The 72,089-nt window shown below is 33.0% G+C and overlaps 1 protein-coding gene across 1 annotated transcript; it reads left to right on the forward strand.

The window, feature by feature from the left end:
* The first annotated feature begins 40,545 nt into the window (after nt 1-40,545).
* LOC108454871 (uncharacterized) lies at nt 40,546-41,999 on the forward strand. The gene has a single exon (XM_017753473.2). It carries the CDS (start codon nt 40,791-40,793, stop codon nt 41,616-41,618), a length of 828 nt encoding a protein of 275 aa, XP_017608962.1. The 5' UTR covers nt 40,546-40,790; the 3' UTR covers nt 41,619-41,999.
* Nucleotides 42,000-72,089: the final 30,090 nt, after the last annotated feature.

The following is a 72,089-nucleotide window of genomic DNA, read 5'->3' on the forward strand; positions in this document are numbered from 1 at the left end:
TTGCTTGAGAAAAAGCTCTTTTTGTGCGTCAAAAAAGCCTAATTTGTCACATCAATTTGTGGGAGATCACTTGGCAACTAAGCATAACAACTGTATACATCGGGTTAAATTGAGCCACACAAACCTTAACTTAGAATCCATAACTATACAAATAATTTTCAAGAATTATTATTTCTTTTTCCTCTAACTCACAAGTACATGGGGGGCTTAAAACTTACCAGTTTATCAAATTTTCAACTTTCCTAACTTCTAACCCCATATTTACCACCCTATGTAGATTTTTTTAAAACTTTTTCTTCTTCAGAGCAACCGAAGAAGACATTGCAAATGAGAAGGAGATTACCTCCTAAATTCAAAAGAATTCTTTCTTTACTAATCAAACAAACACATATGTATATACAACCTAGGTTTGCATGGTCTCCTAGCTTATTTTAGCCATTCACTGCTAATTATTTTGTCTCCCAGTAGGGAGATAGCTGGCTCTAATCTAACTAAACTAGAATTGATATCCAACTAATCATAATTCAATCGTTAAAATTTTTAAATTTCCTAATGGAGCCTGAAAATTCACCAATCCATTCAATTTAATCCTAACTTCCTTAAATTTTGGGACAATAAATATAACCGAGCGTGACAACTCCCCCACTCTTAAAGAAAATTTCGTCCTTGAAGTTTCCTTTTGTTAGTAGCTCTAAAAGTGGACTCCGAGTATATATTTTTCTTTCACAACTTAAGGGAGATCACTACTATACTTCCTTTTTGCCTTAGCATTAGTCATTATCTCAACTTTTCCTTTAAATCCATCCTGCTTAAATAGTGGGTCCGCTCAAACTTCATTTTGTAGCGGTTATTGAATTTAAGGATAACCTTACCATCATTCTGGTGGAGCCTCTAGCTTACTCTTGATGCCAAACATCCCTAGAGAAAAAGTTACTTAATTAAACCTATAGAAATGTACACTAATTTTGGTGGATACTTGATGGATAATTCACTTTAGCAGATCTTCGTGATTTTTGGCTCTCAAGGGTTTACGAAAAACCCTTCCCCTAATTGATAGAAGTCAAAAGCAGGTTCAGGGGCCTAAACAAATGGTTACTTTTTGAATCCAAACTTCTCTTGGACGATTGGTTATTTAAATCAAGGCACAATGGAGAATAAATCCCTTCATCTGAAATAAACTTTCCCCCCAATTATTTCGTCGATTGATTTTCTTTTTAAACCCTAAATCCTCTTTCTTTAACTTATTTCTATCATTTTTTTCTTCATTATTTTTCCTTCATAAGAGTTACTTCTCCCACGTGACCACTTTTAGTTTCCATGTAATTTTTCACTTTCCTTTTTCTTTAATCTTACTCTACATCATTATGGCTAAGGTTGCACTATCGTTGGGAGGAAGGGTTAGAGGTTCTGGTCGTTGGAGTCAAAAGGGTCACCCGAGGAGTTCTACAGTCACAGAAAATGATGGTCCCCAATCCCAAGGAACTAGTACTTCATCAGGAATGACATTGTACAGATGCTCAACTACTCAAGACGAGATGGTACATTGACCGCCTATAAATGGGTTATCATTTATAGTTAAATAATACACCAAAAATATAAGAGTTAAGAACATGGTGTTTGCAAGTGCATGGATCAAATTGTAATATAGATTGTACAACGAAATACTTGAAGGTATTTTGAGGACCATACCTAATGGAGGATGGAATAAATAATGAAAATACTTTTTATAATGATAATTCTAAGTAGTAATAGTTAATTCCTATATTATGATAGCTAGTAAAATAGATTCAGAGGAATAAAAATAAAGAAATAAAGAAAAATAAACAAATGAATTAAATTGATAAACCAATCAGGAACATTAACTAGCTTTAGGTTTGCAACTAACTTTGAATTAGGGTTCTGAGTGGACTAATAATTGATTAAGAAATTATTACTTCTCAGCTCCAATTAACTTAATTGGTTGATAAATACTCGCTTATCTTCCAACCTCACTTTCTCAACCAAGATAAATTACGATTTGCTAAATTTGACTTATCTCTCGACCTCGTCTAGCCTATGATAACTTATTAGGGTTGTAAAGAATAATAGTTTATGAATACATAATTTATACAAACTATTCCATCTCAAGAAGTCTCAAATCCTCTGTTAATCACATCCTCATCGATTCAAAGAAGAAAACATATGTGGATTGAGTATCAAATGGGAAACGGAGTAGCAAATCTCTATATTGGAATAACGAAATAAAACAAATGCAAATAAACAAGTCCTTGGAACAAAACTGATTCAAGAAGAAAAACAAGAAAGTATTGAAAAAGATGAAAATAAAATAAACTTAAACTAATTCTAAACTACGAGGGTTTTTGAAGACATTGAGGATGACTTGATTGCATTCAACCCACAATATCTTATTTATAGAGGCGTTGGCAGCCCAAATTAGGTCTTCAATGCGTCTTAGGTCTTCGTATAATTTTGATTGTATAGATGAAAATAACCCCAAAATACTAAGGCAGTACGTCAGCCTTGTGTCGCACCACACCTTTTACGTGGCGCGACACGAGACCCAAATATTGCCTTGTTTCGTTCCTTTGGTGGTTTGATGTCTCAAGATGCTTGTGCATTACTCAACCTTTGCTTCCATGTCAATTGGGCATTTATATCTCTATCTTACACACTCAATTAAACCAATTAGTACAACCTAAGGTCCATGTCGGCCTATTAGGTCACAACACCTACAAAATGTGTTAAAAACACTTTTTTTTTAATTAACTTTCTATCCAATGTCTAAATACTAAAACATAAATTAAAATCCTAAATTTCTTAGAAAACAAGCTCTTTAAGTGCGAAATTGACCCAAATTAACTGCTACATTTGACATCAAGTCATACATTGCTTAGCAGCTCGAGGCATCCGATTGCCCAAATTCGCATACCTTTTTGAGATTATCACAGGGGAGAGACGTCTAAGTGATTCTAGTAAGGGCCTCATTTTACCCCTCTACTTGTTGGAAGCTGACTTTTATCTCTCCTTACATCCCTTTTTCTGCACGATACTTAATGAGTACAAAATTGCGCCAGGGCAACTACTTGGTTTATCCTGGTGGAAGTTGGTGACATGCTTTTTTACACTGCAATAACTGAATGAGCCACCCATGTTTGTTGTCTTCCAACGCTTCTACTAATTGAAGGTTCTGACTTAAGGGCCTCCAACTGGAATAGTCTACTTCAGTGTTCGTCATGGTTGCAAACCCATTCTCAGGGATTGGGCTTGAAACCTTTGTTTGGACCACAATAAATTTATTTTGGTGAAAACCAAGCTTTCCAAAGGTTTCGATTTTCCTACGAAGTGGTCCATTCCTACAAATTCTATTTGCCGCCAATCTTAGCCCTTGGACATAGAAATCGCAGTAGCACAAGTTGTAAGATTATATCTAGGGTTAACTCTGAAGTTAAAAAGGCTTCTCACTATTAGAAATATCTTTTGCTATTGTTTGGAGTAAAGGAGCCCAAATGGTTGGCAAGCTTCAGGCCTTTATCTTGGCATGAATCCCAGAATGGTTCATTCCACTGAAAAGGCATGGCCGTTTGGGGCTAATAGCGAGTTAGCTTGGGCTCTTATTGGAAAATGAAAGGAGCCCATAGATTTCTTCTACACCTTTTGCAATATTCCTCCTCAGTATTGGCTTTCTCTAACTTCAGGGTTCATGGGTGAGTCATCAGGTAGAGATTTAGTTAAAAATGTTGCTAACCCTGTAATTCCTCCTACAGGTCCTACTAATCTCTTGCCCTAACACCCCTATAATAGCCTGAAGTCATGGATATAGTGGTTTTGTTTGAGAGTGCACAATAAGCCATGGATGCAGTTGCTTCGAAAGTGTGAGTTGGTAATAGTAGCCGCAAGAGGTTGAGACTTGAAAGGGGTCCTCTAGTGCTAAGAGACAACGAAAATAGGTTGTCTTGCAAAAAACTTGGCAAGTAACATATCTTTCTAGAGGGTGAATCCTTTTCCCCTCAACCACGTTCGACTCTCTTACCCATGACAACATTCCAAGCATCCGACTCTCTAACACATCATCTGTTCCTTCCTCCAATCATTCTCGATCCTACGATTGAGTTTATCAATGCTATGAACCCTTCTGCTACCACTTCAGCTCCACTTCTTGCGATTTTTGGCAATCCCTACCAGGCTCTTCGTAGTTCTCTAATTAGCACCCTTTACTATACTCCATATTCAAGGAAGGTCCAAACCTTTTTCTCTTGGCAGAAACATATCGGCGCGAGCTAATATCCTTTCTCTCCCTTTGTTGTTTAGCAAAGACATAAAAGAGATCTTGTAACACCCCAAATATGGCCTAGACATTATGGCTGAATCTGCGATGTCACATTGAATTGTTTTTAAAAAACATAATTTCGTTCTCAAATCCGTTCTATATTAAAACCTCTTTATGATTTTAACGAAAATTTAGGATATCTTGTTCGTTGTTAAAATTCAAGTCATTTACAAAAAATGTTAATCATATTAGATTGTTATTACACTTTAAAACAATGTTGGATGCGAAAGCTTTTAAAATATGTTGCGTAAACATGGTGTTTTGAAAAGCGTTATTTTTTTCTAAAATTCGCAGCCTATTACTAACAGATATGAATCAAAGTAAATAAATCCCAACTCAAAATAAAAACTTAAAGAGGCCTTATGAAAAAATAAATACCCAAATTAAATGACTTATAAATTAAGTTAAAAATGGAAGCAAATGCGGTTATGTGGCCACCTTCAAGTCCCTTGCAGCACCGATTCCCTAAGAATTACCTGCGCAGAAAAGTAAAAGGGTGAGTTTATGAAAAATTTAGTGTGTAATCCCATAACAACAATCAGTCATATAGTAAGCAATTATAGTTGGGGCCTAAGCCCATTTCAGTACAGTCCAGTATTAGTTGGGCCTTAGCCTATTAAAGTACCAATATCAGTATGGGCCTTAGCCCAATTCAGTAATAGTATCAGTATCAGTACATAATGCAAATAGAGAACCTACCCCACCAGCCTTTACACTCCACTCCGTCTAGCCCTACACTCCATGTGGTGATAAAATCAACCCACTCATCCCTACACTCCAAAATAGCACCGGTTGTGGCACTAAACAGTGATTACGGCACCGGTTGTGGCATAATATCATATGTGTATGTAATATATATGGAATGGCATGCTCGAATACAGTCATACACATCATAGGAGTAAATCAGTCAGTTTATCTCATAAGGGCATAACAGTCATTTCACCAAATTGGGGTCTAGGTGTACTTACTAATCCGACAATAGGTCCACAGTCGTCTCGGGCGATCCGTGCAACCTTATCAGTCAAACAGTGAAAATGGGCCCATGTGGGCCCACACGCCTGTATGCCCACGAAGCCAAAAATGGCCTTGGTCGTGTGGTTTACCCGTGTGGGGCTTACATGGCCCATTTTAGCCCATCATGGCCTGAATCGGCCTTAGACCATGAAATCGCTCATGGTCGGCCTTAATGGTCTTACGTCCACGTTTGAGTGTTCGAAAAATCACACGAGCGAGCGTACGTCTATTTTGACTTTTGTCGATTTATGGCAGTGTGGTTACACATCTGTTCACGAAAACCTGCGAATAGTCCACGAGTACTCCAACCTACATTCAATCACAAGTTTCAGTTAATTGCATCCAAATCGACCTATCAAAAACCCCCACCAAAAACTCTTGTCCAAAAGATTACCTCTCACTTGATTAGATCAGTCAATTGTGGCTTGCTTACTTAATCCGTTTGCAAGAGACTAATCAATAGGCCTTAGGGGGTTATATGCATTCCAACCAACACTTATCAACCATTAAACAAATGAACAATTTGAGCTAGACGAGAAGTCACTTACCGAAAACGCAGAGTCCAAGTTAGAAGAAAAGAATAATCGGCCACACCCACACACAAGCCAAAAGTACAGAGAATGATAAGGCAAAGTGGAACAATTGTACCCCTATAAGCAAACAGCAGAACGAAGGAGATATTATAAGAGAAGATCCTAACGGTAAATAGAAACAAAAAGAGAATCATGAGCACTTACCGATTTGTCAGAAAACTCTTGCAAAATCAAAAACAAAAACACAAATAAAAGAGTAAAGTGGAGTAATCGGCCAGGGTACAAGATAGACAGAGGTGATAAAGGAAATGACTTGAAAGAGAAAAGAGAGAAGAAAACAATAACTGTGGAACTGAAAGAAAGAAAAAGAGTAGAAAGTGTTTAGTTTTAGAAATGCGAGAAAGGGCACTTGATGCAAGTTGAAAGAATAGAGATGAGGAGAGAAAAAGTATTCGGCTAAGGTTTGGAGAAGTAAAGGAAAATTCCCAAATGGTCAATTTGGACTCAACCCAAAAATGCAAAGAAGAAAAAGCAATAGCTACCAAAATGGAAAGTAAAACGAGAACAACTTTCGTCACTCAAAGTCAAAGGTCCTATGACCGATTTTGCCAAAATGAATTTTCCCCAATCGGTACCCCTAGCACTCTCCTCACTTGGCTCCTCAAATGTTTCCAACCGATCACTATCCATATCCCTTTAAAATCTCCTAACTTTTCTCCCTACAATACTCCTAAAATTACTCACCCAATCCATCCAAAACTCTCTCTAACATACTCTTCTCAACCACCCACTCAAACTTCATCAAAATACCTCAATTTCAGTCAACCTAGGACACTCCCACGGCACTTGTAGCAAAATAAAATTGCACTTTTGCAACACCAAGCCTCGAACCTTAGACCCCAATGAACACTCCACACACCACTATGCCCTAGACTAGTAGGCATTTTATGACATGTTTTCCTCATAATTATTTAAAAACCCATTGTCTAGAGCCAAGGGTTTTATTCAATTAAAAAAAAACTTTGGACAAGTCAAGGCATGAACCCAGGACTTCTACAACACTTCTCAGGACACTCAACCATTGAAGCAAACATGTATTTGTGCAACACAACATATAAAAATAATTACTTATAATTTAGGGCATTACAGAGCTGCCCTAGGAATTGAAAGAGTTTGTTTATCTTTCCTCCCCTTCTTCGGACATTCACAAGCCCATTCTATGCAAGCTAGTGGGTTCCTTCTCCGTGTTATCAGTGGAGTGTGGTCTCATGAGCTGAGCCCTCCAAAAGGCTTATGCTGAAACTGAGGCCAAGCGAGATAAACCTAAAAGAGCTTTTCTTTCAAGCAAGTAGTCTTTTGCCTAGCTCCGCCAATCAGATGAAGCTTTTGTCTAGCAAACTGATAAGCTCACTGAGTCTATCTCTGCTTGGGAGACCAAATACCAATCCTTGGAGACTCAAACAAAATAGTTGGAGGAAAAGGTTCACCAATGGAAACCCTCTAGAAGTAGAACCTTGTTAATAGGAAACGCATTCAAAAGGAGAATGAGGAGGCCTTGGGGAAGAATAAGGTGGAACACCCAGCAAGGTATTCAAGATTTTTTGCCTAAGTTAAGGGCTAACCTGATCCTGTATGCACAGGTTACTGCAGGTCCCCTTGACTTGATTCAAGTAAATTTCAACTCCTTGTGCAATTTACCAATATGAACCTTGGCTTCGATGTTTACAACTCATCGTGTAACAATCCAGTTTTAGCCAAATCAGAATAGTGGTTTTGAAACCACAAATATGAGGTTGGAAAATTATTTTTAATATTATTTTTGGTGTTTATAGCATGTGATTATATATGCGCGAAAGTTTTGTGAAATAATTTTAGCGTTTGAATGCTTAATTTGATAAAAAGACTAAATCGCGTAAAATGCAAAAGTTGCATTCTAATTGTTTAAGTGCTTATTTTCTATGAATAATTAAATGTGAAGTCCTTATGTTGTGAATAGACCATGGATAGTGGATATTGACATGAATAGTCATTCATTATGTGTTTTTAAATGATATTAAATAAGGTCATTTTGGTAATTTGCTAAATAAATCATAATTTAATAAAACCAAAGCTAAAATTTTGTTCATCTTTTCCATTGTCAGTCGAAAATAAAGAAGAAAGAGAGCTTTAAAGAATTCTAAGTTTCGACATCTTTAATCCTTGATTAAGGTATGATTTTCGATCCATTTTTGATAATTTCTACATTTTTGTGATCGTTGCTTTCAGTTCTAGCTAGCCTGTGCCCTAATTTTTGAGTTTGTTGGTGATTTTTTAAAATTCCATTGATGAATCCATGAATTTTGTGATAGTTGATGATGACAAATGATAGATAAATGATAGATTTTCATGTTTTATCAAGTGATTTTTGAAAAAAAAATACAAGTTAGAGATTTAATTATGAAAAGTGTAAATTGAGGGGTTAAATGTGTGAATAAATGATAAATATGAGCTGATATGTACATTAGGAAACTTCTGATACCACTAAAATGTAACACCCCTATCCCGTAACCGTCACCGGAATAGGATGAGGTGTTACCAGAAATTAGGAATAAGATCGGAAGAATAAAATTTTAAACTCCCTTCTTTAAGTAAACGTCCAACAGATGCCATTTTCGTATGGCTTATATACAATAGTCATAATATCATTCTACTATATTGCCTATCCTATACATACCATAAGCTAAGTCTAATTACATAGTTGCCGCAATGGTAGATAGTGTGACGAAGTGCTGATGATCCCCGAGCTGGTAGTCAGAATCCACAACCTATCACCAAAACATAATTGAACAGAGTAAGCTTTTGCGAGCTTAGTAAGTTTTAAGCAAAACAAAGTGTTCTCATTCACTGTCATTGGTCATTCATTTCAACTGTTCGATGAAGTTAATCTAGAGCTTCATCTCGAACCATGATATCAATAGACGAATTACTTGGCTGTCTTATATATATATATATATATATATATATATACCTTCGAATAATAGTGACCTAGATGGTCAAATATTTCCAAAGCACATTCTCCGTCAAATTTCAACTTTCCATGTTCCTTTCCACTTATTCATAATCACACCCTTATTTTTAAGTATTTCAACATGACAAATCTTGAATTACCGTAGGCACATAAATAAATAAACATATTCCTTATCACATATATGTAAATGTGAAAACATAATTCTTACCTTGTCTTTGGTACATTTAGCCCAACCCATACTCAAATCATAAGGCTTTTGGGCGAATATGCTCTAATACATAAGAACATTTCATCACATACTTCATTATACAGGCATACCATTACCAATTAGATCATTCACATATTTGGAGTCATAATATTAATCACATTTACTTACCCCTTCGATCGATAATTCACCTCAAATCACTCCACCGATGAGTAAGTAATCCTTTTGAACATCTTAAATACATAACACTTATTTGATGGTAACTTATTGCAGATACTCAATATCAAAGTCTTACTTGAATCCTAGCATTTAGCCGTCGGGTCTTTAAAGCTCGGATATAGTACAAGCACGAAGCCTATGGACGTTAATCAAGATAATATTCTCGATAAGGCTGCGGGGTTTTAACCGGATATAGTACTGTCACAAATGCCCTTCGGGACTTATCACATTTATACACTTTCACATTCATCACATCAGCCATTAGGCCTTATCACATATATATACACTTTCATGTACAGACTTGGTCTTGGTCGAATCTACATCAATCACTTTTCCAATGAATAATTCAATTTCACGCCATACTATCATTTCATATTCGAATACTCATAAACTTACAAATTTCACAAATTTTAATATCAAAGATCCATCTAACACTCATATATCATTTTACAATATCACGAATTAGAATTCAAGTATGGGTTTAATCAATAGCTTATGAGCAACTAAAACAAGTTTTATCCATGTTTACAACAAAAATCACATATTCACTACAAGCTGTTTTCCTGACCAATGGTCACTAAATTATTTATAACCGGAGCTACAAGGCTCCAAATCACTTGCCGTTAATTTTCCCTGAATATAGACTCGTATATCTTCCATCCATAAATTTTTCAGAATTTTAGGTTTGGCCAATCAATACCAGATTTTTCTTAAAGTTTCCCTGTTTCACTGTTTGACTAACCTGACCAGTCTTTACTACGAATCAAAATTCTCATTGTACAGAATTCAAAGTATGTTCTATTTGATTTCATTTGAAACTAGACTTATTAAGGAGTCTAAGCATATAAATTTTATCTTATAACAATTTTTGTACTATTTATAATAATTTTCTAAATGCAGAACAGGGATTTCAGATTCATTCCGACACTATCACACACAACTTTAAATATCTCTCTATAGGAAATTCCTTTGCTTGCACTGTTTATTTTATAAGAAACTAGACTCATTGAGCTTTGATTTCATATTTTATTCAGACTCTAATTCCACTCCAACAATTTATGGTGATTTTCAAAATCACACTACTGCTGCTGTCCTAAGCAGATTTTTACAATTTGCTCTTAAATTTCCAAGTCCAAACACTAATGTACTTACCATTTAAGTTTAAAACATATCATGGCCACATCACATCTTGTTAAATCAACTCATTATGTCCTATTATGATTGAATTTACTCAATATTTGATCACTTAAAACTTACCTTGGAAGTGGTCGACGACTAGATATCCACGGCCATTCGTTTACTTTCTCTTTTCCCCTATCCGACTTTGATCCTCTTTGCTCTTAAGCTTAAGTAAAACAATAGATTTGCTTAAGTACTTAACTAATATTATTCACTTAACAATCACATTTGGCAATCACATATCATTTAATCTATATCTAATTCACCTTCACAAGCAAAGAGTCACTTAATTTATCATGCTTTCTTATACATGAATTTAATCATATTGCGAATGTCCTTTTGTGTACATGGTACATACATAAGGCATACATATATATATATATATATATATATATATATATATATATATATATACCTATATATGACCATTACAATTTAAACATTTAATCATAATCGGCAAGCTTTATTTCAACTATTTAAGGTGCAAACCATTTATGTTATTCATTAACATTTCGTCATATTAAATCTTTGATTAACCAATTTAACACATACCAAAATCCAATCATACATCTAACCTTTGTCTCCATACCAAACCGAGTTATAAGATTATACATTACACTAAGCATATCATTAAACATACCTATTCAATTTAGCTAATTTCATAGCCGATTAATCACCTTACCCCACATTACTCAATGCCGAACATTAACCCAACATCACAAGCATAATCACCATGAAACTTACCTTAATACACATTTTATCCCATTGCCGAATACATATATATATATATATATATCATCAAATAAATATTTATTCACATAACAACAATTCATTCACATCTCTATAAATGATCATAATCGGACATTATAAACAAATCAACTAGTTTAACATTCAATTTCTTCTAACCATTCCTCAATCACTTACTCAATGAACAATAATGTACTTAACCAATTCCTTAGGCATATATTCGGCAATATATATATATATTAATGACTAAAACACTTAGGCCGATTCTAAAACACCCATAAATCTTCATAATAGCACATGTAACTAGCTCAAATCTCAAACCATCTAATATACTATCAAAATATATATAATATTACAACCAATTTACCATTCCTTAATATGACCAAAGGTAAGCTTTACATGAACTTTGAAAATCCTTACAAACATCACTTAATCTAGAATTAAAAATCATGGGTTATCTACCACATGTCATTAACAACCAAATTTCATAATCAATTTGACAAAATCACATTACATACCTTTAGAATAGATCTATGCATATGACCGATTATTTGAGCTTCACTCCCTTACTCTTTCTTCACCACGGCAATGAAGAATAAGAATGAACCAAACTTTGTTTTTTTTTTTCCACCCCACCATGTTTTATTTATCTTTTTTTTTTTTATAAATTAAGGCCATATAATATTAATATACTTTCTTGAATTCATTTTCTATGCACCCTTGTCATTATGGCCGGCCACTACTTCTCAAAATGGGGTATTTGACATGCAAGTCCCCATTTTGAGAATCATCACCAACTAGTCTTCAAATTAATTCATAACTTTTTTTTTTTTTTGTTTCTCACATAAGCCCTTTGACTAAAATTCACATTCAACTAACAGAATTTAAGCATCAAAATTTCACACATGCACTATCACACATAGTAGATATGAATTTTAATATTTAATAAATTTTATAACTCGATTTTATGGTCCCAAAACCACATCTCGACTAGGGTCAAATTAGGGATGTCACAGAAATGGTGTTGATTCATGTGGTAATTTTATTTGTATATGGCTTACTAAGCTTTTAAAGCTTCCTTTGTGTGCTATTTCCCTGTTTTATAGATTATTGAAGCTAGCTTAGACATCGGGGATTATCAAGAATCGTCATCACACTATTGACTACTTGCTGGTATTTTTGGATGCTTTGTAAATATGGTATATGGCATGTATAGCTAGTAAGTTGATGATAAGTTTTGAGTTATGATATTAATCATGTGTTTTGGCTTGTGAAATGATGTAATGTTGGTGTGTATTTAGCCATTTAAGTTGGCTTGATTTATGAGTTTGATAAGTGATATATGTGGTAATAGTTGCCTTGTGTTTTGACATATTTGATATGGTTCTTGTAATGATTATGAGTTGCTCAACTAGCTAGATGTTAATTGGTGTATTATTGCTTGGAAGATGGCATGTTGTGGATTGATTTTGAGATGATGAAATGGTATGTTTTGTGGCATGAATTAGTTGATAATATGATGAGAATATGTATAATTTAGGTGAAAAATGTTGGTTATGACATATTGATGTGGTATGTTTTTGGTTATGATTTTAGGGCTTGAATGGATGGTTTATAAATGGCACGAAACATGTATGAAATAGCATGCTTTGGTTGCCTTTGAATGTACTGAAATGGTATGAAATGATGTGCTATAGGTACGCTTGAGGAGGATGAGAAATGTGGCTTAAACCAAGCCTAATTTCGCCCCACACGATTGAGCACATAAGCGTGTGTCTTAATCGTATGCATGTTGTAACTTAGTTAAACAAGTGAGTGAGTTATACGGCTTAGACACGTGGACGTGTCTATTGGCCATGTGTGACACATAGGTTAGCACATGGGCGTGTGGCTGGTCGTGTGACACAAGTCAGTATACCTCCAGATTTCACATGGCCATGGCACACGGGTGTGTCTCTGGTTGTGTGATGCAACTCAGTATGTATGCCCTGTTTCCAAATGGCCTATGACACGGGCGTGCCTCACACAGCCTGTTCACATGGGTGTGTGATTCCTTTATGCATGAAAATTTTATAAGTTTCCCAAAGTTTTCAAATGTTATCGGTTTAGTCCCGAATCTTTTTTAAGCATGTTTTAAGTTTCGTAGATCCTTATAATGGACAACATGATTAATGTTTATGTTATAATGGATTCATGTATGAGAAATGTATGTTGTATGCTGTAACTGATCGGAAATGCCTCATAGCCCTATTCCGGCTACAGATACAGGTTAAGGGTGTTACACCTCAAGAGCTAGCTAAGAGAAATTTCAGAGGGAGTGGAAGGAATCTAAAGAACTCTTCTATGTTCAAAACTTGGAAGTGTCCTGTAATAACCCTAACCTGTAACTGCCGCCGGAACAAGGTTATAGAGCATTACTGGAGTTTACAGAACAAATACAGATAATTCATATCATTTACTATTCATATCCAAAAATAATCATACTGTCCCTTGAATGGACCCTCGAGGCCCAATTTAAACATTAGAATCAAGTTGGGACTAAATCGGAATCTTAGAGAATTTCTCTTGAAATTTAAATTTTTTAATTTAATATAGGGGCCACATGGCCATGTCTCGGGCCGTGTGGGTATTCGATGTGAGGCACGCGGCCATGTCCCAGCCCATGTCTTTACCCGTGTAACTCTCTGACTTGTGCCTGCCACATGCTCATGTGCTAGGCCGTGTGATCAATTTAATTTTCACACATTAGGTGTAGGTTTCACACGGCCAAGACACACGCCCGTGTTCTAGGCCATGTATCACACATGGCTGAGACACATGCCCATATCTCTACCCGTGTGCCCAATTCTAAGCATTCTATTTCTCAATTTTAAGATTTAAGGGACACACAGCCAAATCACATACCCATGTGCTAGGCCGTGTGTCACACACGGTCAAGACACACACCCATGTGTCTACCGTGTGGACAAAATAAGGCCATTTCTTAGACTTATTTCTCACCCAAATTTTACCTTCAACCTACAATAACATTTGCATACATTTTCCAACCAATTCAATTCATATAAATCAAGCAAACATCATTAACATATTTGAAATAGTATCACATATTCATATGATCAAACTTACCTTCTCGTAATGATTTATATTTTACCCTAATTTAATTTAACCAAACCACATACATATAAGCTAAACATGATATATATATATAGAACTGTATAATAACATAGCAAAACAATCCATTTTTAGCCATTCCAATGGCTAAGTTACAAACAACTATTTACATGTCAACATAGGCCAAGTTAACCAATAAATACCATTATATCAAAATAAAATTTTTATACCAAAAAATGCTGGAGGATAGTGTGATGATACTCTGAACGATCTCCAACCTTTACGAGCTTCTGAGCACTATAAAACAGCGAAAAGAAAACCTAGTAAGCATTTAATGCTTACTAAGTTCGTATAACAAGAATTTAGCTTACCATATATTTAAATTTAATATAAGTATACAATAATGTATCCAAGAAATTTGGTTTATAGCCTAAAATACAACTTCACCAATCATGTTAGTCAAGTAATTCACATAATACCAAGAACATGGATGAGTTCAGCATTTCATGTCTTTCATATACAAATGCTTTCCATAACATTTTTCCATATTACATGTACACTTTAATGACAAATCATTTCAAATTTAGTTTAGCCATGTTAGAACTTTACCCGTTGAATTTATTTGAAATATTGATGGATACACTCATATAGTGCACTTTAGTGTACACTACTATAATTCAACAATTCATTTCCAGGGGCACCCAATTAAGGTACATAATAGGAAGCACACTCTCGAGCCTTGTAACGGGAAGCTCACACAGAGGCATTTTGGGAAGCTCATAAAGAGCTTATCGGGAAGCTTATCCTGGCTATATAACGGGAAGCTCATAAGAGCCATAATCAGGAAGTTCACAAAGAACTATATTAGGAAGCTCTGGATAGCCAATATCAGGAAGTTCAAGAGAGCAATATCGGGAAGCTCATAAAGAGCCAATTTAACGGGAAGTTCATAAAGAACCTTTAATCATGATGCTTATAAGAGCTAAGGGGTGTCCACCATAAATGTAGGATCACAACCTATCGAGACACTCCGAAGAGCTATTATCGAGAAGTTCACCATAACCTTATAACGGGAAACTCGAGAAGGCTAATAACGGGATGCTCTTTCGAGCTATGATGTGTCCGCAACATATATAGGACCACAACCAATTCAAGAACCCGGTATCTATCAAAATTTCATCTATTCAAACTGAACTTAACATTTATCCAGCTCTATCGGATATGTAATCAATTTCATGTAAATAGTAATTTCACAAACATTCAATTCAAACATATAAATATACAGAATTTAGTTACTCAAACTTACCTCGATTCTTGTTTGTATATGAATTCTACTAATATGAAAATTTTTGTTTTCCTCAATCTAATTTCGTATTTGGTCTTTCCAGATCTATATAAATGAATTTAATCATCAATTCATATTCAATTGGATTCAATTTATACTCTATGGAAAATTACCATTTTGCCCCTATACTTTTCATAAATTCTAATTTCGTACCTAGGATCAGAAAATGAAATTCATGCAATTTAATCCTTATTACAAACCTAACCAAAATTTTCATATAACATTTACAGCATTTGTATTTCACAAAATTCAAAATTTTTTCATGGGTTTTACCACTTTTCAATTTATTTGCTAAATCATGATTTCATTAAAAATTCTCTCTGTAAAAGTTGTTTATCTATCAACAACCTTTCATTTTATACCATAAATTTTAAATTTTCAGCATATTCATCCATGAAAAAATTTCTATACTTTAATATCTTTTCAAATTAATCCCCAAAATAGATATATTAAACTATCCCGATCTCAAAAATATAAAAATTACCAAAAACAAGACAAGAAAACATAATAATTAAGCTTGATTAGTTTCATTTCTCTCTCCTAGGGCTTCCATGCAAATTTTTGGGAAGATGATGAAAAATAAGATGATATTTTCTATTATCATCTTTTAATTATTTTGATTTCCAATTTAGTCCTTAGTCTTTTTTAATTTTTCCATGGTTAGTCTTTTCTAATTTTTCCATGGATGAATCACCAAAAATATCTACTAAATTTTCTTTAATAGTCTAATTACCATATAAATACCTCTTATTTTGAATTTCATAGCTATTTGATCCTTTTAGCTACTAGAATTCAACTTTTGTATTTTATGCAATTTGGTCATTTCCATAATTAAACATATAATGGATAAAATTTTCTTATCAAAATTTTCATATGACATTCCTATCATAATGCAGACCATTCAATAATATTAAAATAAATTTTCTTTCTGGCTCAGATTTGTGGTCTCGAAACCACTATTCCGATTTCACTGAAATGGGTTGTTACAACTCTCCCCTCTTAAGAATTTTCATCCTCGAAAATCTTACCAGTAAAGAGGTTTGGATATTGCTTTCTCATAGTATCCTTCGGTTCCCAGGTAGTCTTTTCTATACTATGTCATTGCCAAAGAAATTTCATTAAAGCTACCTTTTTATTTCTTAACTCTTTTGTCTCCCGTGCTAGAATTTTTATCAGTTCTTCTATGTATGTCATATCAGACTGAATCTCAACTTCCATTGGAGAAATAACATGTGGAGGATCCAATTGATACCATCGCAACATAGACACATGAAAAATGTGATGAATTTTGTCAAGTTCTAGTGGTAATGCTAATCGATTTGCAACAGGATCAATTCTTTCGGTAATCTCATATAGCCCGATGAATCATGGACTCAATTTTCCTTTACAGCCAAACCGAAAAGCTTTCTTCCAAGGTGATAATTTCAAGAATACCTTATCACCAACCTGAAATTCTATCTCTTTTCGTTTAAGATCGCATAAGACTTTTGATGATCAGAGGCTACTTTCAAACTATCTTGAATTACTTTCACCTTTTGTTCAGTTTCACAGACTAAGTCAACTCCGTATATCTTTTTCTCACTGAGCCCTGTCCAATATAATGAAGTTCTACATTTACGACCATATAGAGCCTCATATGGTGCCATTTTCATACTGGACTAGTAGCTGTTATTGTAAGCAAATTCAACTAAGGGCAGATATTTTTCCCAGTTACCTTCGAATTCTAGCACACAACACCAATGCATATCTTCCAAAATTTGTATAACACATTCGGGTTGTCCATCAGTCTGAGGATGGAATGCAGTGATGAAATGTAACCGTGTACCCATAACTTCTTGCAATTTGTTCCAGAATTGGGATGTAAATCGAGAATCTATGTCTGAAATGATGGAGACAGGCACTCCAAGCAATCTAACAATCTCAAAAACATATAATTTAGCCAATCTTTCCAAGGAATAATCCGTACCTACCAGAATAAAGTGTGCAGACTTTGTTAACCGGTCGACGATTACCCAAATAGCATCTTTCTTCTTTGGATACATGGGTAACCCTGATACAAAATCCATGGTAATTCTTTCTCATTTATATTTTGCTACCATAACTAGCTGTAATAATCCCAAAGGCACCTGATTTCAGCTTTGACTTGCTGACATATCAAACATTTAGATACAAATTCAGAAATATCCTGTTTCATTTCCAGCCGCTAGTACATCTTTTTCAAATCATTATACATTTTATTGCTACCAAGATGAATAGACATATTAACATTATGAGCTTCATGTAAAATCTTTTGTACTAGTTCTGAATTCCTCAGTACGCATATTCTGCCTCTAAATATTAGACAATCATTAGACCCAATCTGAAATTCTGAATTAAAAGTCGATCCACACTATATTCGTTTTGCTTGTAACTCACTATCATCTTTCTGGGTTTCACAGATCTATTGTAGAAATGTCAGTTTAGCTTTTAACTTAGCTATAATTGAACCATCATCATATAATGATAACTAAGTATTCATTGCTCGTAAGGCAAATAAAGACTTTCTGCTTAGAGCATCAGCAACTACATTAGCTTTTCACGGATGGTAGTCAATGACAAGATCATAATCTTTCTATAATTCAAGCCACCTGTGTTGTCTTAAGTTCAAGTCTTTCTGCGACATCAAATACTTCAAACTTTTATGATTAGTGAATATGTAACACTTTTCACCAAATAAGTAATTCCGCCAGATTTTCAGTGCAAATACAATAGTTGCCAATTCAAGATCATGTATTGGATAATTCTTCTCATGTGGTTTTAGTTGTCTTGAAGCATAGGCTATTACTTTACCTTATTGCATCAATACATAACCTAAACCATTAAACAATGCATCACTGTAAATTATAAATTCTTTACCAGACTCAGGCGGAACTAACACTGGTGCTTTTGTCAATAATGCTTTCAATTTGTCAAAAATCTGCTAACATTTATCAGACCACTCAAATTTTACATCTTTTGTAACAAGCGAGTCATCAGAGAAACTATCATTGAAAATCCTTTAACAAATATTCGATAATATCCAACTAGTTTCAGAAAACTTCTAACTTCAGACACATTCTTTGGTGGTTTCCAATTAACAATAGCTAAAATTTTATTCGAATCCACTCTGATACCCTCTGCAGATACAATATGTCTTAGAAAACTAACTTCCCGTAGCCAAAATTCACATTTACTAAATTTGGCATACAATTATTTCTCATGCAGAGTTTGCAATACAATTCTCATATGATCAGCATGTTCATTTTCATCTTAGGAATAAACCAGAATATCATCAATAAATACTACTACAAACATATCTAAATATGGTCTAAAAATTCTATTCATTAAATTCATGAACACTGCAGGAGCATTTGTCAAACCAAATGGCATCAAAAGAAACTCATAGTACCCGTACCTGGTTCTAAAAGCTGTCTTTGGAACAATTGATTCTTTCACCCGTAGCTGATAATAGCCAGAACGGAGATTAATCTTTGAAAATAAAATGGCACCTTTCAATTGGTCAAACATGTTATCAATACGAGGTAATGGATACTTGTTCTTTATTGTGACTTTGTTCAATTGTTTGTAATCAATACATAGTCTCAATGATCCACCTTTCTTCTTTACAAATAGAACCGGTGCACCCCAAGGTGAGAAACTGGGTCGAGCAAAGCCTCTATCAAATAATTCTTGCAACTGTGCTTTCAATTCTTTCAATTCGGTAAGAGCCATTCTGTAAGGTGCTATGGATATCAGTGTTGTCCACAGAACAAGGTCTATAGAAAACTTCACTTCTCTAACTGGTGGTAAACCAAGTAATTTCTCCAGAAATACATCAGGAAATTCACAAGCAACCGGCATTGATTGAATTTTTTACTCATATACTTTAGTATATAACACATATGCAAGATAAGCATCATATCCCTTTCTGATATATTTCTGTGCCGATATAGCTAAAATCACATTAGATAACCCATCTAGTTTATCAGATTCAACATGGAGTAATTCACCATTCAGACATTTCAACACAATGTATTTCTATTCACAATTCACCACTGCATCATGTTGAGTTAGCTAATCCATTCCCAAAATTACATCAAATTCATCAAAGGGCAATAGCATCAAATCAACTGAGAAATAATAACCCTTTATCATCAGTGGACAGTTTTTACAAACTTTATCAACCATAACATACTGGCCTAGGGAGTTTGAAGCTTTAACCATAAATTCAGTAAATTCAAAAGGTAAATTTTTAACAGACACTAAATTCATGCATATGTATGAATATGTTGAACCAGGATCAATCAAAGCAGTAATATCAGGGTCAAGAGAGAGAAAATGTACCAGTAATAACATCAGGTGTAGAAACATCCTCTCTTGCACGTATGGCTTATGTCCTTGCCGGTGCCTTGGCTTCAGATTTGTTTGTTGAATCTATTGTCACACCCTAGCTACCACTAACATTGCCAGGGTGTGGCCTGCCTCTCAAGACAGAATTGCTCGGCCTAAAGGTCTGAACAGTATCTTTTACAAGCTTTTCTAGGCAGTCTCTAAGTTCGTGGTCAAAAGAACCACATCTAAACAAGCTCCACTTCTTATGCGACATTCACCAAAATCCAATTTATTGCAATGTTTACATCTTGGTTTAGGATTCCAACACATTCTAAACTTGTAACGGATAGAAGCGGAGATCTCAGATTAGAGCGTTGAGAGCTTCGTTCTTTTCCAGAATACCCTACAGATGCGGTAAAATGATCATGGTATTTTTTTGATTTCTTTGAAGTAGATGATTGTGACTTGCCCATAAATCTCTTACGAGAAATTTGGGCTTCTTTCTCTGCTTGTTTCTTTTCCTTACTTAATTCCTCAGCTTTGTGTGCTCGATCAGCCAATACCATAAATTCCCTTAATTCTAGAATTCCAATCAATAGCTTGATATCTTCATTTAAACCCTCTTCAAAATGTTTACACATATCAGCCTTAGTTGGAAGCCATTCTTTAGCATATTTGCTCAATCTAACGAATTCTCGTTCATATTCAGATACTATCATACTTCCCTGTTTAAGCTCTAGAAATTCTTTCTTTTTTTGATCTAGAAATCTTTGATTAATGTACTTCTTTCTGAATTTCATTTGGAAAAACTCCTATATAACACTTTCCCTCGGTCCAACAGAAGTTATGGTATTCCACCAATAATAGGCTGTATTTTTTAGTAAAGATACTACACATTTCGAACATTCAATCGGTGTACATGATTATTCATCTAAAACCCTGATGGTATTTTCCAACCAAAACTCAGCCATCTCCAGATCATCTTCAGTAGTAGCCCTAAATTCTTTTGGCCCATATTTACAGATTTTATTTACTGGAGGCTTACCAGTTCTAATAGGTCCAACACCTTATGGCATCTCAGGAACCGGTTGAGGAACAGGAGGGGGAGATTGTTGTACAGTAGGATTTGTTCTTATGAATTCTGTAAACCACTCATTCATCATTTGGAAGAAGGTTTCTTTTGCCTCCTCACCTCGGCCCTCAAATTCTACTAAATACAACTCTTTGAATTGAAGCTAGAGCATTGCTCTAAGCTTCCTTGGATTCATCTCTAATTTGGTTGGATGACATTACTATATGAAAACACATTTAAAAATGGTCAGGAGATATTACACTATCAAAAATTATGTAATGACATGTATAGCTAAACTCATACTTGCTATGTTAGTCTGAAAATCAACTAAACTGCAGCTCTGATACCAATAAATGTAACACCTCTAACCCGTAACCGTCGCTGAAACAGGGTTATAGAGCATTACTAGAGTTTACAGAATAAATACAGATAATTCATATCATTTACTATTAATATCTGAAAATAATCATATTGTTCCTTGAATAGACCCTCGAGACCCAAGTTAAACATTAGAATCAAGTTGGGACTATATCAGAATCTTAAAGAATTTCTCGCAAAATTTAAAAAAATTTCTTTAATACAGGGGTCACACACCTATGTGAGTAAGCCATGTGCCTCACACAGCCAAGTGACATCTCCATGTCGCATGCCGTGTAGGTATTCGATGTGAGGCACATAGTTGTGTCCCAGCCCTTGTCTTTACTCATGTAACTTTCTGATTTGTGCCAAACGGCCAGCCACACGCCCATGTGCTAGGCCGTGTGATCAATTTAATTTTCACAAATTAGGTGCAGGTTTCACACGGCCAAGACACATGCCCGTGTCTCTACCCGTATGCCCAATTTTGAGCATTCTATTTCTCAATTTTAAGATATAGGGGACACATGGCCAAAGCACATAATGTGCTAGGTCGTGTGTCACACATGGTCAAGACACAAGCCCGTGTGTCTACCCGTGTGGACAAAATAGGGCCATTTATTAGCTTATTTCTCACCCAAATTTTACCTTCAACCTACAATAACATTTGCATACATTTGCCAACCAATTCAAGTCATATAAATCAAGCAAACATCATTAACATGTATGAAATAGTATCACATTCATATGATCAAACTTACCTTCTTATAATGATTTATATTTTACCCTAATTTAATTTAACCAAACCACATACATATAAGCTAAACATGATATATATATATAACCTTATAATAACTTACCAAAACAATCTATTTCTAGTCATTACAATGGCTAAGTTACAAACAATTATTTACATGCCAACATAGGCCAAGTTAACCTATACATGCCATTATATCAAAATAAAATTACTTTTTATACCAAACCAAGCTAGAGGATAGTGTGATGATACTCCGAATGATCTCCAACCTTTACGAGCTTTCGAGCACTATAAAATAAAGAAAAAAAAACCTCGTAAGCATCTAATGCTTACTAAGTTCGTATACAGGAATTTAGCTTACCATATATTTACATTTAAGATAAGCATACAATAATGTATCCAAGCAATTTGGTTTATAGTCTAAAACACAACTTCACCAATCATGTTAGTCAAGTAATTCACATAATACCAAGAACATGGATGAGCTCAGCATTTAATGTCTTTCATATACAAATGCTTTCCATAACATTTTTCCATATTACATGTACACTCTAATGAAAAATCATTTCAAATTCAGTTTAGCCATGTCAAAACTTTACCTGTTGAATTTATTTGAAATATAGATGGATACAGTCATATAGTACACTTTAGTGTACACTACTATAATTCAACAATTCATTTCAAGGGTACCCAATTAGGGCGCATAATCGGAAAGCACACTCTCGTGCCTTGTAACGGGAAGCATACACAGAGCTATTTTGGGAAGCTCAGAAAGAACATATCATATATAACTGGAAGCTCATAAAAGCCATAATCGAGAAGTTCACAAGAACCATATCGGAAAGCTCTGGATAGCCAATATCGGGAAGTTCAAGCGAGCATTATCGGGAAACTCATAAATATTCATGTATCTTTTAAAAATTATCTATATTTGTAATAAATATTACTTTTACTCTCTTTGTTCTTCTTTCATGTTTTGCCTCACTTATCTTCCCCTCGACTATAGTACACCCAATGTCGACTCAATAATTTGCACAACTGCATCAACTTTCATAACACATATTAATCTGTTTTTTTTGAACAAAAACTGACCACACGGGTCAACACACTTTTATTAAGTAACATCACAAATTACAGCATCATGGATTTTCGACGGATAATCCATATCAAAAAAATAACTTTTGGTCTCACGCAACATTTTTTTACAAATTAAATGGGCTACACTAATACAAGACCGTTCGGTCCAACATAATTTGGCCGATTTAAAAATTGTGAAAGCTGCAGTGCATTCCTTAATCTTTGCGCCCAGGATAGTGACATCATTGTCTAAATTGTTGAATCTGTTGACCAACCCAGCATTATCAGTCTCAAAGAGAACATCTTCTCTCAAATTCAATTTGCACGCCACGTTTATGCTCTCCTTAAAGGCTACGCACTCAGCCTCTTCCACGGATAGTCTTCCTTCTTTAAAGCCTCCACCGCCCCCAACAACGAAGCCTTCTTCATCTCTTACGACCGTCCCATACCCGATCCTGTTTTCACCAACTGTAGCATCGAAGTTTATTTTTATAAAACCCTTCGGAGGTTTAATCCACTTCTGATTCTCGTTATTTTGTAAGATTAATGGTTCATACAACATATTACAGATTCGAAATTCCTTGCTCAAGTTGCTAGCTCTTTCCCATATTAACTGCGCCTTCTCCTCTTTTCCCCTGAATATGAAATTATTTCTATTATTCCAACAGTTTCATAGGATTGTCATTAGGTCGGCCATGGCTCTCTTGTCAAGGACACGCATCAAATCTTCCAACCAATCGATGCAATGATCATACAGTTTAGAGATAAAGCTCCTGGACCAGCCCCCTATCGACAAAACTTCTCTAGACGTTGGGCAGTCTCTTAGCGCATGTAGTAAAGTTTCGGTTTCAGCACCACATCTTGGACACCCCTTGTTAAAGCCAGGTCTGATGGAGGCTATTTTTCCATTTGTCGGAAGAACTTCATGTCCCACACACCACGTAAATACACGGATCTTTGGTAGGGTATCGAGTTTCCATAGCGCTCTCCAAAAAAATCTGTGAGGGCCATATCCCATATCTTTCAACAAAATCCATGAGTAGGCCGACTTCGAAGTAAAACACCCGTGGATATTGTGAAACCATATTATTTTATCTTCCTGATCCACATCTCCAATAGGGATGTCGCAAATCTTTAAACTCCAGTCTTGCCCATACACTTGCTTTACTTTATTCACATCCCAGCTTCTCCTATCCACGTGCCAGAGATCTTTCACACTCTTTACACATTGGTTTAGAGTGTTGCTTATGACCACGTCTCCATTAAGCCCTTCCATTCCCCAATTATCAGCCCGAATATTTATCTTCTCTCCATTACCAACCCGCCACCCAAAGCCATCTTTAAAGACATCCACCGCTGTCGCGATGCTTGACCAAGTGAAGGACGCTTTGTCCATCTTTTTAGCATGGAAAATATTTCCATCAGGGAAGTACTTCGAGGATAGCACTTTGAAGCAAAGAGAATCTGTATTGTTTAGGAGTCTCCACACTTAACGCCCTAAGAGAGCAAGGTTGAACAGTCAAACATCTCTGAATCCAAGACCTCCCATACCTTTCGGTTTGCACAACGTTTTCCACTGGATCATTGTCCAAAATCTTCCTTTCTCTTTTCCCGACCACCATGTTCTACTTAGCATGGCCTGAATGTCCTCGATAACGCCTTTGGGAGCCAAAAAAATTGACATAGCATACGTAGGAATAGATTGAAGAACCGCTTTAATGAAGACTTCTTTGCCCCCAAAAGATAGTAGTCTCTTTATCCAGCTGTTGATCCTGCAAGACAGTCTGTTAGTAATGTCTTTGAAAGCCTCTGTTTTCTTCTTACCAATAGGAATAGGAAGGCCGAGATAATTGTTTAATTTTTCCACCACCGGCATGCCTAACAGATCACTAAAAATAGTTCTTTGGGCTCTTGGAGTGTTGGGACTAAATAAGACCATTGACTTTTCAAAGTTTATTTCTTGACCTGAAATGTTAGAAAAAGTAGTAAGCATTTTAACAAGACATTCGATATCGCTCCTTTTATTCCTAACGAACAGAAGCGCATCATCGGCAAAGAACAGATGATTTATTCTAGGGCCATCCCTACTAGCCCGGATACCTCTTAAAGTGTTGTTCTCTTGAGCATGGATAAGCATTCTAGAGAATGCTTCCATACAAAATAAAAACAAATAAGGGGAGAGGGGATCCCCTTGACGGAGACCCCTCTCGGGGATAAAAATATCAGAAAGAATATTATTGCATTTAACCGTATATGTAACCGAGCGAACACATTCCATAATTTTGGCAATCCACTTTTCCTCAAATCCCATCTTCTTCATAACTTTTTCAATGAAGTTCCACTCTACTCGGTGATATGCTTTGCTCATGTCGAGCTTGACCACGAGTCCTTTGTTGGGGCCGTTTTTAGAACTTTGAAGGTAATGGAGGAGCTCATGTGCGATCAGAATATTATCATGTATCATTCTCCCTAGCACAAACGCGCTTTGATTTTGGCTGATGCAATTGTATAGAAAGGAGAAGAGAAGCAGAAAACCAAGGATAGATGATAAGGAAAGCTTTGGAGGCGGAAATCTAACACATATTAATCTTATATAGTAACATGAGGGACTAAACTAGACTTATCATAACATGGCTATAGGAGCTATTTTTAACTTCTAATGTCCAGAGGATTGGCTAAATCAAAACTCTAATACCACTAAATTTATAACACCCTATACTCGACCCAGTCCATGGGTCTAGGTATCGAATGTCACAACCAACTTGAATAACTTAACAAGACTTCTAGACTAACTTGTTTATTGTTTGGCATTATCAAATTACAAGATTTAACTTCAGTTATAATGCTCATCATTCGAACTATACAATTCTTACAAATTCACCATATTAGTAAATCTGACAGTATTTACAATTCTAATTTAAGCCTATAACACTGATACATCTAATTTAATCTTTGAGGTGTAACCTCTAGGATCTCCCCTCTATAAACATGATATGGATACCGCGCCCTTTTGGACAAAGATGGCAATGTCTAACTTAATCCTCTCCCTTAACGACTATGATTATTTAACCCTGCATCCAAGGTAGTACAATCGTAAGTTCAAATGAACTTATTGAGATTCTATGAAACTTTAAAATAGCAATATTTCAAAATCTTTAAGAAAATAAATTTCGAGCGGAGATTTCAAACTCTTTTTTTATCTTTGACCTTTTGTAGATTTCACAAGCGTAGTCGATGCCTTGCCTTTTTTCCATAGCTCACCATTGGCGAACTTATTCTCTAATTTAGACATAAGCATATTCTTTACGATAATGGTTCTCTACGGTACTGGCTTGATTTCGCCTCATTCCAGTTCCATTTATATCTTAACAAGCTTAACTCTCACTATTATTATTTCACTTGGATATAAAGTTCATTGCCTACCACTGTCTATCTCCTACTTATGTTCTATTTAACTTTGGATCCTTACCCTGATCTGTTTATCTAATACTATAATAACTTAGGATTTTCCACTTTAACTCTTCCCCCAGTCCAAACTCACAGTATTAAACATGTTGACAAACTAACTGATTGGATGCCCCACCAACTTAGAGGGGTCGTACCTTACAATCTAGCCCTAAGCTACCAGTTTACCTTATTCCTAATCTTTAGGAAAATTAGGTTTAATAGTTAGAACCTATTGATCTTTACCCTCCACTACTTTCCTACTGACTGTCTGCTCAAGGTATCCTTTGGCAGACTTTTTCTTCTGCTAACCATATATGGTCCATTTGACGTCACCTTGACCTAGTCAAACATTCTTCCTATTTGTAGTTCCTGATATATTCTACTAATTAGACCGTTTGGGCAACGATTATCCCAAGCGAACCTCAGCGAACTTACCCATCTCTGGCTTCACCTCTCCACCCACGGGTCATTAGGTTTAGGTTCCATTTGAGCATCTCATCATCACCTCAATTCTGGTTTAATATATGAAATCTACAGACTCATTCCAGTGAATATTTCATACCTTAATATAGTTGTTCCATCCTAATTACTTATCATCATTGAGGATTACATATTTATGTTTCTTTTCTGTAACAATTTGGCAAATTCTTGACTATCCTGTTTACCCACGATCAAAGATGTGTCATATTCATCCAATATAATACTCTTCTTGGGTATCATACTGCATTCTTCTCATCTTTATCGGTCAGCTTATTGGTTCACTGTACTGGCGAAATTTTTTTTGTCATAACTGACCTATGGTCTTACACCTTGTAACCCCATGTTTAATGTCATTGTAGACTCTATTAGTTGTCATAGCCGAGCTATGGTCTTACACCTTGTAACCTCATGTTTAATTTCCTAGTAGACTCTATTGGTTGTTGTAGTCGAGCTCTAGTCTTACACTTTGTAACCCAATATGTAAGGTCCTTGTGGATTCTATTAGTTGTCATAGCCTAACTATGGCCTTTCATCTTTAAACCCTATGTTTAATGTCCTAGCAGACTCGATTGGTTACCATAACCGAGCTATGGTCTTACACCTTATACCTCTTTTGAGGTGTCATCCTAAAGGACCTTATCGCTATCGCGGTGTCGCTTTAGTGTCCCAGTTGATTACATTCCACCACACTGTCGTACTCCATTTTCATCCCTTATCAATTCGTTCATTCCTCCATTCCACCAATTATTTCTAACTTCATCTACCTCGTCAAGTTATAATACCTCTATACTCCGCATACATTATATTCACGCATTTTATCCTATTCATTGTGCTAGTTATTATCACATACATTACTTCATGCATCTATTTTTCAATTCACAACCATACAATATCCAACAAATACACTTGTAACCATATGCATACACAACTTACTTATCCTCCATATTCTTACACGACTAAGGTCTTAGACACAATTGAAGCAGACATAGATGTGATTCAAACAAGAAACACAACATCAACAATCACCCAAAAAATTTGAGTATCGAGACTCACCTTGCTACATTTATCCTTGTCATCTTAGCTTGTCCAAACACCAAGTCTCCTTCATTCTATCAACTAAGCATAAAAACCGCATACATCAGTTAAATTGAAGTCACAATAACCTCAACGCAGAATCTATAACTATATAGAAACTTTTCAAGAATTCTTACTTCCCTTTCCTTTAACCCACAACGAGTACATGGGGGACTTAGGACGTACCAACTTATTGAATTTTTGGCTTTCCTAACTTCGAACCCCACGTTTACCACCATATGCAAGGCTTTCTTTAACCTATTCTTCTTCTTTTTCTTTGAAGCAACCGGAGAAAACATTGCAAATGAGAAAGAGAAAATTCAGGAGAATTATTTCCTCACTACTCATATATATACAACCAAGGTTTGCACGACCTCCTTGTCCATTTTAGCCATTCACTGCTAATTATTTTGTCTCCTATTAATGAGATAGATGGTTCCAATCTAACTAAACCAGAATTGAGATCCAAATAATCATAATTTAGCCGTTAAAATTTTTAAATTTCCCAATAGAGCCCGGCATTTTGCCAATCCATTCAATTTAATCCTAACTTCCTTAAATTTTGGAACAATAAAGATAATTGGGTGTGAAAAAGAACATAAGAAGGAGAAATTCATAAAAGGCGTACATTATTGAATAAGAAAAACATATAAACAAGCAAGAATCATTTCATTCAATAAGTATACTTAGAATCACACAATTTCACCATGCTTAATGAAAGTTCACTAAAGCATAAGATATAGAAAAGACATTCATTCAAATATGTGATTATCATGTAAAGGAGGTGATCATGACATATTAGTGATGCGTCGTATTTTGATATGACAAATTAGGCTTTTTAAAAACTTAAAAAGCTTGTTTTTGGGTAATTAGTGGATCCTTTGGTGATTTCTCATAATTAAGTTAGATTTCATTTTAATTGCAATTGTTAGAGTTGTGACAGCCCTAATGTGACCCTAGTCGGGAAGTGGTTTCGGGACCACAAAACCGAGTCATAGAAATAATTAACCGTCATATTTGATGCTTATTATATGTATATATGCATGTGTGAAAATTTCATATTTGAATTTTGTTAATTGTAAGTGAATTTTAGTAAATAGGACTTATGTGAGAAAATTTAGAAATGTGCTAGGCAAATGTAAAGTGGCCTATTAATGCATGTTATAAAAATGATGGGTTTGCATGTCAAATTACCCAAAATTTGAGCTAGTGGCCGGCCATGCTATGGGTCATAACATATTATAAACATGTTGTGTTAATGTTTTATGTTAGAAATAATTAAATAAAAGAGAAGAAAGAGGATGGTGTTCATCTTCTTCTCCTACCTCTCTCAAGCCAAACAAAGAGGAAAAATAAGGAAAACTTACCTAGAGCAATTCGGCATTCATCTTTAGCTATTAGGAGGTAAGCTTTGAATTTGTTGATTTGGCTTTATATTATGCTAAGTTAATTTGTGAATGCACTCTTGGTAATGTCAAGAAAGTTGAGATTTCCTATGGTGATTTGAGCAAGATGCCGAATGATTAAGTGTTGGAATTAGGGGCTATTTTTATGTTGTAGGGAACAATGGGGGAATGACTAGAATGGGGTAAAGATTTTTGGATGAGTAGCTTAAAGACACCTTGTACATTCGGTCAAAAATTGAGTCTATTTAGAATGTTAACTTCTTCCTCTATGATTATTTTTCCTTGCATGTTAAATGGTTCTTGATAAGGCCGAATAAGTTATGAAAGTTTTTATAAATGTATGAAGTTCAAGGTGCAAAAATTTTAGTCTTGATGTTATGAATAATTCGGTTGAAATAAGGAGAATGGGAGTTGTCATTTAGGTTAAGATCAAAGAAATTAATCTTGTTAAAACTTTAAACTAATAATGCCCATATGTGTGATAGCGAACATAGACTTTGTTTAAAGTCTTGGTCAAAGGCCGTTAAGTGTTTTGAATGGATAAGCTAGGTGTTTGATCTTTTTTTGGTTCGGCATAGTACATGATATTTTGCTAGTGAGGTTTTGAATAATTCAATTAATGTTAGATATATGAAAAAAAATTGTTATGTTCGGTTTTGGACGATATATATGTATGTACAAATAACCTATTTAGCTATGGATATCTAAGGTGTTAAATAATAAAACTCTTGATGACTTGGGTTATATAGCATTCGGCCAAAGACTATATGGGCTTGCTAATTCGGTTTAAGTGAAGAAACTATGATAGAGAGATATGACTAAATTGTGGACTTTGACAATTTAAATGATGCATTTGACTTGTGTACCGACTTAGGATGATATGTGTTTCTATATGAAGTTAGATGGTGTTGATGAAATTCGATAATGCATGATGTTTAAATAGTATTGAACAAGGTCATTGTACTTAAATTGTATGACATACATGTATTGAATGGAATTGCCCAAGTGAAAAATAATTAAATAAATTTATTTGTTTAAATTTAAGCTCAAGAGCAAAGGGGAACTAAATCTGATAAAGGAAAGGAAAAAGTGGTCGAATAGCTGTTGAAATCGTTCGACAACAACCGAGGTAAGTTTTCGAGTAATGGAACTTAGATTATGATTCGATTAGATCATGTTATAAGCAAATCAAAATCATGCTCTTTGTATGTAGCTATTGAGCCGAAAATGATAATGCTTGATAAGTGACTTGTGTTTGAATTCTAGTTATGAAAATGAAATATAGATGTGTCATGATTTATTGATATGTGCATGAATATTCGGATGATAATCGGGCTAAGTCCCGAAGGCATTTGTGCGAGTTACTATAACCGAGCTAAGTCCCGAAGGCATTTGTGCGAGTTACTATATCCGGGCTAAGTCCCGAAGGCATTTGTGCGAAGTTACTATAACCGGCTAAATCAAAGGCATTTGTGCGAGTAGCTATATCCGCTAATTCGAAGGTACTTGGTTTGAAATGAGCAATCTTGCTGTAATAATTTCAATTAATACGCTCGTAAAACCCCAACGATGAGGCATGTTTTGTATATGCATTGGAATAATTGATTCCTTTTAAATAGTATTCGCTCAATCGATTAACAAGCTTCCGGCCTTTAGTCAAGTTGATTCCTTATGTATGAATATAAGGGTTGGAAATGTGAAGTAGGTATGATTGTGAGAATATGTGTATATGAAATTATTCGTTTAGTCATATGAATGCTATACTTCAGTTGTGCATGATTTCATTACTCAAAACTTAATAAGCATTAAATGCTTATTCTGTTTCTTTGATTCTTTGTTTTATAGATTTTAGTTCGTCAGCTATCGGATTCGGGAGTGTCAAAGTCGAAGTCATCCACACTATCAAAGCCCTTTTGGTACTCTTTTAGTTGAACTCTGAAAATGGCATGTATAGGACTACCCTTTTGTTGTTGGTCATGTACCTTTCGGTATTGTATATATTTGGATAGCCATGCGAAAATGGCTTATATATATTTTGAGCATAGCGTTATAATCATCTTGTATGTTGTTCATGGAGTGTTATGGAAATGTTGGTAACGATTAGCCATTGGAATGGTTAATCACGATCATTTTGGTGCTATGTATGACGAAATTTTAGTCGATCCATGGAAAACCATGAAATAGGTAAAGTTTACCTTAAAAATAGATGCTGACAGCAGCAGTGATGTGGATTTGAAAATCCACTAAAAATAGTAGAAATGGAATTAAATAGTGAATAAATTATGTAGTCGAACCTTGATGAATCTATTTTTATATGAAAGTAACGAAACGATCATATGAGCCGTATTTTATGAGATGTTTAAGTTTTCGTGAAACAGGGCCAGAGCGATTTCTGGATCCCCTGTTCTGACTTTGGAAATTCACTATAAATTAAACAGAGATAATTAGAAGTCATGCCCTATATGTACAGATTCCTTTTCGAGTCTAGTTTCTTTAGAAACAAACGGCATAAGTATTGAAGCCCTGTACAGGGAGATATCTAAGTCGTAATGCATGAAGGTCAGAGTAGTCGAACCCTGAAACAGGGGAGACTTTAACTAATAAACTGTACTAATTGGCTTGACCAAAAATTCTAGAAAAAAAATTGTAGATGGATATATGAGTCTAGTTTCAGGAAAAATTTACAGAATTGGTTTTCGAGTTTTGGAACTCGAGATATGATTTTAAGGTGACAGTGACGCAGTTAGCCAGCTTGTCTAGAAATTTTTAAAATGGACTGTGCAAATAAATGAATTAAGTCTGTTAGCACCTCGTGTTCGACTCCGGCAACGGTCTCAAGTACGGGGTGTTACAAGACTATTTTATGTTTAATTGAATAAAACAACAATTCTATTCCTTATGGACTGATTGGAGCTGAGGTTGTGGCATCGCTTATACATATCGTGACATTGTATACTTCTCATCGACTATTGAACCAACTTTCAACAATTGAACCTCGAGTGGCATGATGACAAAGTTACAACATTACATGTTTTCCAAATAAGCGATTAGAGCTCACTACAATCAAAGTCGCGACCTCAAAGTTCAATATCGCGAAAATGGATTAATTTAGAGTGATCTAAGGACCTGCCTAATGATGAAATCACGACATCAAGCATGGAAGGTCGCGACATTAAAGCCTAAAGAGGTCATTTTTAAAAAAGCAATATGAAGGCAAAGTGAGGTCAAAGCTTTTACAAATTAGTTTTAAGTGGGGATCTTTTTTTAAAATGTTAGGTTAAGAATTTATAACCTATAAATTCTACCTTTATGAGTCTTTTGTGTAGATTTAGCTTAGGGTCAAGTGCTTTAAATTTGATGGTTCCTTGTTTTAATTTCTGGCTGCCAATTTGCTTTAGAATTGCTACCGTTCAAGTTGTTGCAGATTTGCTTTTGGGTCGTGATTGTTCCTACGATAAAATGTGAAAAGAGTTAGGCGAATCATCGAAAGCGAAGCTTGTTGTGGGTTGATTGCTTCTAAGCAACGAACACAGAGAAATTCAATTTGTAATCCCTACATTTTAAATTATTTAATATTTTAGTTAAATTATTAGTTTAGTGATTGTGGTTTTGTGATATCTAATTTTCGATTGGCTTATATTGTGGTTAATTTAATTGTTTGATGTTTAATTTTTTTTTTTGCAATTCCTTATTTTTGAAATTTACTATGTAGTAGTTTATTAAATTACTTTAATTGATGGCCATTTTTGTGAAATTACTACTTTTTCAATTGATTATTTTCTAAAAATTATTGCTAAATTACTACTTTAATAATAAATTAAATGCTCGGTAAAACTAGTTGAAAATTCTTTAAATATAGTCAGCATGTCGTAGAGTGTATGGGTCCCACCATTGCTTATTGTTCATTTATTAGACTGCATTGAGCATTCCAGAGTTATGTTATTGTTGCATTTTATGCATTTGGCGTGTGATTGATCATTAATTAAGTTGCATTTTATCATGTAATGGATTATTATCATTACTGGTGCTTGTGTCATTTTTCATTGATCGTTTGGTGTTTGGTTGGACATTCGTGTGCCCAAACGTTTTTCCTCCTTGTGTTACTTGAGCAAACGATTCAATGAACTTGAACATTGAATCGAAATGCTATTGTTATTTATTTAATGTCTTGATAATGTTTCATTGTATTTTAAAAATGTTATTTTATGATTGATTTGTGAATGTATTGTGCCTTTAAAAATACTATGGAATGTAACTTTCATTTCTTGAATTATTACATATACATATTTATATATATGTTGCACCCATATTTTTTCCCATTTGCATTTTGAATGTGTTTAATCTAAGACATTATATATTTATAAAATATATAATAATGATTTAATAAAGTATAATTATCAAATAAAATATGTAATAAGAAACAGTATGAAAAGTAAAAAAAATATTTATAATTTTAATCATAAAATTTATATAATACTGTTAATATATGTTAATTGAAACATAAAATCAAACCTATGCATCAGACAAACTAGTTAAATATTATAGCGATGATTTGTTAGTGTATTTTAAGAAAATGTTCGCAGTCTCTACATTATGGTACTAAGAATCTTTCAACCAAAATAATAATAATAATCCTCCCAAACCTACTTAATTAATTTCATGGTTTTCATAAGTTATGAAGAAAAGGCAAACGCATTAAGAATATACCCTTTTTTATTCTACTTTCATTTCATACCTTCTTTTGTTTTCATCCAATGTAGATATTTTAGATTTAATTATTGTTAATCGGTAAGATTAATAAGGGAAGGAAGTGGCCATTTATACAACGGAATGTTGGGATGAAAGTGAGAAACAAAGAGAAAGTTTAGGGTTAGAGAAAAAGAGATGTGTACGTACTAGTGTATGAGTTGCTTGCATGCTTTTTTTTATAGTGTGAGACAAAATTAATTCCTTGTCTTGAGGTTATTAACACAGAAATTCGATTTTATACTCCTGATAATGACGGTGATGTTACATTTTAAGATAAAACGTCTTAAAATAATTGACAATCAATGACTCTGAATTTTCAGAGTGACCCTCACATAGTTTTAATGGAGTTGCATAGCTCTAAGGTTCATTAAGCTAAGGTTTACAAATTAATTCAAGGTTTACAACAATAATGACTTTCATTCATTTTAAAAAAAAATTGATAAATTAATTTCTCAATTTTAGTTTATTATAATTTGATCTTTATATTTTATGAAGATCGAAAAGTTTATTTATTTAGGTAACACTATTAAATTTTGTTGTTATATTATTAGCTTGCAAAATTATTTTACAACCATTTATATGTAATAAATTAAAAAAAGTATAATTCAAATTCATGTGTTTTCCAACAAATTGACTAATCTCTCAATTTTAGCCAAAGTAAAATGAATAACTTATTATAAATTAAAGCAAATGAGGTAAGATGAAATTCAAAATAAAACCCATTTTCGATTATCCATGTTTTTCTTCTTAGGCAAATCACATATTGTGTTGAATTGATCGTCCAAAACTGGAAAAAGGAAACGAAAATGGACCGCACAACGTGACTATTGCTTGATTTGATTGGCCGAACTTAATCCGTGTTCATTTCGCGTGCGCGAGAATCTTGCCACCCCCACTAACTTCAAGCCCCCTATGCCTAAGGGCGGCCACGCATTTTAGCCGTATCAAATCACTATACTTTAATACATCCAATGTTAACGGAAACCATACAAACCTTTTTCACTAGCCACTACTTAGGAAGCGTATCACTTTTTATTACACTCTTCCAAATTAGATAAAATAATTAATTATATTTCATTATAAATTTTAATTATAATTTTTAAAGAATAAATATTAAAATGATACATGAACTTTAGTTTAATGTATAATTTTATATATGAAATTTTGATTTGATCTAATTCTCATAAATTATTAATATAATTATTCATATTGTATCATTTTATGTTTATATATTGCATATAGAAATAATTATATTTATTTAATATAAAAATAAATCGATATGTTTATTTCTTTAAATGTTTATGATAGATAATCATTTAGCATCCAAATATGAGTAGTTCATACGTAATACATGATAAATAATCATTTCCAGGTCAAATATGAGCTTACGAAAGCTCAATATCATCCCAGGGTCAAACAAAGACTAAATTGAAAAGCTTTCAAAATATTTCAGGTGATTGTCGCGACTTCTAGGGATTGGTATTGTGACTTTGAAGATAGTAGTCATGCTTCTTGACTTGGGGACCAAATTGCAAGGTTTTCAAAATAAAACAAAGTTGACATCACGACCTCAAATAGGAGACGTCATGATGAGATAATTTGATGTCGCGACATTCAAGGTGTGAAGTCACGACTTCATAGGCAAACCACTAAGTCCTTGTTTCCTATGCCATTCCACAAAATCAAAACATGCTTAAAACTTAACCCCCAAACCATTAGCATCATTTCTATGCATGACCAAAACCAATTTCATATATCACAGCTTATATACAACCATGTTGACCATTTATACTCGAGACTAACTATTCTTAGGTACATGCCGTTTACAAAATAAAAAGGTATTTAGAAATGTGTCCGTATTGTAGTAAACATGTAATTGTTTTCTATGTATTTAAATGATGAATAAATAAATAAAGTTAATTTCACATTTCACTATTATGTTTTTTGTGTTTTTGTCTTTCATGTTTTGCATACATAGCAAAATTGTGACAAACAAATATTAGCTCATTGATTGTCTAAGTTCAAACTGATGATAAGTGGCACTGTAAAAACGTTTACATTGCGAGAAAGATAACTTACTTCAGTAGATAATCTAAACGAGTCTGTAATATCATAAAAGAATCAAAGTGAGTATTTGATTCAAATACTTAGAAGGATTATTTGTCGTCTACAATTCCAATTGGGGAGATGGTTAATTTTAGCTATTAGAGCAATTGACTCCACGGGTAGAGACATAGGTATATTCATTGGAAGAATGATACATTGGGCTGGACCCAAGATGAATAAATTTTGAAACCATCTGTGAATTAATTCACTTGTGGCATTCATGGTATGATTTACCTAAAATCCTAAGTTAGCTACAGACCATGCGTATGTAACTTATGTGATTTGGTATAAGTGGATACTTATGTTCTAAAAATGGTCGAGCCCATAGTTAGTATGTTGGTACATGACTTGTGTATGGCATGATTTTACTAGCAACAATGGAATTCATAGCTCGATTAAAAAGTTAATGATATCCTCTCATTAGCATTATGTAGATTGATAAGTATGGAACGTGGCTACGGGTTACTTATTTTCAAACAAGTAATTTATCATAGTCATTTATTGGCAGTGATCATATTAATCATTAAGAAGATACAATGGTGACAATGAGATAAAATAGGATTGTATTGAGTGAGCGGATTTAACTCAAAGGAATCCAGGATATCATATGAGGGTAACACTTATGACGAGGTCATTGGAAAAAGCAGTTGGATGAATTTTTTTCATAAAAAGTATACAATAAGGAGTCAATCATGGTACTCTTGTGGACTGACTCCATGATTAAGTAAATTGTAAATTATCGAAATGATACTTTTGGACATAATTGCAATTACTTGAGCCTAATTGTATATGTTTGATTGGTCTCTCCGCTAACTTAACAAAAGTTCGATCGGATTGCATTTGAATCAAAAGAAAATTCTACGACTTTGGAAATAATTTAATTGAGTCAATTTACTTGATGTGAAATTAAATTAGGTGATTATGAGAATTGTTCAACTAGAGAATTTGATTAAAGAATTCTCTTGAAAAATTAATTTTGGAAAATCTCAGTGATTTTTGGGAAAATTAATTTTGATCAAGTAAAATTAAATTAATCAAATTAATTAAAATTAATATGATATTTTTGGAAATTAATTTTCAAGTCGGACAACTAGCTCATGGGTAATTGAACTTGAGATCGAAAATTGAGCTCAACAACTCAAAATTGAGATCAAGACCTAAAAATTGGTTGAACCGGGCTTGATATGTGAAGCCGGGCTAACGGTCCAGCAAGGACCGGTCAAGCTGTCACTAGCCCAGACCAAATCGACAATAGCCAAATCGGCTTGAGGTACTATGGGGGTGTCGGACCTGCGATGGCACCACCATATACAACGGCGTCGGCGGTTGCGACAACGACATTCTGGTGGTTGACGGATGGTCAACGACGATGGTTTTTCGATGGTTAAGCAATGGAAGAATTGCACTCCTATTGGGACTCTACTAGAGAATTTGATTTTGATTAACTATTACAAATATAATATTATTTTAATAAATTCAATATTAAATTAAATTTAATACTTATCTTAATAGTATTTTATTAATTTAATATTAAAGTGATTATCTTAATATTAAATTTAATTTAATATTTATCTTGTAGATAAATATTCTATCAATTTAATGAGATTTAATATTAAATTTAATCTAATATTTACCTTGATAAGTATTATATTAAAGTGGTTAAGTTTAATCATAGTTGAACTCTCTAAACTCTTCCTATATAAGAGAGCATTGGGACATTTTTTTCACGTACATGAGTTAAAAACAAAGTTGTAGAGAACAATTTCTAAATAAATTATTTCAAAAGATTTCTAGAGATATTTTTCTTATTTACAACTTGACCTAGAAATTTAGAAAAATGCAAAATTACCCCACTGGTAATTTTGTGGAAAATTTTCTGATTCGAAATGAGCCCACACTTAAGGGCGAGCAAAACTCGATTCGATTCAAAAAAATAAAAAAAATGAATTTCAAATTAATCGAATCGAGTTATTCGAATTATTTGAGTCAACTCGAATAACTCGATTCTAGTTTCGAGTTTGAGTAGAGTTGAATCTCACAATTCGAATAACTCTGATAAACAAATTGGTGTAAATACCTATTGGTTCCTATCAACTTTGAAAAGAAGCAAATTGGTCTCTCTCAACAAAAATTATAAAAAATCAAAATAATTTTAAAATTAAAAACATTGATAAAATTTTCAAATTTTATATTTTTAAAATAAATTCTAAAATATATATAATTTAAATTTTTAAAAATATTCTAAAATAATAATTTTGGGACTTAATTAATGATTCAAATTTATCATAATCAAGGTTTTTTTTTTGCTTTGATTTTTTCAAATATATATGGTTTCAAATTTATGTGCTCTAACATGGAATTAGCTTTATTTTAATAATGTTTTTATTTGACATGTTTAAATTTTTTTATTTAACTCGAACAATTTCACTCAATTTGACTCGACTCAATTCGAAAAAAAATCAAATTGAGTTAGGAAGATAAAATATGACTTGTGAACTCAATTAACTCGAAATTTTTTTATTCGATTCGATCGAATGCTCATCCCTACCTACATTGACAAACATGAGCTTGAGGATAGTAGATAAGACTATTCAGTCGAAGCGTTCATCCTAGACCAATCAAAGATGTACAATTTTAATTAAGTATTTATTACTTTAGATACCATAACTAAGTTCTAGTTTTAGAAAAAAAAAATTTAAGACTCTAATTTTTCCTTAAAACTTATTTTTCATCGCATTTTCCAAACTTGTTTTTCTAACAAAAGGAACTATACAAACTTAAGTTGAGTCAATTGTTGCTATATGGATGCTACCCCTAAAATGGAAAATTGTCCATTTAGACCCTTTAGAAAATTTAAAACTTTAAATTATTAAAGGTAAAATTACACTTTAACCCCTTAAAATAATAAATTTTTATTTAATTCTTTAAAAATTATAAAGATATAGGCTATTAAAATTAAAAGTTAATTTCGGCTCCATAAAAAAAATTTCTGGCTTCGAGAATACATGTACCCGTGCATGGAATAAATAAATTGTACGCTGAGTAATAGGGCTCAATGGTACTTTCATGATTCAAGATAATATAACTCAATGGTTCTTTTGTTGGTCAAATTGCACTTTAGTCCTCATACTTTTTAAAATTTGAGATTTGATTTTTTTTTTTGTCATACTTCCAACTTTACAACTCTTTTCACGTAATTGCCCTTCTCCAATATCAAATTCCTTTTCTAAAATTTTATATTTGAGTCGTTCCATAAAATTTTCTCATAATTTTCTTGATATTCAAACCCAAATTTTTACCATGTGTTATATTGAAAATGTCAAGATATTATATATATATATATATATATATATGCGTAGTGGGGTTAGGGTCTTGGGTTTCTTTTGGACTGTTGGGTATTGTTGGGCAAAAAATCTCTAAGCCAAATAGCCACAAAGTGAATCGATTTGGGTGGCAAAGATTCTTCCCCAAATCGACAATTTTAGCTACGATTTGACAAAATTCTTTGCCCTAAACCTATGTTTAAATAGTAAAAAGTGGCACACGTTTCCCAAAGTTCCAAATCAATATGATTTGTAGTGATTTGGGCCTCACAGTTTGGTGTTCCACCCAAATTGCCACAAAAAAATTGTCAATTTGGGCCTATAGCGTGTGCAATTTTTATGATTTAAAACATATCATTTTGATAAAAAATTTCCAATCCATGTCAATTTGAAAAAAAAGTAATAAATTAATATAATTTTAATAAAAATCCTTAAAGGTAAATTGTTAATAATGTTGGGATGTGTTATTACCAAAAAGAATTAAATTATAGGGGTGTGTTTGTCATTTTTTAACTATAATTAATGTAGAAGATCATGAAGGATATGTACATGCTCCATGTTTGGTAATAATATTTGTCATTGTGCAATTCAAAGTCGGCACCTGTCTCTCTTTAAAAGTCACATTTAAGCAATTAAGGATACCCAGCTACACCACCTCTTGTTAATCCCTCCCCCAGTCTCACCCTTTGTTTAGACCATAATGTCCATGTCCTTCTCTAAGTATTCCCTTCCCCAGTTCCCACTCCCCATATAGATTAAAAGGTCAATCTGGTGATTACGTTTAATGTCAAAAAAACCTCTTTCCTAGAACCTATATATACTGGAGTCGTCACCTTGTTTGGTCATACTCCAAAACCAAACCAGATCCTTTTTACTTATTTCCACCTTGATTAAGAAGCATATTAATGGCCTCTCCCCGTGAAATAGAGGTGACCCTCTCCTCCGCCAAAGATCTCAAAAACGTCAATTGGCGTCACGGTCCAATCAGGCCGTACGTCGTCTTGTGGGTGGACCCAAAGAACAAGTGTTCCACCAAAGTCGATGAGGAGGGTGACACTAGTCCCATATGGGACGAAACTCTGGTCATCCCTCTCCCTGCTGGTCCCGTCGACGACGACACCATTCTCTTCATCGACGTCGTCCACGTCGGTTCCGAGGAGCACACCAAACCACTCATTGGCTCAGGTAAGATCAAGCTCCGAAAAGTCCTTGATAAGGCCGGCTTCGAAGTAAGCCACGAGAAAACGCTCAAGCTGAAGCGACCCTCTGGGAGACCCCAAGGAAAAGTTGACGTTAGAGTTTTGACCAGAGAGCCACGCTATCATGATCCCGATCCGTACCGTGCACCACCCTACGGGGTCCCAGCACCGGATTCAAGAGCCTACCCAGGAGCTCCGCAAACTTATGGTTATCCTTACCCATACGCTCACCCGCCACAGCCACAAAGTCCTTACTATGCAGCCCCAGCTTCTGGGTATCCCTACAGTGCGTACAATTACAATGCTCGGCCGGCGTACGGTGAAGGAAGTGGTGGGTACTATGGGCAAGTGGAGAAGAAGAAGAGTAAGTTCGGAGGGATGGGGACAGGATTGGCTGTGGGTGCGGTTGCAGGGGCTTTGGGTGGACTGGCATTAGCGGAGGGCGTGGATGCGCTGGAGGATCATTTCGAAGATGAAGTGGCGGAGAAGGTTGAAGATGATCTTGGATATGATGATGGTGGCGATGATTTCTAATTCTCGAGACAAGATGAATAATCCTATATTACTAAGTCAGTCAATACAACAAGACAATTGCCATTAGCCAAACGTGATTTTGTTTTAAATGGTGGTGCTCTTTGGAGTTGAAGGGAGATTGTAATAGTTGTTGTTGTTTTTGCTGGTGAAGGCCATAAGCATCGGCTTCTATGTAGTGGGAAATAAAAACCTTTTTGTCAGGTATCCAATGCCCTACCGGCAACTTATTCTTATGCGTTGGAATAGGTGTGCTATTACAGTTGCTATCCCTCTCAAGGGAGAATGAGTCAAAATTTCACCCCTTATTTATTAAAACAAATCCTTAGTATTTTCTTTTCAAAAACAAAAAAAAATAAAATCCTTAGTATTTTATTTTTTAAAGCTCAGACCTTTAAAAATTTTGTAGGATTTAGAGTTATATTTTAAAAATTTTAAATATACATTTTATTGTATTAAGATAAAATTTATAAAAAAAATTAATTATTTAAAGTATACTAATTTTTAAAATTATTAGTATCAGTTAAGTGATCAACCCATTAGCATATATTCAGAATTGCAAAGTCATATATTCGTAACTGATAATAAAATTTGAATCATTGCTCCCAGATTCTTCTTGCTGTTTGCAAGTTGTTTTACAAGGTGGTGTATGAGGTAAAAGATTGCTTGAAAGGTGAGTACAACAGGCAAAAGCCCAAAACCTAGTCGTCCTCCTCATCTTTTCGATGCCATAAGAAACCACGCCAGTAATTAGATAAATTAAAAATATAACCAAACTTTACATCAAACAACTCCTTTCTGAATATATATTCTTAAAAAAAATGAAGAAAAGCAATTATATATGACAATTTGATTGCATTTTTAACTTTAATGAAAGTAGATATGATGTGGAACCCAACTCGTAAGAGTTACACTTGGAAGTTGGTTTAACAATATGGATTTTTCCGAAAATTAAGAAGGAATAAAATATGATTTAAAATAAAGAATATAGAATAAAGGAACTAAAGGATAAAATTCGCCCTACCAAACTCAAACTTTAGATAGTTTATACCATCCTCTAAATTATTTGAAAAATCTAGCAAACCAGATTAAAGGGAAAGAAAATTTGAATATTTACATGGGCAATATGTGTGACATCCCAATTTAGGGTCTAGTGAGAACAGTGATTTCGAAACTATAAATTCGACGTAATAAAATTTATTTTTATTATATTTTTATGGTCTACGATTTCATAAAATGATTTCGTGAAAATTTCGTTTGAAAATTTTGACGTTTGGGCACTCAATTTAGTCAAAAGGACTAAATCATAAAAAATGCAAAAGTTGAGTTCCACATGCTAGAGGTCTCCAATTGTTATGAAATTTTAAATTAGAGGTCCTTATATGGTAATTAGACCATTGGTTAAATTGGTGGAAAAAAATGAACATCGTTAGACATGTTTCCAAAGTTTTTCATTAAGGGAATTTTGGTTATTTAGTTATTAAAATGAATTAAAAACAAAATTAAAAGTCAATTTTTGTCCATCTTCAACCTCTTGGCTGAAACTTGCATAGAGAAACCATGTCTAGGGTTTTTCAAGCTTTCAAGCTCGATTGTAAGTCCGTTCTAGTCCTGTTTTTAATGATTTTTACGTTTTTATAATCCTCATAACAAGATCTATCTATTTCTACCATTTATTTGAGCTAGGGTTGATGTTTAAAAATTTACCCATGTGTTACATGTGTGTATTTTGATTTTTTTAAGGGAGGAATATGAATGTTTGTTGTGTGTTAAATAACTTTTACTAAGTAGTTTTCGGTGAAAACGCTAAAAAGGACTAATTTATAAAAGTTATAAAATTTGTCATAAAAAGTATGATTTAGTGGAAATTGTGGGCTGTTATAGTTATGAAATGATTCGACTAGGCTTAAAGTGCAAAGAAATTGAATAAAATTCATTTTACGAGCCTAAGGGAAAAAGTGTAAATATGACAAAGTTTAGGAGCAAAAATGTAATTTTTTCATAGTATGATTTTTAGATCACATTGACTAATGTGACTAATAAATAGGCTAAACGTGATATTATAGATCAAAGAAAACGAGATTCGGACCTAGAACGGGGGAAAACGAGAAATTGACAGTTAAGTCTCTTTTGCCATTTTGGTTTCAAGGTAAGTTCATGCGTAAATAATGCAACCTTATGTTATGTATTTAATATTTCGATATTGCATGAATTGTATACATTTTTTTATGAAATTGATTAATGACAATTTTGACGAAGTTTCGAGAAATGGGAAATCCAGATTTAACCTCAAGAGTATAATACAAATGTCATGATATTAGGGCTACCGAGATTCCGAATAAGGCCAAATCTGGGATATGAAATCGGTATGTGATTTCGTATAAGACCATGTCAGGGACATGGCGTCAATATGATATTTCATGAAAGATCATATCCGGGATATGGCATTGATACGATACTATAGGTATGAAAACCCCGAGCATCCTTAGTATTCCAATGTGGTTCAACGGGTAAGTCAAAGATGAGTATGAGAATGAAATTACTTCGAGTAAACAGGCATGTACGTAAGCCTATAATTGTAAATTCATGATTATTGTGGAAATAATTATTTATTACCCATTGTGATTGATAGTGCACATACTTGTGCTGTTAGATATAAGATAAATATAAATGATGATTATGTGTTAGGCTGTTGGGCCAAATTGAGATGTGATCTAATATGCTTATGTGCTTGAATTGTATTTTCAACGGGTATGTTAAGATTGAGAAAGTATGTGACCATATTTCGAGTGGTACAGGTATGTACACAAAACTCATGTAAAGTGAGTTTGGTATACGATGAATTCTTGGTGAGAATATACATGAACAAGTTATACTTGTGAAACATTGATAACCTTGTGACAAATGATCTATATTTATGATGAATGGATACATGATCAGATTTGATAATGATCATGTGATAGGCTTAGGAGCCTCATTGATTTGTAATATTTTACGGTTAATTTATTTAAATTGTGTTTCATTGGATATGAGGAAAAGAAAGACAGGTATAATTGCCGAATAAAGACATTATGAGAATATAGTAAGATATGAGCTTAGACAAGTGAAAGGTGGTTGAACTATATGTTGAAATTATGATTACTCACAAATAATGTGCATGTGATTAAGAGGATGGAAATAACTTGTTTGTTAATGTGATATGTTATAATGGGAAGACTATAGTGGCTCGGCTAATGCCAAGACAACTAAATGGTGTTTATAAGTTAAAGGAGTAAGCACTATAAATGAATAAATAGAAATCTTAAAATCTAATGCCAATTGAAATTATAGTACGCTTATGGATGGATAAAGTAAATGAATGTTAATAGTTGTTTATTATTTGCATATGAACTTACTAAGCTATATTATATAGCTTACCCTCCTTCCTTTCCCTTGTCTTATAGGTTAATTTAGCTAGCTTAGGTTAGAGGCCGCCAAAGATGCCATCACACTATCAAGCTATCATCGTGGGTAAAAAATGAATACAAACCTCTTAAGTTTATGGCATGTATAGGGACTTAGTCAATTGTGAATGTGTCATTACGATTTAGCCAAAGGTATTGGTTTGTAATGGTTAAGGGTTTGATGTAATGTGAAGCCATGTAAATTGGTTTATATTGATATTTGATTTATTTTGTATAAGGCCATGAAATGCGGCTCATATTGATTATTGGGTTGTAAGCTTATTTCTTTAAGTATACATGTACCCATGCAATGGTAATGTGGTTGGTGGTTGTGTGAATGTGATGAGAGGTGTTGTGGTTATGAATGCTTTATGATTTAATTGGGATTTGTTTAGTATGATGATAAACATGGCTTAAATGAGAATTGTTAAGTTAGGCTTGACAAAGTATGAAGTCTTATGCATGTATAAGTAAAGCTGAAATAAACACGGTCATGCCTTGTTTGTGTATGTTTAAGTGCTCACTTAAGCCATGCTAAATGCCTTTGAAGTCATGTATGTGCATGTGCAAATAAGGGTGGCAACTAGCTTGGAAAATAGCCTCAAAGTTGTCTACACGGGTAGGCACACGAGCGTGTGTCTAGACCATGTGTGACACATGGTCTGCCCCCATGGGCGTGTGATCCGGCCGTGTGTCCCTTGTACCCTAATTTGGTAAAACAGAATGCTTAGTAGTAAACACACGGGCAGAGCCATATGGAGGCTACGACCTAAGCACACGAGTGTGTGACTTGGCTTTGTGACCTCAATTTAGTTGATGACATCATAAGTAAAGAGTTATACGGGCATGTCCTAAGCTACACGGGCGTCTGAGACCATCGGCCTACCCACACGGGCATGTAATCCTCCAAAATAGGAAAATTTTCTAAGTATTGTATAAGTTCTGAGAGTTCTCGGTTTAGTCTCGGACCACACCCAATGTATGTTTTAGGCCTCGAGGGACATATAAGAGATGATATGCATGTGAATGAAAAGTTGTAAATTTGGACCAAAATTCAGGTCTCGATTTTGTATGATTTGTGAGTTTATGTTCGGTAACACTTTGTACCCTGTTCCAGCGTTGAATACGGGTAAAGGGTGTTACAATATGCATGGCTCAGACCACATCTTCGTAGTCGCCAAAAGTCATAAGCGAAGTTGGAATACAAAATACCTTGGGCTCCTAAGTGTCAATGAATTTCGTTTTGGGTAGTACTATAATTGTACATTAAAGCCACTACACGCTGTAGGGTATCATCGGGACCTTGGGGTTCGACTTTGATGGGAACTTTGGGAATGTTGCCTTGGTTCCTCTAGCGTTGGCCCCTTCCTCTGGTGGTGGTTCTAACCATTTCATATGAAAGAAAAATAAATAAAAAAGAAAAGTAAGTATTACCTCTAAGAAAAGATGAGAACTAAAGAAGAAGGGGATAGAAAGCTTAGGTAGGGTTCTATTATTGTAGCAGGGTGTTTTGAAAGAAAGTTTAAGTTATAGTTTTATAGAGAAATAAATTTGTGTAAGAAGTTTAATTCGTGGTAACTGTTCAAAATCTCTAATATAAATTTGACATCTATCAAAGAGTAAGTTATGAAACGTTTAAAATTACAAAAGCAACTGACAAGTTCTGAATCCGCCATTTTGAGTAGATTTTTGGCATTCTCACCAACAAGGAATTCCTAAAATGTACATTTTTTAAGAGAAGCCGTTATGAGTACATGGGGTATTCCGCCTATTGTGATATCCTGAATTAGGGCCTAAATGGAATAGTGGTTTAGAAACCACAATTCTGAAGTAGAAAAATTTATTTCGATTAATTTTTTTAATTTATTGAGTGATTAAATGCATGTGTTAGAATATCGATAGAAAATTTCATGAATTGCATGTCTAATTTGCCTATTAGGACTTGATTGCAAAAGTTGATAAATATGAGTTTTAGATGTTAAAGGATTTAATTGAAGAATGTAATTGAAGTAGAGGTCCTTAAATGGTAATTATACCATTAGGTTTTCATGGACAAAAAATGGACATACATAGGTAGAAATAACCAAAATTTTTAATGAAGGGTATTTTAGTCATTTGGTAATTAAAAGATTAAAAAAAGGAAAAAAGATGGCAAAATATGTCCATCTTCTTCATTAGGACGAAATTTCAAGGGTTCTCCATAGCTAAGGTTTGTTTCAAGCTTCCAAGCTCCATAGTAAGTGATTCCAAGCCCCGTTTTTAATGTTCTTTACGTTTTTGGAGTCCCGGTAACTTGATTTAGCTTATTCTAGCAATAATTTAACCTAGGGTTTATATTTGGAAAAATACCCATAGGTGAAATGTGTTTATTTTGATGTTTTATGGTAGAATATGAAGCTTTAAATTGTGTTAAACAACTTTTTCTAAACGATTTTACGTGAAAACGAGTAAAATGACATAATCGGTAAAAATACCTAATGTTTATAACTATATGTTAGAGTGAGAATTTGATGGTGCCATAGAAGGGAAAAATGATCAGCATGTCATAAAACATAAGAATTTTGAAAAAAAAAATTAATTTTCGAACTTTGGGGCAAAAGTGTAAATATGCAAAAGTTTAAGGGCAAAATTGTAATTTTGCAAAAGTTAGAGTTAAGGACTATCTTGATAAATGTGAGTATTAAATCAGCTAAATGTGTTATTTTAGACCAAGAAAGACGTGGAATCAACCTTGATCGGGGAAAGGAAAAGATTGTGGACTAAATTGCAAATTTTTTTTATTTTGTACCGAGGTAAGTTCATGTGTAAATGTAATAACATAATTGTCATTTTAAGTAATTTAATGTTATTTATATGATATGATGATTAATATCATGAAATATTATGCTTTGTGGTTATTATTGAGTAATATGCAAATTATGTGTGCTACTTGTTAAATTTGAACTGCTACCGAGTATCAGTTTCGATATTCCGTGGAAGACAGAAAAGATGTGTGATCGAGGAAAAATCCCGTTTGAACCTTGGAAATAGATTAGAATACAAGTGACATGTCACTAGGATATTTGAGTTCTGAGCTCGTTGAGTTGAGTCCGAGTTCATGAGATGTAACTAGGCATTCGAGCTCGTTGAGTTGAGTCCGAGTTCATTTTTGGATGCGAACGCCCGAGCTCGTTGAGTTGAGTCCGAGTTCACTTATGGGCGGGTTACATAGTAGCTTGGATACATAAATTCCGCAGGCTATTGAGTTTGTCTAACTGCGGGTATGACACTTATGTGCATGAAATCCGTGTATTCGAATCATATTCCGATGTGTTCAATGGGTAAATCTTAAGTGGATAAGGTGAGTACCTAAAACGAAGGTGACATGTTGGTAAGTGTGGTGAATGAGAAAATTTGTACAGGTATGTACTTAACCCTCGGGTTGAGACTTCAATATGATATGATATGATCATGAATGAGAAATATGATATGATCATGAATGAGAAATATGATATGAATGCTTTGGTGATATTATGCAAATGTGGATTTCGTATTATTGCATGGTTATGTTACTTGCTATTTACATGTGAACTTACTAAGCAATTATGCTTACTCCCTCCTCTATATTCTTTGTAGTTTTGTCAAGCCGACTAGGAGATCGGGAACGGCCGGAGGCGCGCTCACACTATCAACAAACTATTTCGGTATAATGACTTGTATATTTTGGGAATATGGCATGTATAGCATTATAATCATTTTATGTATATAATCTTATGATATGGCTCATGGATGGCATGAAAATGTTTGAGAATGATTAGCTATTGGAGTGGCTAATCAAGATTATATTTGATAACACGTATGCTTTATGTGCTAACTAATCTATGGAAATCCATAAAATGGTGAAATTGGCTATAAAACAGAATCACATAGTAGCAGTGACGTGAGTTTAAAAAATCACTAAAAATAATAGAGATAGAATTAGATGATGAAAAAAATATAGAATTGAATCTTAATGAATCTATCTTCATGTGGAAGAAACAAAATAGGTAAAAGAGTTGTATTTTATGAGATATTTACGTTTTAGTGAAATAGGGTCAGAGCGATTTCTGGATTCCCTGTTCTGACTTTATAAATTCATCATAAATTGTGTAAAAATAATTATGACTCACAGTTTATATGTATGGATTTCTTATTGAGTCTATTTTAAGAGAAACAAATGACATGGTCATTGGATCTCTTTACAGGAATAAATTTGATTTGTAGTGCACAGGCGTCAGAGTAGCCAAACCCTAAAACAGGGGAGACTTTAACTAATAAACTGTACTAATTGGCCTTACCAAAAATTCTAGAAAAAAATTAGTAAGTAGATACATGAGTCTAGTTTTAGGAAAAATTTACAGAATTTGATTTCGAGTTTCTTAACTCGAGATATGATTTTTTTAGCTACTGTGACGCAAATGGAGAGTTTATTACGAGAATTGTTTGAACTTGTTTAAATGCTAAAATAAGTTTAGTGATGTCTCATGCTCAACTCCGGCGACGGTCTCAGGTAAGGGGGCGTTACACCTATTGGTTCTATACGCTTGGCGCAGATAGCTATTTACAAATCCTTTGTAGTGGAAATTCTCAAATTAGAAAATTTCGAGGACGAAAATTTTCTATGAGGGAAAGAGCTGTCACACCCTAGATCTGGCGGACCCGATTAAAAGACATGTAAGTGCGAAATTACCTATTTGGCGTAGTATAATCTACCTATTTACAGTTTATTGGTGAATAAGAGTTGGTGTATAGTAACCGCTATATAAGTAATTAAAAAAAATTATCTTAGGTTATTTTGCTATCTAAGAAAGAATGTGTCAAGCAAAGAGTAAGCGGTGAGAGTTACCACCAAATGTAGAGTACGCCTTGTTACATGAGTACTGTACTAGTTGAGTTTGTAATGTAATTTGGTTAGAAACCAACTAGACTAACTGGTCAAACATCATTTGTGCATAATTTTGTATTTATGCTTCTCTTGGATCTGGTAGGCCATTTATTGAGACAAATTTTGAACACCTTGGACACTTGTCAAGTTCCACCAAGGGAAACTAGATATATATTTTGGTTCCACTAAGACCCTTGGTATTATATGGTATCGAAAACACTCATAGTGTTGCCTCCAGTGAGAAGAAGATTGGACTAGCAAATCACGACATGAAGATGTGTAAGTCCATGTGTTGAAACCCATGGCATGATATGATAAAATGAATACTCTTGGTGATGCCTTCGGTAATATGTAAACCAGACTGGCAGATCACGACATGAAATTATGTGTAAGCCCATGTGGTTGAAACCCATGGCGCCTCTATGAAAGTCCATTGGGACAGTAAAAAACGTGATTCTGTATGTTGCCTGTGGGGCATGATCTGCTAAACCTTTGTGGCGTATTTTGTATAACTTTTGTGGCAAGTTCGATAACGTATCATTGGCGTATACGGTGATGTCTGTGTGGTAGAATATGGTTAGAGTTCTTTGATTAAAAGTTCTATGATAAAGATATGGCACGTCTGAAGTTAATTTAGTGGACTATTATATTATAGAGTATAATAAACTATTAACTTATTATATGTTATCGATATGACATAGCATTTTATAATATAGTAGGATAGCTAACTTTTAAATGTAGGAAAAGTATAAGAATTTAGAGCATATTTCAACCAAGATAATAATAAACAATAATATATGATAATAACTAATATATTATCTACTACTCTACTATTACAATATGTGATATAGTATTATACAATGAAAGAATATATTTTATAAGTATTAATATATATAACTATTATTATATTATAGGTTATAGTAAAAGATATAACATCAATAGTTATGTGTAATTTTAGTATATTAAAATACATGTTTATTATTATAACTAGAAATTCATAAAATTTTATTAAAATTTAAATTCTTAATAAAATATTATTTTTATTAAATTAGATTTTGAATTGGGCTTTTAACTTTTACAAATTGTATTTGGGTCTTGGGCTTAATTTCTTTTTATTAGATTTTGAATTGAGCTTTTAACTTTTACAAATTGTATTTGGGTATTGGGCTTAATTTCTTTTTATTTTGAACTTGAGATTTGAGCTATAATTTATATATTTTGAGTTTAAGTAATAATGAGTATATTATTTGAGTTTTGGCTTAGTATAATATATTTAGGTTTACAAATTTAATAATAAAGATAAAAGGTATTTTTTAAATCCATATAATATCATAAAATAGTAAATTTTACATATAATAAGAACTTTAATTATTTTATATAAAATAAAGTCATTAAATATATATAATTTATACTTTTATAAGGCAAATTTGAGTTGTATTGTCATCATATAAAAGTAAAATGAATTATTATATTCGAAATTAAAACATTTATAATTTATATAATTCAAAATTATTTGAATCTGTCAAAGCTTGCCCAACTAGATCCGAGCCCAAATTCAAAAAAATCAAAGCTTGAAAAAATCTGAGTCCAAAAGGGCTTGAGCCTAAGAAAATTTGAGGTCTAAAAAGACTGAGCTTGAGAAAGCTTGAGCTTAAAAAGATCTGAGCCTGAGAAAATTTAAGTAAGAAGTAAGCTCTATCCGAGCCCGCCCGTTTGCTGGCTCTACCTGTAATATCCCTCACCCGTCCCGACGATCGGTACGAACAAGAGATGCCACCAGACCACTTTCATGTTAAAAATCTTGAGTTTATTTAAGAAAATATTTTAGAAAATATTTTTATAAAACCATAGGAAATAGGTAAAATCAATTTTTAAGTTTTAGAATCTTGTTTAAACCATTTTTGAAACAATTTAAAAGTGTTTGGAAGTGTCTGAAACCATATACATAGGGGACATTTAGAGTCTTAGTGATCCTTTTCATAGCAGGACATGCATTTTCTAACTTATTCTCTTTGCTCCACCATAAGTCATTTCAAGGTGTGTATCTAACTATAACCCTTGTTCAAATGTCTTTTCTAACAAATCCATGAACAATAAAACACTTTGGACATTAGAAACATGTTAATGTAAGTTTACCATTCTCCTCTTTAATATTATTGTGTGTGCGTGTTTGAGATAATATGAAATTACAAACACTCAAAGAGAAACTAAAACATACAATATGGAAATGTAAATAATAAGCATGTAGGTATGCTATTACAGTTGCTATTCTCTAAAGGGAATGCACAACGGAGAATAGGTAGTTGGCCGATCATGGTCAAAATTTTACCCGTTATTTATTAAAAAAAATTCCTTAAAAGAAAAAAAAAATGAAGTTAAAGATTTCGTGATTTAAAGGTTAAGGATTAAAATTTTGGGTCTGAAATTTAAAATTGTTCATCAAGATTTAAGATTTAGGTTAAAGTTGCAAACTTATATTTTGTAAAAAATTAAATATATATTTTATTGCACCAAAATAAAATTTATAAAAAAATTAGATAATTTATTAATGTTCGTTAAGTCAAGCCATTCTGGATTGATGGGCCAAATCCCAGATTCTTTTTGCTGTTTGCAAATTATTGGTCGTTGTATAAGGTGTGTGAAGTAAAAGATTGGTTGAAAGGCTTACGCCTTACTTAGTCCCACTAAAAGGTGAGCAAGAGGCAAAAGCCCAATTTAAACGTAAAACCCAGAGCTTGGGCGTCCTTCTCATCTCTTCGCTGCCATAAGATCTACTGGAAATTCAAATCATGGGCAGACCAGTTGTGCCATAAGAAACCACAAACAAAGGGAAGCTAGTAATTACATAAATTAAAACTTAAAAAAAAAATATAACCAAACTTTACATCCGACAACTTGTTTTTGAGTATATTTTCTTAAAAAGTTAATGACAAACTAATTAGAATTTTTTTATCCATGATAAAAAATATATATATATATATGACAATTTGATTGCAAAGGGGTAACCCAACTCTGAAGGGTTACACTTGAAGTTAGTTTACCATTATGGATTTTAGATTGGAAGTTTGGACTTTCTTTTAATCTCTGAAAATTAAAAAGAAAATTGATTTAAAATAAGTAAAATAAAAAAAATTATAATAAAAGAAATAAAAATAATAACAATGATAGAATTCACTCATCCGTCATGTGACTAACAAACTCAAACTTTAGGTAGTTTCTACCAACCCTCTAGATTATTTGAAATCTACAAAATAGATGAAAGGGAAAGAAAAATTGGATATTCCACAATTTTATTTTTGAAATTCTCATAGAATATCTTTGATCTTTTAGGGATAAATTTGCTCTCCAGTATGATCTTATTTTATCTCATGGTAATCATTACATCTTCCTTTGTGAAAAGTCAATTACTATCAAATAGTAATCAAGTCATTCATCACAAAGGCGAATGACCCGTGGCTACGTTTACTTTTCGTCAACCATGTAATACCAATGAGAGGATATCATTTACCTATGTCTCGGGCTATGAATTCCACAATTGTTAATGATAGTACATACTATAGAAGTCATATACCCAACACACAACCTTTTCGTTCCTTATCTATTTGAACTTAGGCTTTCACTTACATCAAAGTATACAAGTCATGCATACATAGTCCTTCATCCACTAAGGGTTAATGTATACCACACTATGAATGTCGCAATTGAATAAATCCATAAATGGATTTCGGATCTATTCTTCTTGGGTCCAGTTTGATTTACTTTTTGTTCCAGTTAGTCACATCTATATCTCTATCTTCTAGGAGTCATTCGCTCCGATACCCAACACAAAATATCTCCCCAATTGGACTTGATAGACGACATATTAGTCTTTCAATCTGTTTGCTCATTTCCAATTAGACTAAGGACATGTTTATGTTCATCTACTAATATAAGTTGTCATTTCGTATTATGATTCAACCACGTAATATTGCTTAGTATTAGTTTAAACATTAGACAACTAGTGAGCTAATATTTGCTTCTATTTTGCTTTGTATGCAAAAACTACACGAGGACATTTTACAAAGTATATTAATGTAATCCATGAATTATTTTATTAACCAATCTGTTTGAAAAAAATTACAAGTGTACAAATGAATATGCTACACTTAGGGCACTAGATCCAACAACCTTTCCATTAACTCCTTATTCTACTCTCACAGTTGGGACCTTTTTGGAACTAACAATCTTGATATTTTTGATTGATTCTATAACTGAGAGGCCAAGTTTACCCATGACTTTTTCAAATATGAATAAGTCTGATGCCCTTGTATCAACAAGAGCACTTTCTTTTCGGCCTGCGATGTTGATGCCCATAAACATCAACCTTTTCTGCTTGTGATCCCTTTTCGCTTTAGCTAAACTGAGTATCATTGATCTAAGTTTTAAATCCTCACTCTTTGGCTCCATTTCAATTTCTTTACTACTCACAGACCACAACATAAGAAGCACTTCACTTTCTTCTTCTCATTCTCTCTGACCCTCTTAGCTTCGGCAGAATGCATAATCAAGCTAAGCCTCATTGATGCTCTATCTGGCTCATCATCCTCTTCAATGGAAGAAAACAAGACTTCTTTGGACAGTCCCTCACCATATGTGGACCATTACAATGGAAGCACTTTATTGGCCCTTTCGACTTATTGCTGGGCTTCCACATCACATTAGGTGGTTTCTCATTACTACCATTCTTACCATTTCCTCTATTGTCATTTCCATTTTCCTCATAACTCCCCCACCATTGCCTATCTCTTTGGGTTTGGAAGACTTGAACTTGTCTTTCCTCTAACCAAGCTAGACAAAGGATTTCGCGTCGACCATGGCTACAATAAGCTCAGTGATGCCTTACCAATGCAACTATTGTTTCGCCTAAGGTTAACCTGTCTTCAAACCAGTAGAAATCATCTTTCTCACTTAAGTCAGAGATTTGAAACATCAACTCACTGAACTCTTGAACATACTTCCGAACATTGCTTTCCTACGTAAGCCAGCGTAACTTAGCCCAAGCTTCCTTCTTGGCATACTATGGCTAAAACTCCTTTTTCAGCTCCTTTTGGAACTCTTCCCAAGTCCCAAGTTCCAACCATAATCTCAACTCGTCTTTCATTTGTGGATTTACGTCGCCACCATAAAAAAATGACATCAATATGTCATAACATTGCCTACATAAGAGTACGAGGGCCTAGTAAGCAAAGCTAGACACGGAGGCCTAAATTAATGTAGAGTCGCCACTAACCAATTAGGGCTAAGTTGGTTAGGCACCCATCGTCTAAAAGTCTAGAATTAATACTACCAAAAAAAATCCTAAAAGTCTAGACTCGATCTTATCACCAAATTTCGAGTTCTAGAGTACAGGTATGTGTGGGGAAGGTTATGCACCCCCACAACGCCTATCCAGGGATAATCTTACGGGGTATTAGGAGCTAGGTTTTTTTATTTAAGCATTTTAATGTCTTAATCTAGGCTAAAATCTTATGGAAATCTTAAATAAAAAAATTTAAAGAAAATGTCTCCGGTTTACTTGTAACTCGATTAAGATGTGTTCACCAAACTTATCTAGTTTAAAACTTAAATTAGAGATTTTCACTTTTAATGGGAACCTTAAAGGATACCTAAATAATTCTAGTAAAATACCTTCAATTCCTAAAATTAATTCTATTTTATAATAATAAAAAACTAGAAACTACCAATGAATTATGAGAAATATTAAAATCCATCTACAACTTATTCGATCTTTTATTATTTTTATTTTTAAAAGATTTAATTAATAATGTTGAACCTATCAATATCTTCTGAAAGTATCCTATGCCGGCTGGTGATTTATCTTACTTTAAAAATCTTAATCTAAGGTTTAAGTTCGTCAAAATCCTAAAATAATATATCTTAAATAACATTTATTAGCTTTCTTATAAAGTTTCTAAAGTAAAATACTTAGAAAAACCTACTCATGATTTATAATTCACCTACAAAAATCTATAGTTTTAATCTTGAATAAAGTCCTAAAGAATATTTACATATTAATTTAAGATTCTAAAGAGGAATCCTATACGATATTTAAAATTAGTTTAAAACCTTAAAAAATATCTTACATGTTTTTATAATTTTTCTAGGGTAAATGGTAGATAAGATCTTAAAGACTATCCTAAATTCAAATGTAAAAACCCTATGGTTTTATTAAAATGTAACACCTACTTAACTAACTTCATGTCAACAATTATGGGATGAAAAATGACCTAAAGTTCCTCTTTTAAAATGAATAGTAATAAAATAGGAAAATTAATTAAATTGGCTAAAGTTAATGAAAAGTTTAAGCTCTATCAAAAATGACAATAATAAAAAGAAAACTTAAATAAATGAAATAAATAAGACATTGACAACATGATGATAATAATAACAATAATTCACCTTATTCATAATACAATAAAAGAATCAAAGTAACATAAATAAATAATATTAAAATGTATGTAAGGGAATGTGTAAAAAATAAATATAAATGGACATGAAAATAAGTAAAAATGAAAAAGAATAAATAAAAATTATAAAATTGTGAATAAATATAAAACATTAAAATAAAGTGCATAATTGACATTAAATATATAAGGTATAAATGCAAATGAAAGGGAATATATAAGTGTAAGTAATTTATTAAAGATGGAAACAAAATGACAAAGCTTGATTTTAGGACCAAAAGATAAAAAAAATGTGAAAGACAAAGGACCGATGTATCAATTAATTTGCTTTTAATTTTTAAATTTCGGATTAAATTGAAGTTTGAATAAACAAAAGGGTTACGGGTGTAAATAAGCCAAATAGTGAGAGCGGTGCTGCAAAAAAGGGTATTTTTTGTAAATTTAAAAAGTAAGGGGTGAGAATAAATTACCCATTTTTGGCACCTATAAATGAAAAAAAAACTATTCATTCTTTCATTTTAACCTCATTTTTTCAAAAAAAAAAAAATATCTTCCTCTTTCTCTTCCTCCTTCTATGTTGGCCATGGTTCCACCATCGGAGAGTTCGCCACGTACAGTGGCCGATTTTTTTTTTATCACAAAATCTAAGTTTTCTTTTAAAAAAAATCACTACTTTTCTTAAAAATCAAAACTTTATTTCAAAATAGTTGAAAAAGATCAAAACTTCATTTTAAAAAATTAAAACTTTTCCTTTAAAAGCGACTAAAAAATAGATTTTTATTTTAAAAATCTAAACTTTCTCTATTTTTATTTAAAGAATCACTATTTTTCTTAAAAATCAAAATTTTATTTGAAATAGTTGAAAAGATGAAAACTTTGTTTTAAGAATTTGACTTTTCTTTCAATATGACTAAAAAAACATATTTTTATTTTAAAAATCTAAACTTTCTATTTTTTTTAAATCTAAACTTTTCTCAAGATCAAGCCTTTTTTATTATAAAAAAAATTATTTTAGAAAGGGGAAGGGAAAAAACAAAATTTTTGGGGCTTTTAGGGTGGAGGACCGACATTCCAGTGAGATCCCTTTCATCGGAGCCCAAACCCGATCCCTCAAGATATGCATATGGCAAGAAAAGTAAAGAAAAGAAGAAAAGAAAAAAAGGAAACAAGAATACTTGTTGTTGTTGTTGTTTTACCCTTTTTAAGAATAAAAATATGAAAATCCTCTTTTTTTCTTTCATTTTCTTTCATGTATATATATTATTTTTTAATCTTGTTTATTTGTAAAAAATGATAATAATATTTAATAATAATAGTAGTGGTGGTGATAATAATGATAATTTGAGCCCTTGACAGGCCCAAAAAGAAAAGAAAAATAAAAGAAAAACAAAGGTATCAAATTGACCAAAATCGGGTGGGCTTCGAATGGCTAAAGAGAGAACAAAAATTTAAATGGGCCTCTAATTGGGCTTGGACAAAAATGGGTGTCTACACAGTAAAATAAACAACAATGGTGTTTACCTTAGTGACATCATCCTCGATGCCTATCGCGCGGAAGTATTATTCCATCTCTCGGATAAAATTGTCCACATCTCTTGAGGACCTTGTATCATCGAACTCTTTCGACTTGGGAACATCCATTCTGTGTTGCTTCATAGTAAGATATTATCTTTGATATAGTAAAATAAGGAAATAAAGTGAAAAAAAAAGGGGAAATTTTGAGTTATGACAACATTGAGAAGTAAATTATGATATCTTGATTCAAGAACAGACTAAATTGTAAAAGTGAGAAAAGTTTTGTGGCCCAAGAGTAAATATTCAAAATTTGAGGGATTAAAATGTAAATATGAAAAAGTGGAAGGACTAATAGTGAAAATATTTTAAGGGTGGAATGATCTAGAAACCAAAGAAAATTGATGAATTAGGACCACATTGAATAGGTGAAGAATTATGAGGGACTAAATTGTAATTTTACCAAATTAAGTAATGACTCAAGAATGGAATTTTAAAATATCACAAAGGGTAAAATGGTCAATTGAAAGAGAGAGAATTCTAGAAGGCAATAATGATGCTAGAGATATTTTGATATTTTATAATTATTTAATTAGATTAATTTTATTTTATTAATATTTTAATAAGATATTTTATTATTATTTTATTAGTATATAAAGAAAGAAAGATGAGAAATTCTCATCCATCTTTCCCATGGAAAACCAACGTGAGAGGAAGAAGAAGAAATGAAGTTTTCATTTCTTTACAATTTGGTCCTTCTACCAAAAATTTACCATTTTAACCCAAAAATCAAAAGAATTTCCATAGCTACCAAGAGAGAAAAATGTTAAGGAGACAATTCGAAGTTAGAATATCAAGTTGGATTCAAGAAATGGAAGCTGAAGGAGAGAGAAAATCAAGATGAAGATTGAAATCAATAGAATAAGGTAAGAACATCATCATTTCAATATATTTTTAAGTTTGATATTATTGAAAAAGCATGTGATTGATGTTAATGTAGAGTTTCCTTACATATGGTCCTATGTTCTTGATATATTAGTGAAGAGAATATAAGAGAAAGTGAAGGGAAATAGTGTAAAGAAAGAAAATAAGAGTGTTATAAACATGGTAATTAATATCTTGCACTAAAACAGTTTTTGGTAGCAGTAGTGGTCTAACTTTGAAAAATAAAAAAAAATAAAAAAATTGTGGAAATCAAATTAGAAGTTTAATAAAGTGTGGAATTAAATTTTATTGAGTCTAGTTTTTCATGGAAGAAACGGTGTAAGCAATGAAATTGTAAATTGTGTGATATAACAAATTTAGTTAGACAAGGTTAGAATGATTTCGGTTTCCCCTGTTTTGACTTTGAAAAATCATAAAAAATTAGAGAAAAATAATTATGGAATTAAATTTATATGCTTAGAATTCTGAATGAGTCTATTTTCAAAAGAAATAAATGGGAGCATCATTTTAATCTTGTACGAAGAGATAATTAATTTTTAGTGAAGAAGGGTCAGAACTGTCAGACAGTAGAACAGGGGTGACTTTAAAGAATAAACTGTACTTATTGGCTAAATAAAAAATTATGAAAATTTTATGGTAAGAAGACATGTGAGTCTAATTTCATGGAAAATTAGCAATCTTAATGAAAAATTAAAAGAAGTATTTCATCCGGGTAACATACATACTGCTGTTTGTTGCCACCTTTAACAGGTTTACATTCAAAATGGATAATTTGTTTGTTTTAGACTCAAGGACTAAATTGAATAAAAAAAATTGTAAGGAAAATTTTGTAAAAATGTCAAAAGTGACCAAAATGAAGGAAATTAATTGTTTTATTGATTAAATTAATAAATTGAATGAAATTATTAATTTGGATTAAGATTGGGTGAAAATCGGGGAAAAATGAAAAATTTACCAAAATGCCCCTAAATCTTGATATTTCTGCAATTTCGCCAGGTAAGTTCGTGTAACTTGAATTATATTCTTAAATGCTTGAAATGTATGTTATTGATGTGAATATGATTTGAATGTTCATTGTATGAAAATTGATGAAACATTGATATATTTGATAAAAAGGGGAAGAAATTCCGGTTGAATGAAAGGAAAATTTGATAGATCTTTAAAAAGGAATTGACGGTAAAAAGGATCTAGCCCGGACGGGTGATCCTATTCTGATATAGCCCTCCCAAAGAATATGTGGAAAATGGATTTAGCCCGGACGGGTAATCCGAATTAGGGTCTGAATTTAGCCTGGACTGGTAATTTAGATCCAAGCTCATTAGAGCAATTGTCGTTGCAGGGGATTTAGCTTGGACTAGTAATCCCGACAATACTCTACGAGTTATATTACAGTGGATTTAACCTGGACTAGTAATCCAACTATAAGGATGAGGTTCGTTAGAGTGTGCTTTCTGAAATGAAATGTGTAAGACCATGGTTGAAAGATACCATGGCAACATGATATGAAATGTGTAAGACCATGGTTGTAAGATACCATGGAAACGTGACATGAAAAGAATAAGACCATGGTTGAAAGATATCATGGCAACATGACATGAAAATAATAAGACCATGGTTGAAAGATACCATGGCAACATGACGGGAATGAATAAGACAATTGTTGAAAGATGCCATGGCAACGCACAAGACCATGGTTGAAAGATACCATGGCAACATGACGGAAAATGAATAAGACCATGGTTGAAAGATACCATGGCAACATGATAGAAAATGAGTAAGACCATAGTTGAAAAACACTATGGCATCATGTCAAAGATAAATAAGACCGTGGATGGGAGATGCTATGGCATTAGTTGAACAACTGATATTCAGGTAATATGTATCTGATGATGAAGTTATATGGAAATATATGTACAAAATAGTTGTATGAAATAATTAAGAAGATAGATAAATGAAGTAAGTATAGGAACATGGAATTTAATTTATGTTAAGTTTAATATGAACTATTACCAAAATAAATATACATAAGATATAAGGAAATGATGGTGTATGAAATATTGATATAATGCAATGAATGATATATGCTTATGAAGAAACAGTAAGAGAATAATATGTTTCGTGACATGTACATATATGATTATCTTTGATATGTTGATACAAGGAAATTATGTAAGTTGAGACTATTATTAAACTCAAGTGTGATATGTCGAGAAAATAGGTATATCAATGATGAAATTATATGAAATATATACAAGTATACTAAAAATGTTGATGTTTGATAGTTAGACAAGTGCCAAGCTATTGATTGAATGGTAATATGTTTATTTGTATGATGCATTGAATCGGTAAGTATTTAATTGAATTTTTGTTAAATGATATGTAAATCTTGTTAATACCTTGAAACCCTATTCCGGTAACGAATACGGGTGAGGGGTGTTACACTTCATTCTTAAAGCCAATATCCCATTACCTAGATCATCTTTATAGATAATGAGCTCCCTCTTGAGCTCTACCACTTATTCCTTCAAGCTTGTTACCATGGCTTCGACAACATCATTCTTCATTGTCAACTTCTTGGTATGATCATCCATGGCGGCATTGAGGGTCTCTCTCATCACATTCCAAATGGAATTGAGAGCATCTGCCACATAGTCATTGAGTTGCACTTTCATCAGATCTAACACATTGGTGCGTCCCTCAATTACCTCGAGTGTTTCCTTTACCCATGGATTCCTCGAGATTGGTCACCCGACCTTCCAAAGCTGATAACATATCCCTCGATTTTCTATTTGTCTTGGACCTACTACGGGTCTCTATTAGGACATTCTGTTTATCTCCCCCTTTATTCATCTCAATCGACGCCTTCAAACATTAGCTTGGATACCAACTATCATAGGGCTAGAACTTTACTCTAGCAAACCGCACGGCCTTAGGCAATTTTGTAACGCTCTCTACTCAACCCGATAATCTAGATCAACCTATAATAGATGCAACTTAAACTTTTTGCCTAAGTAAAAGTTCTATTTATGAATATGACAGAGTCTCTTATTGGTGTACATAGTATGGTTACATATACAATTCATGATAATAAAATTTCATCGATTGCTATTTTATCTCTTGGCCTACTGTATACATATTGGAATGCTATCTAATAAACTTATGCTCAAACTTAAGCATGCCACTTAACTTCCTCTATATGCATTATAGCCTGATCCGCCACTTGATGGCATAGCCCTAGCATCGTCCTTTGGCATATACTCCTTTACAACCTGAAATAAGAAATAACTTTAGTAAGTTCATAAGAACTTAGTTAGATAATACTTAATTATATCAATGCATGATAGATGTGTCTGTTGACTTTTCCTTATTCCTTCTGGTGGTTACTTCACTAAGATTTCTTTTAACAGATTGTAATTACTCTTTTCTAATTTAGACCTTTGTCTTTCTCTCTATGTCTTTAAGGACTTATCTTCCTTTCATATTCATTAAGCTTTCACTCTACTAGGCTCTAGATTTGAGGTTCAAACTTAAATGACTATTTCTTTCCTTTGAGTGTACTATACTTACAGTCTCATCACTTTTTATGTCCTTTTTTAAAATCTTATCTTTTCATAGTCCTTAACCACTTCATCTTCCTTATTAGCAGACCTTAAAATCTTATTTTATACGTCTTGATCTTATCGCTGCCTTTGCGCAAGGTAGACTATGCCCATTACTTCAAACATATCCTGGATTTGCCACCAAATCGAGCATGCTCTAGCTTCATTTTTCATTTCTTGTTACTATGCGGGGTTCGCCAATTCATTTACATATGGTTTCTTTCTTTCATAGTCCACTAGATACTTAGTTCTTTCTACTTGTCCCATACGTTATCTCTTACATTTACTATACCTTTAGAGGACCTTTCATGTCATTCTTTCTTAATCCTTTACACGCCATTCATTCAAAATTTTCTATGAAGGCATTCCTTCATTTAAATAGTCACAAAGGCTTCTTTTGTATTCACCACAAGGGCTATCATTTATAGAGTTTCCACTAATGCATCCTGTTATTTAGGTTGCACCACAAAGGCGCTCATTTTCAGGTATAACCACGGAGGCTTCCTTTACGGAGATTTTTATAAAGGCTTTCCTTTGACAGAAATCTGTCCTTTCACAAATTTACCACAAAGGCGTTGTTTAAGAGGTTCACCACTAAGGCTTACCTTTCTAGAGTTTTGCCGCAAAGGCAGTCCTTTAACAGGTTCGTCATAAAGACTTACCTTTCTAGAGTTCTGCCACAAAGGTTGTCCTTTAATAGGTTTACCACAAAAACTTACCTTTCTAGAGTTTTGCCGCAAAGAAGTCCTTAAAAAGAGATTGCCACAAAGGCTTTTATTCTCCTAGTGATTTAGGCAATAGGGATTTGTCTAGACTCACACTTAGTGAGGTTTGCCCCTTGTCGTCTTGGAACACATAAAGAAGCAGATTAGGTAATAACCTTCATTAAATATTTCCATATGATGTCATAACCCATCAATTACGGTCTAACACTATATGGTCTTTTTTCCATATGATGCCATAACCCACCAGTTACAGTTTTACACGATATGGTCCTTCAGTGCCATGGTCATGGACTTGTCCTTTCAGAGATTCATGTTTTTATTCCTGACGAATCCCTTTAACGACTCTGGAGACAGACACGGGCTCATCATGCGTTGACTCATTCATGAAAAATATTCTTATGCTTACCAGACACACATGCACTTCCTATCAGACTCGTTCTTACTTTCAAACATAAGCACACCATAGTAATTCAAATTCATAAGTCTTACATTTCTTATTACATTTGTCATATCATACTTTACTAGTTTCAATCTTATGCTTTGGCCACTTAGCATAAAAGTTTTTAGATAATCATAATACACATGCAAGAGTCAATCTAGTGACTCACTTGATAACCTCAGAGGTAGTTTCAACTTTAGATTTAGCCTTTCCTTGTGGAATCAATAATTTGGGCTCCAAATCCATCATTTAGCCATATACTATAGCTTCCTCTACCTTGGTAAATAGGGACACTTTGTTAGAACCCATTTGGGTAACCTTTATCATCACTTTAAAACCTAGACGTATCATTAGGCCCTATTTCTCCAAGCATACTTACATATTTGTGTTCCCTTATCAAATAGAGTCATGAAACTTACCTTGATGAGAGGGAAAGTCACTAAAAAAACTGAGGTTTCAAACTCATCTTGAGAGATGTTTCCATTTGCTTTTAATCCTAGTTCTTAAGAAGGAAAATAACTCTCCCTTAACTTCACTCGAGTGTCCTTTTAACTTCACTTAAGTCTTTATGGGAACTTGATAAACGTCACATCAATACTGAGTTGTCTTATCCAAAATCTACCACTTCTAAGAAACTTATCTGATTACTCCCTTAGCCTTTAACCTTTTTAGATTGCATTTGATTAATTCCTAACCAACACCTCACATATTGGCTTGCATGGGACCACATTAGTCACTGGATGTACTATATCATTAGTGTGGACTCATTCCTTATAACTATTCCTGTAACACCCCCTACCCGTATCCATTGCCAGAATAGGTACGAGGCATTACCGGAGTTTATTGAACATTTTTAGATAATTCTGAGTCATTTATTATTCATATTTTGAAAATAATCATAATGTCTCTCTATTGGGCCCTTAAAGCCCCAAACGTACATTAAAAACCAACCAGAATTAAATCGGGATCATAAAAATTTTCGTAAAATCTTAAATATTTTCATCTAAGTACTTACCATTTCAATGCTTCTTATAATTAAACATGTTACCATTCAATCAATAGCTTGACACTTGTCTAAGCGTCAAACAACATCATTGTTAGTATACTTGCACATATTTCATATAAATTCAACATTAATATGCTTATTTTCTCGACATGTCACGCTTGAGTTTAATAATTGTCTTTACTTACATAATTTCCTTATATCAACATATCAAAGATAATCATATATGTACATGTCATGAAACATATCATTCTCTTACCGTTTCTTCATAAGTATATATCAATCATTTCATTATATCAATATTTCATGCTCCATCATTTCTATTTATTTTATGTATATTTATTCCGTAAAGTTTATATCAAACTTAACATAAATTATATTCCATGTACTTATTCTTATTTCGTTTATCTATCTTCATAATTATTTCATACAACTATTTTGTACATACATTTCCATATGACCAGTTCTTGTAAACATTTCACACAACCATTTCATATAATCATTCGTCATCTCATACATATTACCTGAATATCAATTGTTCAATAGATGTCATCGCATCTCCCATCCACGGTCTTATTTATCTTTGACATGATGCCATAGTGTCTTTCAATTATGGTCTTACTCATTTTCTGTCAGGTTGCCATGGTATCTTTCAACCATGGTCTTGTTCATTTCATGTTACATTGCCATGGTATCTTTCAACCATGGTCTTATTCATTCCCGTCATGTTGCCATGGTATCTTTCAATCATGGTCTTACACATTTTATATCCTGTTGCCATGGTATCTTTCAACCATGGTCTTACACATTTCATATCATGTTTCCATGGTATCTTTCAACCATGGTCTTACACATTTTATATCATGTTTCCATGGTATCTTTCAACCATGGTCTTACACATTTTATATCCTATTTTCCATAGTATCTTTCAACCATGTTCTTACACATTTCATATCATGTTGCCATGGTGTCTTTCAACCATGGTCTTACATATTTCACATTTCATATCATGTTGCCATGGTGTCTTTCAACCATGGTCTTACACATTTCATATCATGTTGCCATGGTATCTTTCAACCATGGTCTTACACATTTTATATCCTGTTGCCATGGTATCTTTCAACCATGGTCTTACACATTTCATATCATGTTGCAATGGTATCTTTCAACCATGGTCTTACACATTTTATATCATGTTGTCATGGTGACCATGGTCTTACACATTTCATATCATGTTGCCATGGTGTCTTTCAACCATGGTCTTACACATTTCATTTCAGAAAGCACACTCTCGCAAACCTCATCCTTACAACAGGATTACCAGTCCAAGCAAAATCCCCTGTAATATAAACTCATAGAGTATTGTCGGGATTACCCATCCGTGCTAAATCCATTTTACACGTATTCTTCGGGAGGGCTATATCAGAATAGGATCACCCGTCCGGGCTAGATCCTTTTTACCGTCAAATCCTTTTCCAATGATCCATCGAATTCTATTCCATTCAACCGGGATTTATTTTCAATTTATATCGAGTATTATCAATATTTCATCAATTATCATGAATTGAACATTCAAATCATATTTCCATCACATAACCACATATTTCAAGTATTTAAAAATACAATTCAAGTTACACAAACTTACCTCATTGCTTGTTTGAGTTTATAATTTCATTAATCCGATATCTTTTCTTTTCCAAGATCAAGTCTCGTATTTGAGTCGTCCGGATCTTTATAAATAAATTTGATCATCATTTTCATTCATTTCATATTCTAATGCATTTAATTAATGCTCTGGGCAAAATTACCATTTTGCCCCTAAACTTTTAATTAATGATGATTTCATCCTTAGGGTCAGGAAAATAAAATTCTTGTAATTTAATCCTTATTTCCAGCTATTATTCTCATACATATTGATAACAGTCCATGAATTCTATAAAATATCAGAATTTTCTATAATTTCAACTCTTTTCAATTTAATCCCTAAAACATGTTTTCCCCCGATCTTGAACTAAATTAATAATTTCATTCAATTTTATAATTTAAATAATAAAATAATTCATTTCATGCAATTTGGTCATTTCTGACATTTTTACAAAATTGCCCATAAAATTTTACTTTTATTCAATTTAGTCCCTAAGCCTAAAATATGCAAATTAGCCATGCTAGATGAATATTCATACATATTTTTCCTCCTCCACCTCTCCATTCCACATCCTTAATGTATATACACACTTGTAAGTAACATATCTATAATTTTTATTATTTACTTTTATGAATATTCAAGCTGTCTATCTGTATCATAATCACTAAATTATTTATATCTGGAGATATAGAACTCAAAATTAAGATACAATAATTTTCCCTGAAACTAGACTCATATATCTTCTTTCCATAAAATTTTCAGAATTTTGGTTTATCCAATAAGTACAGTTTATTCTTTAAAGTCACCCTTATTCTGCTGTCGACAGTTGTGACCCTTCTTCACTAAAATTAATTATATCCTCATAAAAATTTGAATGATGTTCATGTTTGTTTCTATTGAAAATAGACTCATTCATAATTCTAAATATATAAATTTAAGCCCATAATTATTTTTATCCAATTTTTATGATTTTACAAAGTCAGAACAGGGAACCCAAAATCATTCTGACCTTGTCTCATAAAATTTATCATATCTCATTATTTACAATTACATTGCTTACATAATTTATTCTATAAGAAACTAGAATTAATAATATTTAATTTCATATTTTATTCATTCTATAATTATATTTCTACAATTTTGATGATTTTTCAAAGTTAGACTACTGCTGCTGTCCAAAACTGTTTTAGTGCAATATATTAATTACCATGTTATAACACCCTTATTTTCTTTTTCTACACCATTTCTCATCACTTTCTCTTATTTTCTCTTCACTAACATATCAAGAATATAGGACCTTATGTAAGAAAACTCTACTTTTACATTATTTCCATGCTTTGTCAATAATAACAAACTTAAAAACATATTAAAATCTTGATGTACTTACCTTGTTCTATTGATACTAATCTTTAACTTGATTTTCTCTCTCCTCCAGCTTCTATTTCTTGAATCCAACTTGATATTCTAACTCCTCATGGTCTCCTTAACATTTTTCTCTCTTAGTAGCTATGGAAGTTCTTTTGATTTCTAGGTGAAAATGGTGAATTTTTTGTGGAAGGACTAAATTGTAAAGAAAGAAAACTTCTTTTCTTCTTCCTTTCTCTCACGTTGGTTTGCATGGGAAAGAAAAGATGATGATTCTTCATCTTTCTTTCTTTATATATCCTAAATAAAATAATAATAAAATAATAAAATATCATTTAAAAATCAATTTAAAGTATTAATAAACTAATATTTATTTAATTTATCTAAAATATCTCCAGCATCATCATTGTCTCTAGATTTCTCTCTCTTCCAATTGACCATTTTGCCCTAGTGATCTTTTAAAATTCCATTCTTGAGTCATCACTTAATTTGGTAAAATTACAATTTAGTCCCTCATAATTATTCACCTATTCAATTTGGTCCTAATTCATCAATTTTCCTTGGTTTCTAGATTATTCCACCCTTAAAATATTTTCACTATTAGTCCTTCAAATTTTCATATTTACATTTTAATCCCTCAAATTTTGAGTATTTACTCTTGGGCCACAAAACTTTTCTCACTTTTACAATTTAGTCCTTTCTTAAATCAGTATATCATAATATACTTCCAAGTGACATAACTCAATTTTTCCTCTTCTTGTCACTTTATTTCCTTATTTTACTATATTAAGGATAATATCTTACTGTAGAAATTTTCAGGGTGTTACAATTCCTTTCGTAATTACCACTTTTATTTCAGTTATTATCGAAATTTGATGGGGAGTCCTTGTCTATTTATTTTCATGTCAGAGTCCGCCCGTTCTATATGCCAAAAAAGGCTTTTGGGGGAATACTACTTCGCTATTAGTACTTCTTTATACTATGAGTCATATTCATATATGTATTCTTACTAGTACTCCTTGATTCGTCATACTTACCTTTCTTCAGAGTTAGTCATAAGCTATATTCTTTCATAATATCCTATACATTGTACATATTAGAGTTCACCATGGGTTCCTTCCTTTCGTTCAGAATCCGCTAGACCAGGGCATCATTGGTGCACTCAGAAAGTCCTTACTCTTAATCGGGTCCTAAAGTTAATCACTTGAAACTTACCCTTAAGCCTTACTTTTATAAATAGTTAGGACTTTTTCGGGAAGGATGTTACATATTTCATGGTTCAAATCCACCTAAGTAAGCCTAATACTAGAAAGATGAGAATTCTCGACAGAAATTCTCTAAGGCACCGAAGCAAAGCGGAGGCAAGCTCAAAGACAAAAGAGTAATGAAAAATGTAGAAAGCCACAAAATGATAGTAAACACCAAGTGTTTGAGTAAATGCTCTAAAAAATATATATTACTTTGAAAGTTTACAATTGACTAATTACAAATGAGAGGGAATGCCTCTATTTATATTTGAGCTCTCTCAAATTCAACGGAACAGATTGAGTTACATCGACAGTCAAAATTTGTGCCTATTTACAATATGAAAGTCTTAAGGGATTTAAACTCTATACATTTTTATCCCTTAGGATTTACATTAAATACCCTGGTAACTCTAGTTTTACTAGAGTGTTTCACTGGGCCACTAAGGCTTCAAGTAGATGACTTTCTCCATATGTTCCATGATTCAGGTTAGTTCAAGTGGTTCAAATGAGCCTTATTCAATCTATTAACCTTTATGGGACGTTTTGTACGCAATGATCATGGGCTTTGTTTCTCAACCTGTGACATTGCATAGCATGGGATAAAAAAAATAATGAACTTCTATGTTTTAAATCCAAAGATTTAAATTAGCTCCTACACCCACTTTCTAAAAAATTGACCATTTTGCCATTAATGAACTCTAAGGGCTAAGATTAAATAAGAAGTTTAATCGAATGGCTCCCATAGAGCCCATGTTTTCTTATGTTCTCTTTTCCTTCAAATTTTAAATTCACCACATATCACATATCTTATTACTATATAAGTCATTTAACAAAATATTACTCTATAGATTACTCAACCTTCTAAATTGAAAAAAGAAAAGTTCATCAAGTCCTTCTGCTTTCCAAATTAAACTCAAATCTCAAAATAAATTATACTTTATCATATTTAATAGTATTTTTCAGTATCTAACTAACTTCGAAATATTTTTAATAACTCTAAATTCTTTCTTTTAGAAATTTTATGATCCCTATGGTTAAAGTATTACTTTTAATGACACTGAAAATTTTTGGGTCATTACAAAAAACTTTTATTTCAAATCGAAAAATTTGAAAGACAAACAATTTTTCAAACCAAATCTTGATTTTAAATTAGGATTTTAAACAAACTAATAAGCCAAAAATTTTAACTTTTGGAAAAATATTTTTCCATTAAGTTACTTTTTATCCACCCATATTAAATCTTCTATTTTACAACATGATGTCTAAAATTGACATTTTATTTTCTCAAAAATACTTTTTGACATCAATAGTAAACACTATCAAACTTTCCAAAAATGCTTTTTCAAAGTTCTTTTTCACAACAATTTTCAAAAACACTTTTTAACCTCAATGATACTTAACATTTATTTAAATTCAAATGTAACTATGACAGTTAAATCATCATCGAAATGAACATTAAAGACATTAAATTGAAATACATATATATAATAAATTGTTTAAAATATGTTTAAATTAAATATAAAGATATTTGTATTATATTTAAATTACATAATATATATTAAAACTATATTAAATTAAATAAATAACTAAAACAATTATTACATTAAAATAACAATAATGAAATTGAAGGGTACAAGAGAAATTTCATTGTCTATTCAAGGTCTGTTCCGGTGCATCCACCTGACCTCTAAGCATCAGTTAAAAATTCATGCCTCAGCGTGGTTGAAAATTTCATAGCAAGTTATCCAAACATTCTTCCGGTGAACTTCTGTTTTCTTTGAAACTATTCTTACCTAAGAATGCAAACGCAGTGAAGCTCTTTTGACATTTAAAGGAGCCCTAAGTCGGCTAGCAGCTCCGCTAAATGATGAGGTGAAAGGAATGACTGCAATGGTCAAGTTTCGGTTTGAGTGAGAAGAAGATGGACAGTGACATTCGACCCTTACCCAACAAGGGACCATCTTTATTTACATTTGATCACCATAAATAGGGCTAGCTTGAAAACCTTGTTGTGAGAGAGATCCTCGTGTTTCTACTTTGTTGACAAAACATTGGAACATAATGAAAAACACAGGAAACTCTAAGGCCATAGATAGGGTATACCTTGCTTTCGGTAAATAATAAATTAGGCTGAATCTATGCCACCTCAAAGGCTCAACTTAATTGCCAAACAATTTAAGTTCGGGTCATGAATATTTATTGCTCATCAACATTTTACTTTTTAGATCTTATGAAATTTTTACAAATATATTTAATTCGATAGGCATGAATTTGAATAAAGTGAATTTTGCTTAAACCACTCCAAAGGGCATTTGGTAAGTAGAGTTTTGGGTTTTTTTTTTTAGTTTATTTGGGCACAAATGAAGGATTAAATAGTCAAACTCTTTAATTGTGTTGTTTGGTGAATGGAGGTTTGCAAGAGCTTGTTGAGCTAAAAACTTCGAAAAAAAAAGTTGTTATTGATAATTTTTTTCAACAGCTAATTAAGAATGAGATATGTTGAATGACATATCTGACCATACTTGCGAAAAAATTACTTCATTTGCCACATGACAAGGGTGGCAAGATATCAGTAGCCTTTGTTCTCTCATTTTCACTTTCACCTCAAAAGTCCAAAGTAAATCTAAGAAAAAACAAACTCCACTGAGAATCTATAAAAAACTCTACCATAATCTGCAAAAATCAACATTGTCACGAGAAATTTTCAATTGATCCTATTAATCCTTGAATATTTATGTACTATTAATTTATTTTCAATTTACTTGTGTAAAATGAATTTTATGCAACTTTATATTAATGAAAATATGCTACTTTACAAATTTATTCAAAGTGTGACATAATTATCAATAATTTACATAATAAGAACATGACATAATTATTACTAAGAATGCAGTTTACGATTATATTGATACACTACTAACTTTTATTAATTTCCACAAGGTTAATATTTGCAAGTAAGGAACTTAAGAAATTTTTTATTTAAATTTTCAAAATGTTCACTAATTTATTTTCGTAATGGATGTTTTAATTTCTTGATAATGATGTTTTATTTTATAATTTCACCTAATAAAAACTAAAGTATTATAAACAAATAAATACTTAATAATAAAATGTATCATGCCCTTATTTATTATTTTACACATTTCAACTTTCAGCTCTAAGGTAAATTTTATCAAACACTTTTAAATAAACAGTTAATATAATC

This window comes from Gossypium arboreum, chromosome 9, assembly GCF_025698485.1.
Source record: "Gossypium arboreum isolate Shixiya-1 chromosome 9, ASM2569848v2, whole genome shotgun sequence".
NCBI classification, from domain to species: Eukaryota; Viridiplantae; Streptophyta; class Magnoliopsida; order Malvales; family Malvaceae; genus Gossypium; species Gossypium arboreum.

Excerpts from the sequence above, each read along its gene's own strand:
- LOC108454871 (XM_017753473.2), top strand. The coding sequence starts at position 40,791 with ATGGCCTCTCCCCGTGAAATAGAGGTGACCCTCTCCTCCGCCAAAGAT.